This window comes from Mytilus trossulus, chromosome 2 (genome assembly GCF_036588685.1).
Source record: "Mytilus trossulus isolate FHL-02 chromosome 2, PNRI_Mtr1.1.1.hap1, whole genome shotgun sequence".
NCBI classification, from domain to species: domain Eukaryota; kingdom Metazoa; phylum Mollusca; class Bivalvia; order Mytilida; family Mytilidae; genus Mytilus; species Mytilus trossulus.
In genome coordinates, this window is record NC_086374.1 from 87379078 (window position 1) to 87451166 (window position 72089).

At 31.7% G+C, this 72089-nt stretch overlaps 3 protein-coding genes across 6 annotated transcripts in view; 1 reads left to right on the forward strand and 2 right to left on the reverse strand.

Annotated features, from left to right (window-relative positions):
* Window positions 1-4541: 4541 nt before the first annotated feature.
* LOC134708248 (E3 ubiquitin-protein ligase COP1-like) lies at window positions 4542-31267 on the reverse strand. Its single transcript, XM_063568633.1, has 21 exons — window positions 30975-31267; window positions 27862-27921; window positions 27225-27322; window positions 25274-25335; window positions 24370-24489; window positions 23252-23320; window positions 22239-22298; window positions 21752-21793; window positions 19657-19731; window positions 18767-19017; window positions 12423-12483; window positions 11657-11739; window positions 11139-11247; window positions 10300-10381; window positions 9597-9713; window positions 9214-9331; window positions 8453-8577; window positions 7960-8048; window positions 7527-7586; window positions 6306-6350; window positions 4542-5430 (listed from the first exon to the last, which is right to left on the reverse strand). Exons 1-21 carry the CDS (start codon window positions 31091-31093, stop codon window positions 5413-5415), a joined length of 1863 nt encoding a protein of 620 aa, XP_063424703.1. The 5' UTR covers window positions 31094-31267; the 3' UTR covers window positions 4542-5412.
* Window positions 31268-31358: 91 nt separating this feature from the next.
* Window positions 31359-40078, forward strand: LOC134708249 (DNA repair protein XRCC2-like). Of its 2 annotated transcripts, none has more exons than XM_063568634.1 (2): window positions 31359-31494; window positions 38523-40067. In XM_063568634.1, the coding sequence occupies exons 1-2, from the start codon at window positions 31462-31464 to the stop codon at window positions 39360-39362; spliced, it is 873 nt and encodes a 290-aa protein (XP_063424704.1). In that variant the 5' UTR covers window positions 31359-31461; the 3' UTR covers window positions 39363-40067. The 2 variants fall into 2 exon arrangements, with proteins under 2 accessions (XP_063424704.1, XP_063424705.1); XM_063568635.1 differs by lacking the exon at window positions 31359-31494 and adding an exon at window positions 32488-32512 and having other exon boundaries at window positions 38523-40078.
* A 3285-nt stretch (window positions 40079-43363) lies between these two features.
* LOC134708250 (uncharacterized) overlaps window positions 43364-72089 on the reverse strand; it is a 78649-nt gene continuing 49923 nt past the window's right edge. For 2 of the 3 annotated variants that reach the window (XM_063568636.1, XM_063568638.1), the window contains 12 exons: window positions 62613-64208; window positions 56943-57084; window positions 53877-54124; window positions 53307-53465; window positions 52731-52817; window positions 51647-51786; window positions 51282-51342; window positions 50098-50175; window positions 48512-48643; window positions 48145-48265; window positions 46340-46473; window positions 43364-44295 (listed from right to left, as the gene is read on the reverse strand). In XM_063568636.1, the coding sequence (XP_063424706.1) occupies window positions 43879-44295; window positions 46340-46473; window positions 48145-48265; window positions 48512-48643; window positions 50098-50175; window positions 51282-51342; window positions 51647-51786; window positions 52731-52817; window positions 53307-53465; window positions 53877-54124; window positions 56943-57084; window positions 62613-64208 (3315 nt within the window). In that variant the 3' untranslated portion in view covers window positions 43364-43878. The remainder of the gene's footprint in view (window positions 44296-46339; window positions 46474-48144; window positions 48266-48511; window positions 48644-50097; window positions 50176-51281; window positions 51343-51646; window positions 51787-52730; window positions 52818-53306; window positions 53466-53876; window positions 54125-56942; window positions 57085-62612; window positions 64209-72089) is intronic. The other variant, XM_063568637.1, reaches the window with a different exon arrangement.

A 72089-nucleotide genomic window follows, 5' to 3' on the forward strand; every position in this document is an offset into this window, starting at 1 on the left:
GGGAGATTGATTCAGCTTTGTTTTCTCACAATTGTGGTCACTTTATCATATTGAGAACAAAAAATAATTCTTTCTTCTTTTATTTTTATAAACCTTAGGATAAAGTGAAATGTATACAACTATATACCATGTCTACACCAAATATTGCAACTTTTATTTCAAGTTTAAACCATAGACATTTTTACATCCAGGAACTATCATTTAAAGTTAGAAAATGTGTTCACACTTACAACATATGGACTAAAATCAATTAACTTGTACACTCTTTCATTCATTAACTTGTATTCTCTAACACAGACATGTGCAATTAAGTAAAACAACTTTTACAGTCCAACATTGACATGTACACTACAGTAAACAACAAGTGCACTTTAACAATGACATGGACACTAAAAAGTAACCAACTTGCACACCCCAACAATGGCATATGTAGTTAAGTTTCACAACTTACACACTCCAACACTGACATATGCACCAAAGTTAATCAACCTAAACACTCCAACTCTACTGACATGTGCATTAAAGTAAAGGAATGTGCACGTTCCAACACTGACATGTGCATTAACCTAAATCAACTTGTACAACTCAACACTGACATGTGTACTAAAGTAAACAACTTACACACTCAACACTGATGTATGCACTAACATATAACAATTTATACACTTCAACACTGGCATGTGCATTGAAGTAAATTAACTAGTACATAAGAACACTGACACAAATGAAGTTCATAAACTTTTTTGCTGACATAGACAGAATTTGATTTCTTTGAACTCTGTAACACTAAGATATGATTTAAAGTTATTTAACTTGAACACTCTTACATTGATATTTAAACTTGTTAATTAACTTGTACATTTTCACACTGACACACATTTACTGAATTAACTTGGAAGCAACATATGAACTGAAGTTTATTGACTTGTACATTATAACACATAACACTAGCATATTGACTAAGATATGTAACTTGAACACTCATAGTAGCACTGTTTATTTCCATTTAATAAATTTAACCTATGAATAAAATAAAACGTTGCTTATATAATTTTTTTTGGTAAAATTATATGTAGCATGATTTTCTGTGAAAAGAGCTTACTTATGAATTTCAAAACTTGAATTTTATCAAAAATGTGCATAAATGTTTCTTAAATTGTGAGAATAATTATTACCATTCAAGAAGGAATTGACATCAGATTGTACTTGCGTAAACTCAGGTGAAATTTATTTAATATGTAATATCTAATAGCAAAATCTGAAAACCATATCAAAATATAAATTTCAAAGATAATGAAGCTCATACCAGAAAAATTTACATGGATTAGGCCACACCAATTTAATTTCTTGTTCTACGGATATTTGGACTCCAAAATTTGGGGCGAGCGAGCGATTTGAAAATTTTAATAAAAAAATATTTAATTTGCAAATTTTTGAGGCAAGGCTTTGAAAGTAGAGGCGAGCGATTATAATTTTTTTTTGTAAACATAAAATAGTAGGTTTTGACAATATTAAAACTTGATTTATCACTTGTTCTTTGACATTTCTTTAATTTCTGAAGTATTGTTTCCCTTTTCACCAAGAAATAATTAAATCTGGTCTTTGTATGACAATGAGACAATTCTCCATCCAAGTCATATTCAGTTTGGGGGCAACCCTTAATGTTATAAATTTATCCCTTTTACATGTTTTATGAGGGATCAATATAAGTTATAATATATTTGTTTGTACAAAAGGGCTTATATTTTCTCAAAGAACTATATATCTATCTGGTATTAAATGGTCAAAACATGTCCAAGATTTTTTGTAATATTCCTGGACTTTAACCATGTTAACACATTTACTTTAACAGTTTAAAAATTATTCAAAATAAGTGGACCCCTCTTTTAGAAAAAGTTGTTTAAAGTATGATGTAACTCTCCTCTTTTTGAGTACAACATTCTAAGTTTTCAAAGGTTTTGTATATAAGAACTAAACAAATCCTTGGTCATGTTGGTATTTCTATTTTCTTTTTTCTACATCAGTAAAATGACCCCTTGTCTGAGGGTGGGTTGTTCTTAACCTGATAATAGCAAACACAGGTCAAAGTACGGCCTTTTACACAGGGCTTTGATACAGACCAAACAGCAAGCTAAAAAGGACCCAAAATTATTAGCGTACACAATTCGAACAGGAAAACCAACGATCTAATTTATGTATCCGAACGGGAAAATACCAATGAACAACATCAACAAACAATGCTGAACAGGCCCCTGAATCTAATCAATCATAAACATGCAGCGGCTATGGATAGTTTTGTTTCGCCAGCATACAATATAATTGCAGTTGAAGGCAAATCCTTCAGAAGTTCTTTGTACTTATTCTAACAACGAACATTTGTTGATAGGGAATATTAGTAAGGGGGAAAGAAACTATTTTTGTGTTCTTAAAAGGTATTTCCGATGTTCTAAATTTATATCGGAGCACTCCCGCTTTGGATAAATAGGTTTCATGCTAAAACAAATATTCTCACAGATATTTACACAGTGTGGTGGGGTGCTTTTATGTTTAAAATCGTTATATACAGGTTAGACTGTGATTTTAAAAACAGATGTTGATATCTTTTTAGAATATTTACAAAAAAAAAACGGTGCGGGAAATGGACATGATTACATTTCCGGATGCGGGAAGCGGGAATATAAAAAAAATAAAAAAAATCTGTTTTGAAAAAAATAGGTGCGGGCGGGTCCGTCGAACAAGGAATCAAATTGGTGTGGCCTTAGTATATTTTTTTTTCTTTTAAAAGCATTTCTGTAGTTATATGGAAACGAGAGAATATATCAAAATAGCTACTGTGGATTCGTTTTTTTTCCTGTGAACCAATTTTTGTGGATTGATGAAAACTTGCATTTTTGTGGATATTTGATTTTGTGTTTTTCAAAAGTCTGCATTTAATCCTACAGCTATTTGGAATTCATTGAACATTTAAATTCGTGGTTTCCCTGTTCTCACAAAAATTGTTATCCAAAGAATAATAATGAATCCACAGTAATTAAGCTAACTTTTTATCTTGTGTCTGGCTATCTGGTGCTAAATATTATTCAAAACAAATTTAAACCATTAATGAAATTCAACAGTCAGCGACTTCCATAAAACAGATTTCTAACTAGTTCAATTCATATACAATACATTACATAAACATCACTTTTATAAGCTTTCAGAAGTAATCCAGAGTGAAATAAGTTATAAATAGTTTAACAATTATAATAAATAAGAAACTTAACATACAAAAAATATACAAAATTCATTTAAAATGACTCGTGGCACAATGAAATGAACAACAATACAGTAAAGCCTGTATACTGGAACCATAACAGGTAAAATGTACCTGTACTAAGAAACCACAACAGGTAAAACACACCTGTATACATTACAGAGTAATTGTGATCTCTTAATTGAGGTACATTAACAATACAATATATTCTTGTAAAGATGGTGGTCACTAGAAAGAGGTAGACAAATACAATTATACATAAACAGTGGTAAACAAAAGGCAATAATTTAAACCTCAAAAGTTTTTATTTCTATATTTGTTAAATTCAACGCAATTAATTTCAAATAGCGTATATTCTTAAAAAGAAATCTTGACATCACAATTACTAATAAGGCTGAATTAACCTTTTGATTAATTGGTAAGCCTAGAAACTTCATGGCATTCCACTTTTTTTAATCTATAATTTTCAATTTGAAGTCAAAATGAGATTAAACTATATCACCCACTACAATTTCAAGATTTGAAGGTTATCAAGAGATGGGACATTAATATTTACTTAAGGATGTACTTAGGTGAGGTTAGGTGAAAATTAATAAATTAAGAAGTTAAAATTGATACTTTAAGCTGGTAGAGCATCAATTAAGGATAAAAATAAGCTAAAATTATAGGTTTCATAACGAGTGAGAATTAGATATCGCTTGATATCAACTCGAGTTATTTAATTTCAATATAATAATAAACGAGCCTGTGGCAAGTTTGTTATTACTATTTAAATTAAATAAAGAGAGTTGATATCAAACGATATCTAATTCTCCCGAGTTGTGAAACCTATTTCTCTTATGGTAAACATGCTTTTTGTGCTTAATAAAAAAAATCCGCGAAACGTCGACCCAGTCACTTGAACATAACTGCATTGTGACGTCATATGTCCTGTTCGTCGTCAATCTTCAACATAAGACTTTTTTAAACATTTTGTACGCTTCAGAATGTAATAATATTTGAATAAGAATATATAAAAAGATGAAAAGTGTGCGTATTTTCTATATTATTGAAGAAATCGCTTATCTCCGTTGCAATGGAGGAAATGTACATCATTGTGACCTTTAACTGTCAACAATGACCTAAAGAATAGCCAATGAAAATGCCGCAATATCGTTTCAGGAGGTTTCGTTGGCCAATCAAATTAACGCATTTTTCGTATCACTTTTTCGTATCACACTCCGGACAGTGTGATACGAGAATTATCTATTCATGCGAGAAATAGATAACAGGCCCCAACCATAAGAGAAATATTGATAGATCATGGACCTCCTTTTCGAGATATTTGAAATTTAAAATATGGCTGGAAAAGGTTGACGCGGACTTTTACCTTATATTTGCATTGGTATTATTAGGTCTCAAAACAAAAGAAAGAAAATTAAGATTCTTCTAAAATTTTGTTAAATAATGTTTCATGAGGTATTAAATTTTATATGAAAAAATAAATGGGTGTTATAGGGCAAAATATTTTGCATTGTATTGTATGGAAAAACACCAAGGAGTTCGAACATTTGACACAAATTCCAAAACCTCACCTAAGTACATCCTTAAATGATGTAATCAAAAACAGACAAGTGAACAGACTGCAAAAATGATCTACACAAACAGATGTTTTGGTAATATTACGCACAGAACAATGCATAATTATGAATGGCTAGTTTTATGCTGCAGTTTAACTGGCCTTGATAATTGAATGAGTTTTTGTCCTAATATATACCATGTCCCTTTGGTATTCTATCTTAACCTAGACCTCTCTACTTGAACCTATATCCATTAGTGTAAATTCTCAGTGTCCCCTTAATGTAGGATAGATTTATAGGACTTTTGTTAGTATACAACCTTCGTCTTTCTGAAAACCAATGGTTCAAATGGCACATGAAAACAACCTGAGTAAAAGTGTGAAAAGAGAATGCACAATGTTTTGCCACTGAGTTACAGTGGGAATAGTGGATATGTCATGCCACTTTATTTTTTAACAACCTTTTCTGTTATTGTATTAAAAATAGAAATTTATCAAAACAATGTTCTAGTTTTTTATCTCTAGCACAAAACTATTTTGTTTGTTGTTCAAACTTCTGCACTATTTGTTGTTAGTACATAGATAAACATCTTGTTGGCTGCTATACCATTTCTAGCACCTGAAAAAATAGACAAGGAAAATATCACTGTATATAGAACCATACTTCTTAGAAATAAAAAAAAACACCCTGTAGATTTGCGATAGTTGTGGTTTGTTTAAGAAATATTTATTAAGGGCATACGATACAGTTTTGATCCTGTATTTACAGTTTGATGAAAAGTTCCATATAGGCTATTTTTTGCCTGAGTAAATCAAATATGTAATAAAAAATATACCTCCATATGCTTTTTGAGTTAAATGAGGTCGAACTTTTTTATATTTGCTCAAAATTGGTTTAAAAGATAAACACAAATTGTTTTTTGTTTAATAATTTGTAATTTCCGAAGTTTATAAGTATCCTAAATATTTGTGCATTTTTTATTCAGAAATAACTCATATTTATCAAATGGTCATGAATTGAGAAAAAAAAGTTAATATTTTGCTGTATATTTATCAATATTAAAAACTATTACAGTTTTATAAAACGTAGTCCACATAATCTCCCTGGAAAATGAAACAAAATATTGTTTTAAAAAAAAGGGGTCCATGCACTCGTTTTCAAATTAAATCAGTTTGAATGATAAAATCAGTTGAAAAATGCATCTTTCCCCAAATGTCACAGTTTGACGTTGAGAAAATAACATTTTACGTTAGCAACGTCATTACCTCCCCTGTAACTGTATTGTATGCCGGTAGGACAAATTTTTTTTCATTTTAACATTGGAAATCATAATGTTTGTCAATATATTTCAATCAAGCATTTTTAGTTAATAACAACATTAAAGTTATTGCCTGATCCATATTTTTATTAATAACTTGTGGTGTATTTGACAAAATGTAATGTTAGATTTCCAAATGCAATCTATAAAACTTGATACAGAAATTCAAACTCACTTTGACTGTCCCTTGACTATTGGCAGCAACCATAACATTGGAGCCCTGCAAATGATAATACAGAAAATAAAATTATGAACATGTTTCATGCAAAATTGTTAATTTGATGGCAATATTTGTATGGCGTTTTCATATCTTGTGTAAGCTGTCTTACAAACTAGAGAATACAGTGTAACCTGCCTAATCCAACACCTTAGTATTCCAACAGCCTGCATTAATTGACACATTAGCATGGTCCAAAAATATCCCTATCTTTGCAGAAATTACTTGAGAATTCCAACACCCTGCTAAATCCAACATTTTTTTTCTCTGATCCCCCAGTGTGTTGGATTACACAGGTTACACTGTATATTAATAATTACAGTTATATAAAATATATTCATATGGAGGCTAGCTTAATTTTGTCAGATGGCCATTAAGTCAAATAAATTTAAATTTTCTCGTCATCAACTGATTTTGCTTTTGTTTGACCATATTTTAGGTAATGCTTAAGTCGAACCATTTTTTTTCTCCATATTGGTGCAAAACAAATTTATGTTTGCCAACAAATTGCCTAAAAAATCAATAAAAAAAAGATTCAACTGATATTTCTCAACTTTCCACTGTATAATCTAATTGTTTTGAAAGCCTTGATATTATAAACTGACAATTTTACTGTCTTGGGATAAGCAGAAGATCAGATTTGACACTTGTGTTTCTATGTATGAACATTTGGGATAACATCCCTAATGCGCCTCAAAATGAGGAACTCAAAAGTCATGTGTAAAGAAAAAATCTCTGTGTAGTGATATTGGACATATTTCTATTTTTTACAAATGACTGAACTTAATTATTTGTGGTGATTAGGAAAGTACAGGAACATAGAATAAATGTGTTAAAACTATGGAGCTATTAAATGTGTTCAAAGTATTAAATTTTGAAAGAACTTATTGTGTTAAAAAGGGGATATTTTACCACAAGGAGCTGCATCACAAAAGGGTGTTCGGGGTATGCTAATTTACGGAAAAAGTAATCTTACTTCATACCCCGAAAAATTTAACCACATATGTGAAAATGTCACAGCTTCGAAACGAGCTATCATACATATCCAAGTTTACAATATGGACTACGCTACAGGAAAAAACGTTACCATTACCGCCTTTGTAAAACAATTAAAGATTTTGACCCATTTGTTGTAGACATGTGTGAATCAAAATGACATTATACAGAAGAAACACTCACAGGTCTCCAAGAAACAGCACTAACAAACTCATTCACTTCTTCCTCTTTCTTATTCTTTTCCTATAAAACAGAAAAAAGAAAGACTATACTATTGGTTAAAATATTTATCATATATAATCATCTTTTCTATCAATTACAAAAACCAGATGTACAGTGAGCTATAGTTCACTAATATGCCTTTGCTTTGAGTACATTTTGTATTTGGTCAACAGGAAGTTAATAAGTAATGGAAGGGAAAACACATTTAAGACCAAAACATGCTTACATGTCACAATAATATATTGAATGCTGTGAAACTTGAGAAAAAGAGACAAATAGGAAAGGTTTTGGGGGAGTTAAACTGGTTCTTAGCTTTAAGTGTTTTCCAATTAGGCCAAATACTGGATACTACAAATGTCACACAATGATCTAATGAATGGCTAAATGTACTCACCAAAACACTTTTAACAGTCTCAAACTTAAATGTCAACAGTTGTTTTGATAATCCTTTATAATAAACAAACAAGGAATTATTCTCACTACCTGAAAAGAATAAAAATATAGATGAAACATTAACACATTACCATGCAGGTCCTGTCTTTTGACAGCGTTACAGTAAATCTTTGATTTTCAATAAAAAAATGTATGCATGGTTATTTTTGTATTCATAAATTAGACATATTAAAACAGTTTGTAGCCTTCCATTCACTTTTATATCAAAATTCTCTAAAATCTAAAATATTACATAGTTATAACTGCCATTGCTAAACAAGATTATTTTAGACCATTCTTTTTTTCTAATATTGAATTAAGTTTGTAGTTCTATGAATTATTGAATTATAATGAAATTCAACTTCATATCTTTTAAATAATACTGAAAATTACACTTTACAGACTGTTATATAAGGTTAGGAAATAAAATAAGAACACTGTAATGCCATACTTACCACAAGCTATATAATCACCATCTGTTGCTAGACCAACAAAGTTTTTCTCATTGGTATGTCCTTTAAATGTCCGTAGACAGGATGGTTTACTGACTTCCCAAAGCTTTAACTGGCTGTCTGTCGATCTGATCAAATACATCATATCATTATTATATATCATTAAATTGCTATACATAGTTTTTTCAAGTCATATAGAAAAATACCCCCTCCCCTCAATATGTATTTCTGATTAATTCAAATTGTAATAAACATAACACTTTCAACTCTTTTTGAGGTTTGCTACACTTGTTTTTAACTTTATTTTATATATTAAGGGGTAGACCTTGGTCCAGGGGGATAACTCTTTAATTCAGTGATGAGTTTGTAATAATCAAGTTTTATTAATGTATTTTAAGCATTTACCTGAAACAGATTAAAAATAATCTATGTATCCTAAAAGCTTAGAACGTATTTACGAAAATGGCATACACAAAGGTACTGATGATTTTAAGAGTTATTTCCCTTAACCTAGGTCTACCACCTTAAGAATTCTCTAGTTTTATCCATGTAGTGCAAAGAAAATAATTACCACACAGACTCCTACTTTTCTTTTGATGATTTAATTGCATATAGTTTTAATAATAGACTTATGAAAATTTATAAAATCCTTGTTATTTTTTCATTTCTTTTGAAAGGAAAAAGGTGTCAATGTTAAGTATATGAACTTTTGGTCTTTCTAATTTGTTTATAACTAACCTAATTACTTTAAAATAAACACTTACGCAGACACTATTTCCTGAGAATTTAAGAATTTACAGTAAGATACTGCCTTCCTATGCCCTTTGAAAACCATCACAGCTTGTTTGGTATTCCGTAAATCATAATAATGAACACAATGGTCTGTAACAACAAAATGTTCTAAATTAGTGTTTACAATTAACAATAATGAATACACCAAATCTGAGAGGACTTTTTCAGAAGAAAAAAAACACCCACTAAAAAAATTAAACAAAGACTACGTCCATAGTACACACATGTACAACTAACACTATTATTTTCTATGTTCAGTGGACTGAGAAATTGGGGTCAAAACTCTTAATTTCTTTTTTATATCAGACCTGCATTTATTAAATTTGTAATATCATTAAGAATAGTTCGTACAAACCTGCAGATCCAAATGCTAAATGATAACGACTTTCTGGATTGAAGTAAACACAACATACATTAGCCTTGGCTTCTAAACATGCTATAGAATGATCTGTATTCGTGGACCATAATTTTACTGTAAAAGACAATGATCTCAACATGTTATTTATAATTCTCCTGAGTTCTCAAACATGATTGACTACAATATGAGTGATCTTCCAACTCTTTTCAGTCTATAACAAAAGATTAAAATAAAGAGATTGGTATTTCTAACTGCTAGGTTTGAAAGTTTGTGGACAATGTTACAGAAATCAATATCAACAAGAGGTTTTGTGAGTACTAAAATTAAATCAAATATTTTATTATACCAAATTATCATTGAAGCAGTGTGTGCTATAACAATAAAAACAACCGATCATCATAAGTATTCTTCAAGGCAGTTAAAAGTTCTGAGTCAGATAGGAATTTGTGTAACCAAAAATGAGTACATTGTATGTTAAGTTGAACTGAGTCTGTGAAGTTGGCCTCAGAGACACACACTCCTACCTTATTTACAACACAAAGTAAAGTTGAGAGTAACAGTAGTACCAAGTATAATAGGCCAAAGGAAGGAAGTCTAAAATATATATTTGTTCTTGTGCAAAATGCTTTTATCAAAAACATTCTACATACAGCATTAATATGGTTCCTAAATAGCACAAATTATACAATGCAAAACCCACCTTTGGCATCGTCAGAACCTGAAGCTAATAGTTTAGGATCCATTCTGTTGAAATCTACACTCCAACATCGTTTCTCATGTTCCTGTTAATATAATAACATTATATAAATCTGAAAAAATTGTCAAATAATGGCATCGAAGGACTATAATTGATATGTTTCTAAGGGCTATTCCAGAAAAAAATGTAGGGGTGGGTGGGGTTGAAAGGCAGTTTTTGTCAGCATTCGCCACCCAGACAATTGAAATTGAGTAATATAGTGCATTATAGTGTGAAAAGATGCTCTAATACCCATCACCCATGTAATATTAATACAATGTGCCTTCCAACCCCCCCCCCCTACATTTTTTCTGGAATAGCCCTAAGCTAACTTGAAGAATGGTCTTTTCAAAGTCAAGGTCAAGTCTTTTTTTCTGTGGACTTTTGTGATTATCTATGAATTAACTGACAGAAGATCATTCCTTTTTGTCTCATCTGTGATGAAACTTTAAGAAGTGAGACATAATGATCCTAAATTTGGTTGTTGGTGTCATCAATATCCACATACAGTCTAAGGTTAAGAGTTTTAGTTTTCTTAGATTTTTACCTTCATACACAGCTCAACCAACATCTCCAATGTGTAAAATTAAGAATAAAGGTCCTTTTTCTCAAGTGTATGGAGCTTGGTCACTTATCTGCATGTAACAACTGAAACAAACATTAATGCGGGAATTTCTCGTTACATTGAAGACCTGTTGGTGACCTTCCGCTGTTGTTTTTTCTATGGTCGGGTTGTTGTCTCTTTGATACATTCCCCATTTCCATTCTCAATTTTATAAATACCTCCTGAATGTTAGTCTTACCTGAAAAATTTTAGAAGTTTGACCCGTAAAAGCATCCCATAGGGTGATTGTCCCTTCATAGTCGGAGCTTGCTAGCAGATTTTTATGATATGAACTCCAAGTAACACAACTGTAAAACATCAAATACACCATGATTAAATGCTTCCAACAAGAACATTTACTATATACTTATCATAATGTAGGAATTCTTTATACAATGCTTACAGACACTGAAAACATGATTAATATTACTTGATAAAATCATGTTACATTCTTTAGTTCATATTCAAGAAGACCTGTGATTATATTTCTCTGGAACATTTCTCTATTGCAGATACTGTTTTACATTTAATATTATAATATCAATGTTATATACAATAAACATGGAATCATTGAAATATCGCTCCTGCTATGTTCATCATTACTTAATATCCTATTGAAATCATAATGGGATGATGTTCCCAGTTTATGCGTTACAAAGTTCCCTGCAGAAGAGTTAAGTTTTAGCTTCGAGATGAAAAATGCTATGAAATACTGACCTGATTTTAGAATTGCACACCATTTCATGGACAGGATAATGTATATCTACAGCATCCTTTATCACAGTATCATATTCATATATCTGAAATAGAAATTGTAAGTATAGCCCTAAAAGATGCCTCTGAAATGGAATTGCCAACTGGTCACTAGAAATGAAAATTCAGTGGCCAACTCAAAACTTCAGTGGCCAGGAAAAAATTCACATTGCCTACCTTTTTTTTTTTAACTAAACAAAAACGGGCTTGTGAAATAAAAGTATTGCACTTTTGTTCTGTGTTTTTTTGCTGTAGAGTGTAGATAAAATGCTAAGCAGGGCGCAGCTTGATATGACCACAGAGGTTGAACCCTGAACAGTTGGGGCAAGTATGGACACAACATTCAAGCATGATACAGCTCTGAATTTGGATTGTGATCAAATATTTGACACAGCATAGGTTTCTAACACAGAATGAATTAGGTCTAAGAACTTAAATTTTTTAAATTGGACATTTACCTTTTATGGTCAAATATCCAAAATCTAAATACAAGGTTAGATTCAGCACATCAAATAACCCCAAGAATTCTATTTTTGAGCCCTTAGTGAAATAACCTTTCCTGTTGACAATTTTGGATATTCATCTTTTCAATGGGCCATAATAGTATATATATATTGTACTTGACCTCCATTTTGTCATGAGTAACATTTTAAAAATGTCGAACTAACATTTTATTTGTAAATCTATAAATCATTTCTCTGTACCATGCTGTTTTAGGCAAAACACTTACTTTAATTTTTCTTGTAACTCCAGCTATAGCAAAATAATCACAATCTCTGTCAAATTCTATACTGTAATCAAATAAAACATAATTTAATTATATAACAATATATGAACTTCATAACTTCATGGTTGTATGCTGTGTGTTTCATAATTTTATGTAACATTTTAATGTAACTCCATTAAATTGTATGTCAGAGGGTATGAAGGATTTTTTATGGATTTGGATTGTTATTTAAACTTATATGTTCATTTCCTTTCCATTTCCTTCCTCAATTTTATCATTTGATATAGTCAAAATTACTCAAATATGGTGTTTGAGTGCCCTTCCTACTCACACACCCATTTTAATGGAAAAGCCTTTAGAAACGATATTAGATATTTGTACACATAAAAAAAGAAGATGTAGCATGATTGTCAAAAGATAACTCTCCATCAGAGACTAAGAGGTTGTCACTTTTTTTTTGCTTGTTCTCATTGATTTTGTTTGTCTGAAATTGAGCATGTATTTTTAAATATTGCTAGATCATACAGTCCAATCCAATTGCCTTGTAAAATATTTTATGAAGTATAAACTCTTTGGTAATAATATTTGGATTTTTTTTTAATGGTCCCATTAAGATGGTATCTAACACTACAGGGAGATAACTCTGTAAAATCAGCAGAATGTTTTAATGACGTTGTGTTTTTAAGGGAATATTAAGCTTCTCAATGATCAAAATAAGTGTTTGTCAAACTGCTCTATAACCAGTGTAATTTTTCTGATTGAACGGTCGGTTCAAATTTTTTGAAATTTTTATATTTTTGTCAAAGGGTCAAAGTAAATACATTGTCAAAATATTGAGAAAATTAAACGAGCCAGATTAATTTTAGTTAAGGTATTAGGTACAAGTTCTTTCTGTTTGTTTTTTGTTTGTCAGTCTGTATATTTGTTAAATTGCTAAAATTTGCATGCATGTTTTCCAAATCCATTTTACTAGTTTTTATTTTGTTGATTGTTGTGTCTGTTATAATATTCTACCTTGATTCAGTATTACTAGATCTATTATTCTTGTTGATTTTGTCTTTTTTGGGTTTTTTTCTTGTTTGTCTGTCAGTATTTTACTATCTTCAAATGATAGTTTTGTCCCCGAGGGTATCACCAGCCCAGTAGTCAACATTTCAGTGTTGACATGAATAACAATAATGTGTTAATTTTTATAAATTTCCTGTTTACAAAAAATTGAATTTTACAAAAAACTAAGGATTTTCTTATCCCAGGCATACCTTAGATTACCTTAGCCGTATTTGGCACAACTTTTTGGAATTTTGGATCCTCAATCCTCTTTTACTTTGCACTTGTTTGGCTTTATAAATATTTTGATATGAGCGTCACTGATGAGTCTTATGTTGACAAAATGCGCGTCTGGCATACTAAATTATAATTCTGGCCACCGTTTCACAAAGCCTTCGTAAGTTTACGTGTCATCGTAAGCCCATCGTAAATAAATCGTAGGATTTACAGCCGTTTCACAAAGACATCGTAAGTTAAGATGATCGTAAATAATGCATAAATCCTATGCGTAACTTACTACAGCTATACCCAGTCGTAACTCCATCGTAGCTTTTCTACGAAAACGAATTAATCCATTTAACATGGCTGCAGGGTTCTTTATTCTTGGTCAAGATGCCTCAAATGTTAGAAGACGAAGAAGAATCGTCAATATTATAGAACTACACTTAATTAAAGTCTATTTTCGTTTGATTATTTGTATATGCAAGCAACTGACATAATGGATCATAATGCAATTTCCAAATCCGAGGTATTTATAATCACTTTTTACTCATCTTATTTCCTACCGGCGTCCGTCTTTTCAATTTGATAAATAGGCTTTCTATCACGTCCGCGTTCTGAAATCTATTTATAATTATATCACAACAGACACAGTGGTAATCGATAAAACGTTTATAGAAGGATGTTTTATTCCCATTTTAAAACTATGTGTACAATATAAATCTGAAATCAGTGTTTCACAGTCAAACCAGATAATAATTATTCTTTGTAATTTCGTCCAAAAAAGAAATGTATTTTTTAAAATAAGAATATCGCAATAAATATCTGACTGTAATTAGTTTCGTGGTTATAGATTGAAACTATTGCAACTATTAAGATATATATTATATATGCCTTTCGAGTGACTATTTTTGGATCGAATTTAATGTAGATCATATATACCAAAACTAATAGAGGGTAAGCTGCAGATCAATAAGACTTTGTGTAGATGCAACATGTCTTCAAAAATTAATACAGTAGAAAAATAATTTGGAAGGGGGAGGGGAAGTTAAAGATTGAAAAGTGAAGCATTTTTTTCTGTTTACTTTATTATTTAATAGATCGAAACAAGTGCCTGTGCACATCTCTCCTCAGTCCGTCTTCTTTCAAGCATATATGTTATTTAGGGAAAGAAAGACAATTATTCTATACACAATAGCCGTTTTAGCTATACAAACCAGTTGGAAATGTAGGTTATACTTTAATAAAACAGCAATCAAATGACAAAGACGAACTAAGGACATCCAGAAGGCAACATAGTATAGTATAGTTTTCAACAATATAGATAGATGTCTATGTTCCAGACCATATGAGTATTTGTACCGTACGCGTACTATTTCAAAATACGCGGCATACGTCGGACTGTTCGCGTACGTTCTGTCAGATTTTAAGGTCAAGTTTTAATACAAATAAATATATAACAGATCAACACGACATAAATCTCGAATTGATATAAAAAGTTCAATTGTAATTGGAATAAAAACTTATTGTTTTGACTATTTTAATAGGTCGCGTTTATTTAATACGTTAAGCGTCTGTATTTAGCATGAAATTCAATATTGCTCACTGAATTGAAGCCGACAAAATGTTGATGAAAAGTTTTTAGAAGTTTAGGATTTTTTTCTAGATAAAAAGTCAAAACATCTAGTGAAACAACAGGTCAATTTCTAGTTTTAATATAAAAAATAAAATTTGATAGAAACGATACAAAAAAATAACATTAAATAGCAACTCTCCAAATAATGTAACAATCTAGGAAAAAAAGGAAAAAGTCTAAATGTAAAAAAAGTTAATAATTTAAAATTACCAATTTTTAAATACATAAACGCGTATTTCCCGCTTTACGTAACAGTACAAGAAACTTTCCTAGGAGGCGTGGATTGCGAAATATCATCTGTATATTTCTAAAATATTTACGTAAATTGATGGCGTTGTGTGTTAAAACATTTATCGGCCAATCAAATCGGTATATATTATTTGATATTCACGGTTTGGAACCCCTCTTACCCGAACTCCTGCGTCGTAAAAATTACATGCTTTGTACAGTAGTTGTCGTTTGTTTATGTAATGTATACGTGTTTCTCGTTTCTCGTTTTGTTTATATAGATTAGACCGTTGGTTTTCCCGTTTGAATGGTTTTACACTAGTAATTTTGGGGCCCTTTATAGCTTGTTGTTCGGTGTGAGCCAAGGCTCCGTGTTGAAGGCCGTACTTTAACCTATAATGGTTTAATTTTTAAATTGTTATTTGGATGGAGAGTTGTCTCATTGGCACTCACACCACATCTTCCTATATCTATTTGCATATTCTTTAGCTTTTATATACTTAGTAGGCAACCATTTTCGTTGGTTGGTTGTAGCATAATATTCTAATGCACCGACTTTTAAAAGAGACCACCAAAACTCTACTTGTGGATACTCTTATAGTATTAAGCATCCTATCCCATTAATAGGCGCTTGAATACTAGTACATGTACCAGATATTTATTTGAAATAACCCAAGATATCTGAGTTTGTGAATGAGGTTTACAGCATAGACGATAATGCTCCCCCCCCCCCCCCCAAAAAAAAAAAAAGAAGAGAGAGAGAGAGAATATAAAGTAAATTTGACAAAATAATTATACTCTGCGTTTTCTGCATACCAAATTAAATATTGATATACGTATATCATTTGGAATGAAATGTTGGACGAGTCCTTATCAGAACTGGTTCACTGATTTTAGCCATGCAAATTATGTTCATTAATAAGCATCAGTATTTTCGTCCACTATTCGAGACTTACATGTAGTTAACCTTACATCCTTCTCCTACATTGTGTCAATAATAATTACAACAATGAAATTTCGTGAAAGAGTTCCGACAAAAATAACCATTGACAACACAAAGCTCTGTACAGGTGAAAAAAAACATACAACAACTAGTCATACAATCAAGGAGCTATAATTCTCGATTTTTGAAACGAAGCATGCAAAAAAGAACAGAAAAAGTTGAAAAAATAGAACCTAATAAATAACCAAATCGTGCAGACGAAGATCAACTGTGTCTAATAGAGTTGAAACCTTATAAAAAAAAATGTTTGGTATGATTGCCAATGAGACAACTACCCACAACATGACTCGAACATTAACAACTATAGGTCACCGTACGGCTTTCAACAATGAGCAAAGTCCATACCGCATAGTCGGCTATAAAAGGCCCCGATAAGACTGTAAAACAATTCAAACGAAAAAACTAACGGCCTTATTTATGTAAAAAAAAAATTAACGAAAAACAAATATGTAACACATAAACAAACGACAACCGTTGAATTACAGGCTCCTGACTAGGGACATGCACATTAAATAGTGTGGTGGGGTTAAACATGTTACCGGAATCCCAACCCTCCCCCTAACCTGGCCTGGACAGTGGTATAACAGTACAACATAAGAACGAACTATAAAAATCAGTTGAAAAAGTCTAACTCATCAGATGGACAAAAATACATGTGGACAAGGCCGGGTACTTATACATCCCGACACAAAAAGTCACAATGAATGGATCTGAGAGTACTTAGAAAAAATTATATTCTTTCGCCGGAATGATTCCTACGTCCTAAGTTTCATATTTGAGAGATCCATTATTCATTCCAATTTTTTTTTAAAACATCAACAAAAAATATATTTTATATATAGATCTGGAAGACGAATGCTCGAAGACGGATGACATTGTTTTTGCTTTTTTGGGGGTTGGGGAAAACCTATTTTTCTTTCACTACTAATAAAAGTTAAAAAAAAATTAAAATCGTCCAAAACGATTTTTTTGATAAGCATGTTTTTTTCTATATTGGGCTATCAATAATACATCTAACCTGTTCTGATGATAAAATTTTTAATTTGTCAGATTCCAGATAACTCTTAATGTCGGATAACTAATAATGCTACATATATGTTATAAAACTTTATGATCAGCGCTAGCTTCTCATTACTTTTTCCTCATATATTACAAACTAGATAAGATCAGATAAATTTAATTTCATCTAATCTACTGCTTTTAAAAATTGTTACAAGTAAGCTAAGTTAAAATATTTATATTTTTCTGTGTTTCGTTTCAATCAAACATTTAACAAAATTGATAAATGGTTTCATTTGTGTAGTGCAAATTCTAAAGGGACACATAATTCAAAGTATAAGCATATTTTTAATGCTGAAAAGATAAGAATGGTTAAAAGAATTGCAGACCAAAGAAATGCGCCCCCCTTTTCGTTGCCCCTTATCTAGACCCTCACTGTGTCGGATAGTTTCCGCCGTTGAATATATTTGACTGTTTTTGTCTTCAAAAAGAATATTGGTACAAAGTGTTGTTAATATATATATTTGATATGTATTTTAAATTACTGACAAGGTGAACACAAAGAAAAATATTGCTTGACTCACGGCAAAGTTTGCTATGTATTCTAAATAAATTAAAATCGTAAAAAGAATAATTTGTGTTCAACCCATTCAATAATGAAAAAGAACCTCACTAAAAATATGGCCAAATAAACAATTAAACTTCAGACATTTCTGCATCTTATGGTATCTATTTTATAAAAATCACTCATAGACTTACTTGGTAATATTTTTTTGAAAAATCCGATTTTAGTTCAAATGATCGGACATTTTTTGAGTGGGAATTCACTTTTGTCCTATGACTGTAAGCGTCATTTATCTAATCTTGAATTAATATTGAAAAAGGACTAAAATTCTTTAGTTGTATTAATGTTGATATACAAATATCGCCATATTTCGCCATCTATGATAATTATTTTTAAAAATGTTTATTTGACACGCCATACTCGATAAAAGTGCGGACGTGAAAGAAAGCACTCTTCTCGGTTTACGATACACTTACGATGATAAACAAGACGTAACTTGCGATCAACTTAGTAGTTCTTAACGATGCCTTTGTGAAACACACGTAATGGGAACGTAGAACCACACGTAAACCGATCGTAAAGTGATACGATCATCGTAAGTTAAGAAGGCTTTGTGAAACGGTGGCCTGGTACCTTTGATAACTACTTACCTGGATACAATATTACTAGATCCATTATACATATCACTAGCATAACTAAGTGTGGCTAATGGCCGGAATGAACTAAATCGTGTAAATTTTGAAAGACTTTCAGTAAATTCATCTAAACCATTGCTCTTGTCTTCAAATTCAAAGAGTTTTTTCTGTCGTATATTGAAATAACATTGTTCTAAATCTTCATAGTGCTGGTCCACTTTCTTCCGCCTTGCTGCATGAGTTGTGTTAAAGAAAGGTTTTCCAGCCTAAAACGAAGTTGAAATAAATTAGTTCTTCTCCATTAAATACTTCTAAAACTTTTCTGCAATATGGCAGGTTTAGAGCTAACAATGATTAGATGACACTTGTGCATTGTTGAACAATAATCATCATTACAAGTGTTTATAGCCTGCTACATGAAAATTATTAAAAAAGCACAAACAAATGCTTCATGACTTATCTTGATTTGTTTGGAACTAAAATGTAATCCTCAACCTGTGTATTTCATATTATCAATTATCATAAATTAAAAACATAAAAATGCTGGCAAATATATACATGTAAACATTTGAAAAACAAGCAAAATAATTTTGATGGATCATATTATTTCAGAGTTATGTATTTCAGTTTAAACTTTATAGTTGCATAGATTTAAATGATATTTTTTCATAAAAATCTACATTTAAGGTAACTTCATTTTATAGTAAAATATTTACACAGATAAAACATATGATTCCTCAGAAATAATTTTGTGATATAACTGCTATTTTCTTATGATTGAATTTGACCTACAAGAGCATATATCTACATTTTCTTCTATCTTTAAAAAGTCATTGGATCAATAATTTTTATGTTATAACAAATAAATGTATCAAGGTATATTACAAATGACTCCAATAGCTTACATTTTTACTCCCATTAAATCCATCTTGGCTTCCATTGTCTGTAGCCACATCAAACCCATTAGGCACTAGATGATCCTAGAAATGAAATAACAAATTAATCGTTGTCAGGATTAACACATTAATGCTAACACATTGCTTTCATGGTACAACACAACATTATCAAGACCCAAAACAAGTCATCCCTTCTCTTAATTTTTCTGAGTAAACTATTTGAAGCATTTTTAGAATATTTATATTTTTTTTATCTGAGTAAACTATTTGAAGCATCATTCCAGTCAGCGAAGAAGTATTTATGTAAAATTAATTCTGTGTTGCCATTATGTTTGTGTATAAAATTATGTTGCTTTGTTTGAATGTAATATATTGTACCTTGTTTAGCCTAGGCCTGTTGCCCAATCCTATTCAATTTATTTGAATAAAATACTGTTAAAACTAACCCCCTTATATTATTATAATACAAGAGTGCACACGCTGAAATGTCTCGCCTTCTTTACTAATCATAGATATTATGTTGATAGACCAAATATAAAGCTTTTTTACAACTGTCACATAAACTCAACATTAACCAAGAAAACGAAACATTGATCAATGAACCATGAAAATGAGGTCAAGATCAGATGAACCATGCCAGGCTGACATGTACAGCTAACAATTCTTCAATACAACAAATATAGTTAACTTATTGCTTATAAATTCAGAAAAACAGACCAAAACACAAAAACTTAACACTGAGCAATAAGCCGTAAAAATGAGGTCAAGGTCAAATAAAACCTGTGTAAAAGACATATATATCATAAAATATTGCCATACACCAAATATAGTTGACCTTATGCATAAAGTATTAGAAAAAATGAAAAATAGACCAAAACTCATAAACTTAACTTTGACCACTGAATCATGAAAATGAGGTCAAGGTCAGAGGACACCTGTCAGCTAGACATGTACACCTTACAATCATTCCATACACCAAATATAGAAGACCTATTGCATATAGTATAAGAAAAACAGACCAAAACACAAAAACTTAACTATTAAACCACTGAACCATGAAAATGAGGTCAAGGTCAGATGACACCTGTCAGCTAAACATGTACACCTTACAATCATTCCATACACCAAATATAGAAGACCTATTGCATATAGTATAAGAAAAACAGACCAAAACACAAAAACTTAACTATTAAACCACTGAACCATGAAAATGAGGTCAAGGTCAGATGACACCTGTCAGCTAAACATGTACACCTTACAATCATTCCATACACCAAATATAATACACCTATTGCATATAGTATAAGAAAAACAGACCAAAACACAAAAACTTAACTATAACCACTGAACCATGAAAATGAGGTCAAGGTCAGATGACACCTGCCAGTTGGACATGTACACCTTACAGTCCTTCCACATACCAAATTTACTGGACCTATACTTATAGTATCTGAGATATGGACTTGACCACCAAAACTTAACCTTGTTCACTGATCCATGAATTAAGGTCGAGGTCAAGTGAAAACTGTCTGACGAGCATGAGGACCTTGCAAGGTACGCACATACCAAATATAGTTATCCAATTACTTATACTAAGAGAGAATTTAACATTACAAAAAATCTTAACTTTTTTTTCAAGTAGTCACTGAACCATGAAAATGAAGTCAAGGACATTGGACATGTGACTGACAGAAAGTTAGTAACATCTATATACAAAGTATGAAGCATCCAGGTCTTCTACCTGCTAAAATATAAAGCTTTTAAGAAGTTAGCTAACGCCACTGCCGTAGCCGCCGCCGGATCACTATCCCTATGTTGAGATTTCTGCAACAAAAGTTGCAGGCTCGACAATAAAATGGAAGCTAAGTCGGACAGTAAATTCCATGATCAGAAAATACCATAAAACTTCAAAGTTCCATAAAACAGGACAGGAGAAAAATGGCTGACATAACCACACTTGCATACATTGTACAGATAAACTGACCAAATACCTTTATCATTCTTTACTTATAGCGATGCTGACTCATATATCTTAACCAAAAAAGAGGAGCTTTTCAAGAAATCTTAACAATGTTGTCATGTACTTGAGAAAATTGTAACTTACTGCAAATGATGAGAATTTTCTTTTCGTTTCTGAAATCATCACCTGCAATATATGATGCAACAATACAAAATATTGTACAATGCTAAAACCAGTTATTTTTATCAATCTTATAAATAAGACAGGGTATGCATATATCTAATCAAATTTTAAATTCATATAATTTAAATACTTTTGTACATGCTTGTTATGAGCATTTGACTTATTTGAGTTATCTCCCTATAGTGTTAGGTACCACAACAACTTTGTCTTTTCAATGGTTACATGATATACTTTATTGCTTTTGGAGATCTGTTCTACTTGACCTAAAGATCTGGGCTGGTTGAACTTTTAACATCATGCAACAATCACTTTTCCATTGTGGTGTTAGATATTTTCTATTGCGTCGTCAAAATTTTATGAGAACCTTTGCGATGTCATGTAGTATTGGCGGACGAATGGCCATAAAGTGTATTAATTATAGCACACTTTCCATAAAACTTGATCTTACCTCCACTTTAGATAAATCTTCATCTATCAATGATAATTCTTTCTGAAGTTGATCCAATTGCTGGAAGTTAAGATTTTTATAAAAATGACTAAAATGTGGAATTTAAAATATTATACATAAAAAACAAAACTTGAAGGATGAATTTTATTTAATTTGAAATCTAAATATTTACATTTATTTGCGATAGGTACATGATTTTTATTAGTTGATTTTGGTTTTGAACTAGCTGTCAGTATTTTCAGGTCTTTACCTGGCCATTTTCTTTGTCAGTTTTGTGATTTGGACAAATTCACGGTATTCTCAGATCTTTACCATGCTTTTTTTTGGTTTTTGTTAGTTGGTTTCGGGATTTGAATCGATCTGAAGAGTTAAGCTGTTTTAAACTAACACTTATAGTCTGTACTTATGCTTTGCTGTGACACAACTGTCCCAAGTTTGTGGTGAGTTTGGCACCCACAAACGTGTTTAACCCAGCTACATTCTATTAAAGGCTGTTCAAAGTTGTGAGTCTGTAATTCTGTGGATATCATAAGTTGCCGTATATCATACTGTAAACCAACTTATTTTTGTGGATATTTCGCATTGCGAAAATAAATTGGTTGCGAAAAAAAGTTGGTTTACAGTATATTTTTTTTGTAATGGTAAAGAACATACATCACACCATTATAAGTTTTCTTGTTTGAATTGTTTTACATTTGTCATTTCAGGGTCCTGTATAGCTTACTATGGGGTTTGGGTTTTACTCATTGTTGAAGGAAGTACAGTGACCTATAGTTGCTTGCTACTACATAGTTTTGTCTCTGGCGAAGAGTTGTTTCATTGGCAACTATACAACATCTTCTTATTTTTATAAATAATATAAATATTATAATTGTTAATATTTACATTTTTCTGCTATAACTTGTTTGTTATAGAGTTAAGCACATTTTTTCAGAAGTTATTGATGTGTAACAATATATGATTTAGTAGAATATAAATGATAATTCAAATGGTTAATCACAACTTTTTCTTACCTCTTGTTTTTTCTGTCTGACGTTATGTAAAAAATCTTTCAATATCATGTGCTGGGATAACTGATTGTCCTGTTATATCAAAAGCATATTTTATCATTAATCATTTGAGAGATTTTAAAGTTTTGTCGGAATAATTCATATATGTCACATGTTTGCAGTACAGATCAATTAGTTGATATTCCAACATAAAAAAGTGTGTTTGTATTATCATGGATTCACAATTATTCGTGGGATACACATTTTCATGTACTTTGTGCAAAGAGGTTAACAACAATTTAAATTAAAGAAAATAAAGAAATCAACACCCATGTTTTACAGATAGATTATATTTATATGATGCATACATGTTTCACAACATCTAAGGCCTAAATTAATATATTGTTTGTTTCCCCAATCCTGATCCTGCCAAGCCAGGTGTGGGTAGGTAGGTAGGTAAATAATTTTATATTTCCAAAAAGCCTGAATATTATCGGATGATCCGGCAAGCCTGAAAATCAGAAATGAATAAAATAATATTTGACTTAGTTTTGACAATAAAATTTTATGAGTAGGTAGGACCATTTTCGCAGGGTCAGTAGGGATTGGGGAAACAAACAATATTTTATTTTAGGCCTAGGTGGTGTCAATTCAGGCAAAAAAATTATCCCTAAAGTACATTGCATGTGGACTAACGGAAGTGCTAACAAATGTATAAATAGAAGTGAAAATTTTTCACATGAGTGGCGTCCACATACAATGTACTTCAGTGATACTTTTTTCTTAATGTAACCGTCCTTACATAACATAGGTGTTGATGTCTTTATTTTTTATAATTATATATACCTATATGAAGACGAACTATTGAAAACCACTAGGTATCAACCCTAACTTTACCAATACTACATGTAGACAACTTCAGGATGATGGTTCACTATTCCCATTACAAATAAAAAATTTCAACAAAGTACAAATTATGTGTAGGCTTGTATGCAGACTTTGGCAAAACCATAAAATCCCACATTAGTGAAAAAATCATCTTTCCTCAATCCGTGATAATAAATGAACTAACAATATGTATTAAAATATCATTGTATTATTATCTGTTTTTGGAATTATGGACAATAGATATCATGACTTACGGCTTCAAGTTTTTGTTTCTTGGTCTGTAAAATCTCCAGTAGGTTATTAACATTGGGCAGATCTAAACTATCTTCTGTGATCATGTCATACCAGGATGTACTTCCTCCTCCGTGTACATTCTACATATAAATAAAATCATATATGCTAGAATCTTCATTTTTCTTACATTCAAACTCTCATAGTAATTGAACTAGTATTTCAAAGACAGTCTTAAATAATTAATGGTTGTCATGATTATGTTCATTTAAAACTAAACAGAAATAGTCTTACCTTAAATGAAATAGTATTTCTTGACTTTGTTGCAGGAGTTGATTAAAGGGGTGACCCCTAGACAGTGAATTTTGAGATGGCCTAGTAAAAGGTATGCTATTTGGGCCTTATGGACCAGTAAATTAAAGATGAAATTTTGTAGTTCATAACTAAGAATAGGTTATTTAAGAAGGGCAGGCAGATATTCATTTCAACTGGCCATATTAGCCAGTCTAATGTAAGGTCTGATGATGACCACAGCTACTGACCTGAGTGACTGAAATTATTTGTTGACTTTTAAATGACAGATAACTATATGAACTTTGACAGATAGTTGTCTAATTGGAAATCACACCACATCTCCTTATTGGTATATATCTGGTTTATGGAATAAGAACTGTATGACCAAATGACTGTAATTTCAATTTAAAAGTCCATTCTTTAATATGAAATACTTTTTTCTTTATCGTATTGTTTGATAGAATTCACCTAACATTTCTTTTTTATTCTATTTACTGAAGTAGTTCAATGATTGCTTTCAAAATAAACAGTGGACAATAAATCGAAAAAGAAATGGTAATACACATGATACATGTGTATTAACTTCTTTGTTTTAAAATTAGATAATACATGTATATATCTTGTACAACTTACATTTTCTACCTTTATCTTTTTTTCCTCTAGTTTTCCTCTGTGTTTCATTATCAATTCATTCACTACAAAAAATATCATACATGTACAATGTTAAATTCACAAAGGTGTATCAAACAAAATATAAATGCATCTTTCAAAAGTATAATTTGATGCAAATCAAAATAACAAGACATTTTCTTTGATCAGATGAAGGATCATTATACTCTTTGTTATATATTTTCTGTAAAATGGTATGGGTTAGTTTATGTTCCAAGTAGAGTTTGCTGTTACAATAATCAATAAACCTAAAATATCCTTTTGTTAATATTGAATTTTTAGGGCCCTTTAAAGCTTTTTGTTCGGTGTGAGCCAAGGCTCTGTGTGGAAGGCCGTACATTGACCTTTAATGGTTTACTCTTTTTTAAATTGAGGTTTGGATGGAGAATTGTCTCATTGGCACTCACACCACATCGTCCTATATCTATCAGTCTGCTCTACTCTGTCTTACATTTCCATGGGTGGCCGAATATTCCTAACATATCAAACTACTGTACAATGCTGTATATCCAGCCTGTCAGCAATGAGGTGCAGGTGCATTTGATTCAAACCTTTATTGATAGAACTGTCAATTCAAGACATCCTACATGTACCAAAGGACAGTGGTTCTATCCAGGCACTCTGGCTTCTTCCGCCAATAAATTAATAAAACCAACTAACTTGATATAGCACAATAGTATGGAAAGTGGTGTTAAACACCAACCAATCAATTAAGGTAGATATATGCAATTTGAAAAGAAATTATAGTGACTTCATCTTCTATTATCAGTTCATGTTAACAAGTGCCTGATATTTTAATACTGTAAAGATATTCTATGATCATGATGATAAGCCTTTGTTAAATAAATACACAATTGTATAAAAAAAAAATCAGAAATATAAATTTCAATTTCCTAGCATTAGAAACATGTATGAAAATAAAAATATATGTTAGCTTGTATTCAAATACTATCTTTGGTGTGATTATAAACATGATAAAATGGATTGGTTCATTTATTTTTTAATAAAATTTGAGTTTTTGAAACTGGTTTAAATTTAGATGGTTTCTGGAAACAATTAAAATTCTATCTTCATAGGATGTTACATCATTGTTTATATTCTTAAATCTTTCTAAACATGTTACGTAAGTAGCACATGCATCATATAAACTACATAGTCAATCATCCTTACAGTTGTTTTTAGGTTTATTTTATCAATTTGCACTAGTATGACCTGACATTTAAATGTTTAAAGCTAACAGGATGCCTAGCAGGTGTAGGTTACTGGGTCTAGTAAGTTTATAGGACACTGTCTTGTAAACATCCTGTCCTGTTATCAAATATAATATCCTATCTTCTCACATATCTAGTGTCAGCTTTAAAATGCTTTCAAATTATTTGCATGCACATAATATTAAACATTCAAGTAGTATGGATCAGTGCATTTCATATATATCTACGATAAAAGCATGAATAAGGCTAAATGAATGTTTACATACAACAAATTGTCCATTTCATATCTGATTTTATCTTTTTTGGAGAAAAGGGGGAAAAAAGGGGGAGGAGTGAGTGAGGAACAATTATACATGTAATATATGACATAATGTGAAGGATTAATGTATTAACTGAAAATTAATGAAGAATCTAAAGTAGTAGATGTGAAAAAGTTTGAGAGCCGTAGTTCAACTTGTTCTATTACGAATACCAATTTGCATAATGTAAAGGGTAAACAATCACAAAGACCAGTAGAGCTAGTCTACCACCCTAATGCTATCATAGAACCATAGGTCTTTTACTGCATTCATTGCAAGGACCATATAAGCTAGGACAATATATGTACATTCAGCTTTTTAATATATATACAAATCTTTTAAAAATAGGTTAACAACATGAACATGTAATAGCGACTGTACATAGTTAAGAAATTAATTACTTACATGTGAAGTTTGGAAATATCTGATCTGAACTCTCTATTAAATAGTTACACTTGGGACATCTATTACTGTTCTCTAAACTTTGTTTGATACATTTGTAGCTGAAACATATATTTTCTCCAGTTAGTTCCAATGCCAACATAATAAAAATTGGTAGTAGAAAGTTCGAATAATAAGATGTGGTGTGTGTGTTAATGACACAACTCTAGATCTCAATCCAAGTCACAATTGTTTCAAAAGTTAACAATTATAGGTCAAGGTACAGCCTTCAACACAGAGCCTTGGCTTACACAGAAAATCAACCAAGCTATAAATGGGTCCAAAATAACTAGTCACAGTCTAGTGTAAAACATTAAAACCAAGTCTTATCTTTTACAAGAATTTTTTCAGAACTTTGTCCCTGTCCCCCCCCCCCCCCCCCCCCCCCCACACACACATGAACCTCATTGTAGGATTAAGGAATATCATGATTTACTAGACTAAGCACCATATATATGTAAAACAATGTGAACACTAGTACTACAAAATTGGGACAAAACAGACAAACATTAACATGATTAAGACTCAGACAGTTCTTTAAATAACTTTTTTATTTTAAGATTCAATTTCTGTTTCTTCTTTCATTTCTATTTTATCTTACCAAAATGTATGACCACACTTTGTCATGTGAGCTTCTTCTATGATATCAAAACATATTGGACTGAAAAAGAAAAATGCATAATTTGAACACAATTTTTCAGCACATTATTCACCTTCATTTTTAACTTTTAGACTATTATTTTCAACAGTTTTATGCAAGAGGGTTTCAAATAACAGCAAACTGGGTTTTTCTTACATTTTTTAGTGTTTTACTGTAAAATTAATCAGTTAGCATGGTTATAAGGAGCAATAACTCTTGATCATGAACTACAGTACTAAATAGTGAAAATTTTCTAAATATATCCTGATCTCCATTCTGTTAAAAGAAACAACATATTGAAAGGAGTAGGGGCATTAAGGCCTAGTTTTGGCCCATGGCAATGAAAATGTTTGATATCTACTTCAAATTGGCACATAATGTGTAGAAACACATATGGTCAAGAAATATAAATAAAAAACAAAGATTTTTATCTGATGACGTCACAATTACATCATAATACAAATGTATGTACTGTTTTCACAAAAACAATGAAAAATACAGAATTCATGCAGCTTTCTATCTTTATTTTCATTGTGGAAACATTGTGCGCAGCTAAGAAACAACACAATAATTTAACAGAAGCTTTATTATAACTATTGACATAATCTCACCAAATATAAAGTTGTTTCTTGAGTGCGCACACACTATTTCAATCTAAATATATACTGAAAATTTTATGATAACAAAGGACAATCATGAAATCTTACAAAATATGCAAATAGTCATGATTTGTTGCCATGATCATGATGGTAACTTGTTCAATGTCATTTTTTTCCCCTTTTTCTGGATACCTTGTATCTTAGTCAAGTTTTCAGTAATTTAAGATTATGTATAATAACTTTTGAATTTGCAGTAAGTTTTGGCCAAAATAAGGGCCTTTAATATTGCCCCAACTCCTTTGACAAAGATGATGGATCAAACATTCTCAAGTTATTGCAAAAAAATAAACATAACTCGACATTTCCCAACCGATCAACAAACACCTCAAGTATCAAACATTGCCAAACATGACATCCATTGTGTAATAGTAAAAACATTTTAAATTTGGGAAAGCATACATGTAGGCCATGTTGGTTAAACCATTCTCAAGTTATTGACATACATGTACATTGCCCTTTCCCAAACAATCATTGAATCAAGGATCATAACTTCAGCCATGTCAGCAAAAGAGAAAATCATAAATATAAAACTTTACTGTCATCTTATCAAAGGTACAATGTACAGGTACCAGAACTAAAATTTAAAAAGCATTTATCAAACTATTCTCAAGTTGTTGCAATGAAACAGCTTAAACACTTATTTCCATTTAACAATAATCCCTTGTTTATTCAATGTATTCAGAGACTCAGAGTCCTGTAGCTTATACTAAGACAGACAGAAAATCTCTCAAAACTCAGAATTCCAATTTCCAATAGGGTTTTAGGTAACACCTACATGTACCTGTCATATTATTATAGATAGAACCATCAGTACATCACTATAATGACAATGTAATTCTTTGATGTGAGAAGCTAATTAATTCAATCCACCATTTTCTACATTTGAAAATGCCTGTACCAAGTCAGGAAAATGACAGTTCTTGTCCCGCATTCGTTTTTGATACGTTTTGTTATTTGATTTTGCCATGTGATTATGGACTTTCCGAATTGATTTTCCTCTAAGTTCAGTATTTTTGTGATATTACTTTTTACAATGAATCTTCTCATCACAATGTCCAATCAATGATATGATTTCATTAGAAGTTTATTCATAAAATGGATATATTGAAACTCTTCAGCTTTATCTAATATAAGATAATGACCAGTCAACAACCTGATAATCCTGCCATGCCTTTGATGTGCATACAGGTCCCTACCCTTCCCCCATTATATTTTAATTTAGTTCAGTTTTAATTTTAACATTTTATACTTTGATAAGATTTATTTGGATGAAATTATTGTTGTGAGCCAACCTTGCCTAAAGAAAATAATTATTTCAACTATTTGTCATGTTTTTTATCTTGAAACTATTCTTGTCCTACAAAATGTTATTATATAGGGCAACAATTACTACAAGTTTTATTACTGAGTCTGTAACTGAGGCTTTAAAATAAAATTCAGAATGGAAATGGGGAATGTATCAAAGAGACAACAACCCAACCATAGAACAGACAACCTTTGACTTATCATGCTTATGGTGTTAGTACAACCTAAGGAAGAGCATTACAATCCCAATAATTTATTGAAAAAAATATTTCCTGTAATCTCTTCATTGTAATGATACTGGAATATGGAAGCTTCTTTTGTGACATTCATTTTGGTTTAATCAGACTACATGTACATGTAACTTCAATTCCTTTGATATATTAATGCTTCTTTATCATTTTATATTATTATCATGATCAGTGATTATGATTATCATGATTATAGAGCATAATAATTTTGCATATTTTTGCCTTTGTTCCATTCTTTACTTTTATTTTACTGTGTGTCCCACAAGGACTCAAAATTGGAAATAAACTATGTCTGTGAAATAAATGTTCCAAAGACTTTTAAGAATAAATATTTTATTAGTCTAAAATCTAAACAATAGGATATTCTCTAAATAAACAAACCAAAAAAAAACAAACAAATTGACAGACAGACAGGCAAGTGATTTGCACACAGGCACTTGTCTCAGAAAAAAAAGTTACATTAAGGTATGAACATGTAGGTAAAAAAAAATCTGAGACAAGTGCCTGTGGATTTGCACTTGAACAATAATTTGTATAGACTATTGTGTACAAATCCTTGATTTGAAGAGGTCATGAATGGAATTCATAACATCCTCATGTCAGGCTATCAAATTGTTTTTATGGTTTTGACAGTTGTATTAAAAATTTCAACTTGACAGTGCCTGAAAAGATGATACATGTACATTGCATAAAGTCAAATTGCTGCATTGGTGATTTCTAATTTGAACATGCGTGGGAGTGCAGACGACAAATCCATAATTTCTCCGCTGAATAATATAACTTTTGAACACGCGGTGGAAAAAAATAAGATGTCGATAAAGAATCAATGTACAGCAAATAATAAATGCGATCATTGTCTTACCAAACAAAATCATTGTCTTTGTCCTCAAATGACCCACTTATTCCGGTATAAACGGGTGGCAGAGTTCGACTTCTTTTTCGTCTTGTACGATCAGCTTGCTGCTGAGTTCTTCCAGCCATTATTGATGAATCAAAATGTCACATGCCAAAATATCAAATCAAATGCTGCATTCATTTTTGTATCCTGATCTTTGCATTAAACACTGGACAAGCATAGTGCAAAATGTGTATCGCCAAAACATCAAAGGAACATCAAACGGAAATTAACAGACTGTTTTGATTTTGTGCGCATGTCGGTGAATCCCAAAACATCCCCAAAAATTATAACGAAAAGCAGCACTGACTGTCGATCGAACGGAATTTTTTTGTCAATAGTCATTACTTTAAAATATTTCAGATACGATCTTTTATTAAAGTATCATCAAAGTGAATACAGAAATACTGCAGTGAACACTTTTTGTTAGGGACAGTAGCGATATGTGGGAAATATGAATCTGTCAAAAGTGGAAACTGGAGCACAGGTCTAATAAGTTTATTTGTGTTTCAGAGTGCATGTTTGAAACGTGTCATTAATTATCCAGTAACTGCAAATACCATTTTAAATCTATGTTCAATTCATTTGAAAGATTTAATTGTTTTAAATGAAATATACTTTATAATTTTGGATAGTCCAAGCCCCCTTCACATACACCTTAATTTGGCTTAAAGCTATTTGTCCGCCATAACTGGATATCACACAGGTTCCCGTAAAATTTTGACGTCATAAAAGAAAATATCTGACGCCACAATGGAAAAGTGATTGTTGTCGACGTCAAAAGTTCAAGCGGCCGCGTCAGCCGGGATAAGCGATAAGGTGTATTGGGATCTAAGCGTTATGCGGGATTGACGATTTTTTGTAAGCGTGACACATGAAAGTCAATTTATTGTGGCGTGAAACAGGGTATAAGGTCTTGCGGGACTTGGGAAATAACAAAAAAATGAGAATTGCTTACGTACATTATGTGTAAGCGTGATACGGGAATCTGACAAAACAGTAAGCGGGATCCGGGATTGGAACCCCCCAATGAGAACCCCTCCAAGTGCCGAAGTGGCAAGACTAATCATGTTAATAGATACGTACCACATAAATATTTCAAAAGGTAGTAGACCTGGATGCTTCATAACCTGCATAGATACCTTATGTTACAGAGTTACAGGGTGTCATAAGTTGATTGTCCTTGATCTCATTTCCAGGGGCGGATCAAGCCGTTTAAAAAAAAGGGGGGGTCCCCAACCCAGAGTAAAAAGGGGGGAGTGTTTCAACTATATGCTCCCATTCAAATGCATTGATCGTCTATAAAAAAGGGGGTTCCAATGGATTTCCAACCCAAGGAACCCCCTGGATCCGCCAATGATTTCCATGGTCCAGTGACTGCTTGAAAATCAGAAAAATATTGAACAGTATTTAAAGTAATCATGGTAATTTCTCACATATAATTATAAATGAGTAAAATGATGCTTGAAAAAATCAGAAAAATATTGAACAGTATAGTAATCATGGTAATTTCTCACATTTAACTATAAATGAGTAAAATGATAACTATTTTGGTATATACATGTACATGTGGTTCATTGGTAAATGTAGTCTTAGTTTTTGTGTGTAGACATGGAATAAGCTATCTTACATGTAGGTCAGTTATTAAAATATTTTGTTGAAGGAATGATTGCAAGTTTTAAATGTCTTTTATGGCTGTTGTAATCTGCTCTTAAACTCTTTTTAATGGTTCAATGGTCAATGTTAAGTTTTTTTGTGTTTTGGTCTGTTTTTATTTAATATTAACAGCAATAGATTAACTGTATGTTAGAATGATTGTAAGGTTTACATGTCAATCTGGCAGGTATCATCTGACCTTGACCTCATTTACATGTATTGATTCATTGTTCAGTTTAAAGTTTGTTTTGCTCTGATAAAACTGAACTAAAAAAATGTTAAATTATATTTGGTTTATGGACTGTTTCAACTGTTTGTTAGGTGTAATGTCTAATAAAAAAATTGAGAATGGAAATGGGGAATGTATCAAAGAGACAACAACCCAACCATAGAAAAAACAACAGCAGAAGGTCACCAACAGGTCTTCACTGTAACGAGAAATTCCCGCACCCGGAGGCGTCCTTCAGCTGGCCCCTTAACAAATATATACTAGTTCAGTGATGATGAACGCCATACTAATTTCAAAATTGTACACAAGAAACTAAAATTAAAATAATACAAGACTAACAAAGACCAGAGGCTCCTGATTTGGGACAGGCGCAAACATGCAGCGGGGTTAAACATGTTTATGAGATCTCAACCCTCCCCTACACCTCTAGCCAATGTAGAAAAGTAAACGCATAACAATACGTACATTTGAAATTCAATTCAAGAGAAGTTCCAAGTCTGGTGTCAGAAGATGTAACCAAAGAAAATAAACAAAATGACAATTATTCATAAATAACAACAGACTACTAGCAGTTAACTGACATGCCAGCTCCAGACTTCAATTAAACTGATTGAAAGATTATGATTTCATCATATGAATATCAGGCACAATCATTCCTGTTAGGGGTTTAGTATCATACCATCATAACATATACAGATATATGAGAAGAACATAACCCATGTCATGCCGTTTAGCAGGCCTGCATCATTTGTCCTTGACCTCATTTTCATTGTTCAATGGTCAAGGTTAAATTTTCTTGGTTAAATTTCTATATTATTAAATGAGGAGACCTTATTCTGTGTTTGGCTTCTCTTCCCTCCACAATAAATTAATCTTAATGGCTAAATGCCCTGTAGGTACATTGTATAGTCTCATTTGTCTTCCTCGCTTAATATTACACTAAATTTTATTTCCTTGGAACAAAAAATTATGACACCTAAAGAAACTATAGAGTTATTAGAAATTTAATTGTCCTTTTCAAAGTAATCTTTATTTTTCTACGATATAATATATAATCATTTACTCTATATGGCAATAAGGTTTGTGTTGTAAAAAAAGAAATTATGAAGGTTATAGTGCAGTGCAGTTCATCTGCCACTTCATTACCAGCTAATTTTTTTATGCATATTGTAACTTTTGTTATATTAATTTTCTACCTTTTGATAATTTGATATTTTTCATATCAATTTATTAGGATTAAACACAAATTGCATTTTCTGCTCATCTGAACACTGAAGTTTGTTCAGGAACAATTTACTTAATCTTCATTTTTTATAAGGAATACATTTTACAAAAATCTTCTCCTCTGGAACTACTGGGTTAAATTAAACCAAACTTGGCCACAATCATCATTGGGGTATCTAGTTTAAAAAATGTGTCCGCTGACCCGGCCAACCAACCAAGATGGCCGCCATGGCTAAAAATAGAACATAGGGGAAAAATGCAGTTTTTGGCTTATAACTCAAAAACCAAAGCATTTAGAGGAAATCTGACATGGGGGGTAAAAATGTTTATCAGGTCAAGATCTATCTGCCCTGATATTTTCAGATGACTCAATCAACCTGTTGTTGGGTTGCTGCCCCTGAATTGGTAATTTTGAGGAAATTTGGCTGTTTTTAGCTCACCTGGCCTAAAAGGCCATGTGAACTTTTCTCATCACTTGGCGTCCGTCGTCGTCGTCTGTCGTTGTTAACAATTTTTCAAACATCTTCTTCTCTGAAACTACTGAATGGATTTGAATGAAACTTAGCATGATTGTTCCTTAGATTATCCTGCACAAAGTGTGTGCTTTGATTTTTGATCCATCAAAAAACATGGCCGCCGTTACTTAAAATAGAACGTAGGGGTCAAATGCAGTTTTTGGCTTATATCTCAAAAACGAAAGCATTTAGAGCAAATCTGACATAGGGTGTAAATGTTCATTAGGTCAAGATCTATCAGCCCTGAAATTTTCAGATGAATCAAACAAACCATTGTTGGGTTGCTGCCACTTAATTGGTAATTTTAAGGAAATTTTGCAGTTTTTGGTCATTATCTTGAATATTATTATAGATAAAGATAAACTGTAAACAGCAAAAATGATCAGCAAAGTAAGATCTACAAATAAGTTAATATGACCAAAATTGTCAATTGACCCCTTAAGGGGTTATTGTCCTTTAATGACAATTTTTCACAATTTGTTCATCATATTTGTTAACTTTAAAAAATCTTCTCCTCTAAAACTACTCAACCAAATTCAAACAAACTTCAACTGAATGATCAGTAGGGTGTATAAAATAAAGTTTGTGCTTTATTTTCTATTTCGTCAAAAACATGGCCGTCATGGCTAAAAATAGAACACAGGGTAAAATGCAGTTTTTGGCCTATATCTCAAAATTTCCAGCATTTAGAGCAAATAAGACAAGAAGTTAAAGTATTTATTAGGTCAAGGTCTACCTGTCCTGAAATTTTCAGCCGAATTGGGTAACTGGTTTTTCAGGTATAATGCCCCTGAATTGATGATTTTACAGATACAGATAAACTATTAATAGCAAAAATGTTAAGCAAAGTAAGATCTACAAATAAGTCAATTTGACCAAAATTGTCAATTGACCCCATAAGGAGTTATTGCCCTTTAAAGACTTTTTCACAATTTGTTCATCATGTTGACTTACTTTAAAAAATCTTCTCCTTTGAAACTGCTGTATCAATTTCAGCCAAACTTAGGCTAAATGAGTTTCAGAGTATCTAGAATAATTTTAAATTTCATTTCCTTCAGGGGCGTAGCTACCTAAGGCTCGACTAGGCACGTGCCTATACATAAATGTGTCGATTATACCCCCTTTGAAAAAAATTTAAAAGCAATTGTCTTCGTGTGTTAGGTTCTTAGATAAGAAAAATGATATCAATCAGCATACGAGAAGAATTATCGGTTTTAAACATGCCAAAAGTGTAAAAAGTATTGCCATTTCTAATACGATTGTTGAGTTTTTTGAACATGTAAACCTTGATATCAGGGATCTCCGTGCCCAGTGTTATGACGGCGCCGCGAATATGTCCGGCAAGTATAATGATGTGCAGGCAAAAATACTAGAGCAATCATCAGAGGCTTCCTACATCAACTACAAGGCGCACCAACTAAATATTGCACTCCTTCATAGTAGTAAGGAACTTTGTGTTAGAAACATGATGTACATGTCGACTGTTACACGTTCAAGAACAACTAGATAGTCGAACAAAGTTGAGAAACTTGTTGGTCAACAAAAATTTGGTTTACTTTGATATTTTTTTGATAAATTTTGTTTACAATGTTATATTTTAAACAATAGTTCAAGAGAAATACAAAAATATTTTTCAGTAGAAATAAGCGTTTTTTATTCAATGAAAATAGTCAGAAAACATGATTGAGACTTTTTGTCCTGTGACTTTTTGTCCACAATTTTTTGTCTGTGACTTTTTGTTCCGTGACTTTCTGTCCTACATTCAGATCGACAATGGGAGACGAGCGACTTTCAAATCTATCATTTCTTTATATCCATTGACACCTTAATGCTGATGTTGAAGTGAGTATAACTGATTTTATCGACAGAAGAAACTGTCGACTTGATTTTGAGTAAATTTATCATTGTCTTTGTGTATGAAACTGGATCTTAAAGTTATTCATAAAAGTTCAGAAATATTAGATTTGTTTCACCAATTTTTGCCCAAATTTGAGTAAAAAGATTCGTTCAAAAAAGTTGAAAATCTTTTCCTTTGACCCTCTGTGGACCTTAATCTAAAACTAGTCTGATTTACACTGGGCATATTGTAATGAAAAAAATTCTTCAGATATTTTATGGTACTACGTTAATTCATGTGTTAATGTAAAATTATTCTTAATTCTTCAAACTTTTCTTCATGAATATTATCATGATAAAAACCAGTTAAGATGATATTTTTGTACACAAAATTATGCAACTAAAATACTGAAAACCGTTTTTCATCGGGGGGGCTTAGAGCCCCCCTGAACCCCCTACCAGGGCTCTGCCCGGGACCTGTTGTGGGCCTTAAGCGGCCCCAAAACCCCCTGCCGATTTGTGCCTACAGTTGATTTGATACTTAGCTACGCCCCTGTCCTTGTATGTCAGAAACATAGCTCCTATGGCTAAAATAGAACATAGGAGAAAATGATTTTTTTTTGCTTTTGCAGAAAATAGGACGATTCAAAGAACATTTAAATAAATTGAAAAGCCAAAATAATCATTGATGAGAGATTTAACCAAAAAAATTAAGGTGAGCTATTCAGGCTCTTGAGAGCCTCTTGTTTGGTTATTATCTTGAATATTATTATAGATAGAGATAAACTGTAAACATCCATAATGTTCAGCAAAGTTAGATTTACAAATAAGTCAACATGAATGAAATGGTCAGTTGACCCCTTTAGGAGTTATTGCCCTTTATAGTCAATTTTTAACCATTTTTCATATATATATCTAAGTAATCTTTTACAAAAATCTTCTCCTCTGAAACTACTGGGCCAAATTAATGCAAAGTTGGCTACAATGATCTTTGGGGTATCTAGTTTGAAAAATGTGTCTGATAACCTGGCCATCCAACCAAGATGGTCACCACGGCTAAAAATAGAACAGGGATAAAATGTAGATTTTGGCTCATAACTCTGAAACCAAAGCATTTAGAGCAAATCTGACAAGGAGTTAAATTGTTAATCAAGTCAATATCTTTCTTCCCTGAAATTTTTAGATGAATTGAACAATCTGTTGTTGGGTTGCTGCCCCCCAACTGGTAATTTTTAAAGAAATTTGCCGTTTTTGGTTATTATCTTGAATACTATTATAGATAGAGATAAACTGTAAACAGCAATAATGTTCAGCAAAGTAAGATCTACAAATAAGTCAACATGACCTACACAGGGCTCACGACTTGGGCGAAGAAGTCGCTTTCCCGACCGTAGTACATGGTCAATTGACCCCTTAAGGAGCTTTGCCCTATATAGTCAATTTTTAACAATTTTCATTGATAAGGTAAATTTATGTAAATTTTTACCAAATAATTTTCTCTGTTACTAATGGGCAAAGTTCATTATAGATATAATTGTAAGAAGCAAGAATGTTCAGTAAAGTAAGAACTTCAAACATCACCATCACCAAAATACAATTTTGTCATGAATCCATTTGTGTCCTTGTTTTATATGCACATAGACCAAGGTGAGCGACACAGGCTCTTTAGAGCCTCTAGTGCCTGTTTGTTATGAACATTTTACGTATGTAATTGGAATAAATATTCATCATTTGGTTTTTGATGAACTTGTATATAAATGTAAAATTACTTTATATGTTAAGAAATAACTCCGAAGCAATTACTTAATGACGAATTAGATTGATTATTTTTTATAAGCTTTTTATCTCGCCTTCTCATTTGTAACTAGAATCGAATAATTATAGAAAAGATTTATTATTTTTTATGCAGCACACTGTGCATATTTATATTATGTACATGTATATGCAATTTTTTCCCTTAGGCTTAAATCATGAACATTATTAGTCTTATCTGTGAACTTAGTGAATTTAATTAGGCTTAAGTACTTGTTAAAACATTTTTTTTCTTTTTTACAGTTATTAGCTCGTCTTGGGAGCAGGCCAAGTATTCAAGGCATAGAAGATACATTATTCATAGATGGTCCGCATGTGAAAGATGTGTATGAATTATATGGTGTGGAAGGGTCAGGAAAGACCGAGTTGTTGTTATCACTTGTAACATCAATAATCTTACCCAAAGATTGGAATGGTTATAATTTAAATGGAGCAAATGCTGGAGTCATATTTATTGATACAGATTATAAATTTCAAATATTGCGTCTTGTGAATATTATGGAGAAACGAATTATGGTAAAGACTGAACATGACAAACCAGACACAAGTAAGAAGACATCCTCAAATGATATTGAAGTACTTGTGAAAGAGTGTTTAAAGAAAATAATGATTATTAGGTGTACAAGTAGTTTTCAGTTACTTGTTACCCTGCTTAGTTTAGAATCAACAATTTCAAACAATCCTGATATAGCTGTTATTATGATTGACTCCATTTCTGCATTTTACTGGATTGATAGATGTAATGGCGGTGAAAATATTGGGGCGCAGGAAACAAATATGAAACATATTGTACAACAATTGTCAAAACTTGTGAATAACTATAATTTAGTATTGTTTGCTACAAAAGCATTAAACTTTAAAAAGACAAATAAAGAGAATGAATCTAAGGGGGACAACTGTGCATCTCCATCAGAGAAGAAGGTATTAAAAGACAACCATGCTGAATTTTTATGTAAATCATGGTATAAGTTTGTAAAACATAGACTTATATTTGACAAGGAGAAATCTTTCAGTGTGTATTGTAATTCCTTAAAAGTTGACATTCAGTTTACAATAAATGAAGGTGGTATATGTTTTAAATAAAATAAATAAATTCTTACAAGAAAATAGAAATTCTTTAAGAGCAACATTGTGTAAAAATTGATGTTAACATGTAGGGCTAAAAATGTAAGGCACATGCAAATATTACATAGAGAGGAACATTTCTATGCTGAATTCAGAAAGTCAGAAGATTTCTTTCCCATTCAGATTGAATGCTATAGGTATATTTAGATTGTAGATATTGCTGCACACTGTAAGTTGTAGCACCAATCAATATTTGATTAAACTAGATGGGATATGATGGCCAATGAGACAATTGTCAACCGGAAACCTGAGGACAAGAAAGTGATCAACTCTAGTTCACCTTTCAACCTTCAAAAATGAGCTAAACCAATACCAGAGAGTACTGGAAAGCTAAAATGTATAAGAGGCTCCAGTATGACAAATGTGAAACAATTCAAAAGGGACCTTATTTATGCTCAAAACAATGATGGAAGACTGCAACGAGCATGACCATTGACAACCACTGAATAAATGTATATAGAAGAACCAATCTTTGATGAGAGAGTTTGAGATTTTAAATGTTTATAATATAATCTGACAATACTTAAAACTGCATCTTATTCTTCTGAAATGTAAAAAAGTTGATCCTTTGAGGACAAGACCAAACTTAATTAATATTTCAGTGACCTTTGTATTCATGCAATGAATAAGAAGGGATGTATTCATAATTGTATTAACCAATGGCACAAAGCATCTTCCCTTATTTAACAAATCTGAAAGCAAAGGAACAGGACTGTTAAGGATTTTCTTTTTGTTGTATTCCAGTTTGTTTTTATAAAACTTTAAACTAAATAAAAAGGGCTTTTTCTTCATTATGCACAAGCCAATCAATTTTTATACTAATTGTTAATACAATGTACATGTATCATGAAAAACAGGTTTTTAACACGAGTGGCCAAAAAAAGTTAAGATTTTTTTTATCCCACCAGTTTTTACCAATTTGTAATTGTAAACTTTTCCTAACTCCAATTATTTTAAAACTGCTTATTAGTAATTTGTTTTAGTTTATATGCAAGTATTTGCATAGTAGAAAACCTTAGTAGTATAATTTTATCAATCATGCAAGTTTATCATCTGCATATGCCATGTATGCTGACTGTACCAAACTGGTTACCTTGCCTGGATACTCAACTATACATGTATGAGCTGTCATCATATGTAAAGGCTAAACTATTCATTATCTTGCCTGTGAAGAAAGTCTCAGAATATGATGCATAGGGATGCCAATTCTGTGCCCAACAATGGTAGCTCTTTGCATATAAATCTTTATATTTCTAAAGGTAGAACACCCAATCTCATTAAAATCCGATGTTCAGATACGCTACACTCTCCTATGTTAGGGGAGTGTAGCGTATCAGAACATCAGATTTTAGTGAGATTGTAGAACAACTGGATTTATTCTTAACTTGTATGCAGTTGCCATATGTTACAAGCTTCTCTCTGCTTTGTCATCTGTCCTTATCTTCAATTTCATGGTTCAGTGATTGCTTTTAATTGGAATGTCTACATTGAGCCATTACAATTGATATTTTATAGTTGTTTTTTATGGTGTAATAATACCCTGCTGTCTCAGGTTAGGGTTAAGGTTAGCACATGTTAAAATGTTTAAACCTGCTGCATTTGTATGGATCCATCTTTAGTCAGGGGCCTGTAGTTCAGTGGTTGTTATTAGTTGATGTGGTTGATTGGTGTTTCTTGTTTTTATATAGTTTGACCTATGGTTTTACACTAGTCATTTGGGCTAGTTACTAAGCCCTTTAAAGATTTCTGTTGGAAGTAAGCAAAGGCTCTGTGGTGAAAGCTGTACTTTGACCTATATTTGTTTTTTTTTTAGCACATTGTGACTTGGATTGAAAATTGTCTCATTTGCACTCATACAACATTTATAATGAATGTCAAATATGGTTTTATTTATCATTAAACAACAGATTTGTGAGAGCACTTAAATTTAAAGAAAAAATACTAACATAGTTTTGTGTGTAGATCTAAGGATTAGCTTCCTTTAAAAAAAGACCAATACTGGTGTCTTGGCCTGCATTGCTGCATGCAGCTGATAACATTAAGGGCATACGATACAGTTTTGATCCTGCATTTACAAGTTCGTGAAAATTTGTATATTGGCTATTTTTGACCTGATTAAATCAAATATGTAATAAAAAATATACCTTCATGTGCTACTTTTTGAGTAAAATGAGGTTGAAATTTTGTATATTTGTTCAAAATTCAGATTTGTGACCGTAATTTCTTTTTCGAAAGAAAGAGATAACTTTTTTGTTATAAAAGATAAACACAAATTGTTTTTTTTTTGTTAAATAATCGGTAATTTCTGTATATATAAGTAACCTAACAAAATTGCATTTTTAAAATCAGAAATAACTCATGTTTATCAAATGTTCATGAATTGAGGAAAGTACGTAATTTTTGCTGCATGTTTATCAAAATTAAAAAAAATCCTCTATTTACAGTTTTATAAAATTTGGGTCACATAATCTTCCTGCAAAATGAAACAAATTGCTGTCTTGAAAAATAGGGGTCCATGAACTTGTTTTCACATGAAATCAGTTTGAATGATAAAAATCAGTCGAAAAATGAATCTTTTCCCGATATGTCATAGTTTGACGTCGCGAAAATAACATTTTACATTAGCAAGGTCATTACCTCCCCTGTAACTGTATCTTATGCCCTTAAATTGAAGCTAAGAAAACTGGTAAAAATGTTCTTTGTACAATGAGTGTTCTAAAATTTCAAATAGTACAGGTAGTAGCTAAATTGTAGATGTAAAAATTATTTACTAGCTCCAGTTCAGCTACCAAGCTGCAGAACAAATATTAAATCATGGCAGATGTAGAAATTGCCTACTTTAAAAAGCTGTAGACCAAATGTTTAATCATTCCATTTCATAGAAGCCAAGAATACTTCGACAAAAGTTTCTTTTGAGCAGGCTGAGTAGTGCTTATATGGTCTCACGACAATGGAATATCCAAGCTTTGCTCACATGAGGTATGTGAGCTTGAACACTGTTCAAGCTCACTGTTAAAGGGTTCTGTCATTTGGCAATAAAATTGGTTACTGGTATTCAAATTTATTTAATGATAAATGTTGTAATAAGTGTACACCATCATGACAAAGAACAAAATGTCTGTGTGGTCATTCTAAAACAATACATCTTTTCTTCTAATTATTATAGAAAAATGTACTAATGTAAACTCAATTATTTGCGTGGGTACCAATTCCCGTAGATGGAGAGACAATTTAATAATGAAGTTTTACCAAAGTTTGATATTAGCCTATAGACACTATGTATTGTGTTGAACATTTAAATTTGTGGTTCACTCATACCAACTGAATCAACTAAAATTGGTATCCCCAAAAAATTAAAGAATTCACACATTATTCATGTGGAATTCATGTTATTAACACTATTAATGATCAGTTCTGACAAAAAATTATATATTATTTGTATCTTTTCTGACAACAAAGTTTATTGAGACAGCAGTTTTTTACAATCATAAGTTCAGAATTCTCAGCTAGATTTACAACAATATTAAGTTGCTTATTTTCAATTAACAAGGATGTTGTATTGTAAACAAATAAACAATATTTTTATTGCTTTTCAAGATTATCAAGTTTTGCCTACCAGTAATCTCAATATTCAATAAAAATCTTTTACATTAAACAAATCTTTTATAATATTATAATAAACAACTACTGTTAAATACTTTTTTGGCAATTTGCAAAACTATGAAATGTAATTGAAAAAAATATGAATATGAGCTTTCAATGGAAAAAAATACACAATTTACAACAGAATCTTAAAATGCTTGTTATTGAAAATATTCATTTTCATACACATTCAGATGTGCAAATAAAAGTAAAATTATTATCATCTTTATATGTCTGTATGTCCTCCCTACTTTGTGGAAATTTGAAATATTTATAAGATGAACAGTGTAATTTTTTTTAGTATTATTATGAGAAAATTCAACACTGAAGATGCAATTCTAGAAGATTTCATATAATGGCACGAGTACAAAAAAGTTAGGACTCTTACAGAGATCTAACATAATGCAGGAACATTATTACGTTAAGTCCATGGTTTATCATGAAGTAGTATTTTAAATTGATGACTTAAGTTTGCTGTTTCATTGACATTTCTTTTTCTTTATTTGCAAATTGAATAATTCAGCGTTTTCAAGAAACTATACAATTTGTGTAAAAAATAACATAAATGTCTTAAAAAACAAAAAAAAAGTCAACAAAATCTAAATTTCACAAATGTAACAACTGTCCTATTGTATTCAACATATACTGCTTCTAAAATCCATTATCTCAGTGCCACCTCAATTGCTCCTTTCATCATACACCAAATGTTTAAATCAGAAACTGTTAAAACATGTGTACAACAATGTTTGTGCTCAATTAAAATCAGCATATATATGAAATACTTCAATTTATATCAGTTATTCTCAATACACATGATACAGGACAACACAATTTAAGTCTTTTTTCCACGTTTAGCTTTCTGAGCTACTTTCTTAACAGCTTTGGATTTTTGATTGGTAACTGTCACTTTTGAATCTGAAATTTCAGCTGTTTCACTTGTAGCCTCTACTTTATTTTCAGTGCTACCATTGACATTCTCGTTTTCTATTGTTGGAGTGCTGTCTGGAGGATTTTCTGACGAATCTTCCTCCATTTTCTCTTTAGTAGTTTCCGCCTCCTCCTTACCATTTACTGGATCATCTGAAGAAACATTTTCTTTCTCCACACTTTTTCCATTTACTGGTTCAGGTGATACATTTTCTTCCTTAACTTTGGTTTCTTCTTCTTTCTTTTCCTCCTTGGGACTAGCATCTTCTGTTCTTTTTTCTTCCTCTTCTTCTTTAGCCAAAGCTTTAGTAATGAGTTTGTCCTGCAAATATTCAATTTATGTATAAATATATATATTTATATATATAATTAATATATATGAATAAAAGAAAATATGGAGAATACACCATTGAGTAACAATCTAATGAAACAAAACATTTACCAAAATTTATATTTCCTAGGACCAAAATATTGAAAAGTTTCTGATTTTATTGCGAAGCCTATGATAGTTTTCCATAGATTCACCTGCAAGTTACCTGTCCATTTAAACTTTTGTGAGTTCTATTGTCCCATCTAACAAATACAACAGGTATTGTTCTCTCTGTAGTTTATTCACTGGGACCTTTAAATTTCTTCTAAGAGAAATATATCACTCATTGATTAATTTACCTGAACAAGAAATTGAACTGTCAATGATGAAAAAATATTTATACCAATACTAAGTAAGGACTCACAAAGCTGCATGTGGTGTTGTATTTATTCAATACCAATAACTCATTTTTAATGTGTTCAATATTAATACTGATTCAAAAATTAAAAGTTGATTTCTGATCAAATATTCAATATTTTTGTGTGTTTTGTAAATAAAAATTTGAATATCATTATTTTTAAATTAAGGTCTTCATAAACATAAGTCACACAACAAAAACATGTAACCTGTTGATGACCTTCTGCTGTTGTGTTTTTTTATTTTGGTCGGGTTGTTGTCTCTTTGACACATTCCCCATTTCCATTCTCAATTTTAACTTCATTGGAAAATACTAAAAAAAACGTGTCTGAAATAAACTTTGTATTATTAAACCAGATTTTATATTGAACAGATTGAAAATATATTAATGATATTATAAAAATAAATACAATATTGCATACAGTTTATGTGAGTTTAGAGAAGTATTTCAATAAAAAAGAAGAAATTTTTTTGGTCAGGTAAATTAATCAATGAGTGATATATTTTGGCTAGAAGAAATTTAAAGGTCCCAGTGAATAAACTACACAGAGAACAATACCTGTTGTATTTGTTAGATGGGACAATAGAACTCACAAAAGTTTAAATGGACAGGTAACTTGCAGGTGAATCTATGGAAAACTATCATAGGCTTCGCAATAATAATGCAAGAGAGAGATAGAGAGAGAGAGAGAGAGAGAAAATGGTTGTGAATATTTCCTTGTTAATATCATTTGATAAAAATGTGGAAGCAAGATAACATTTTAAAAGCCATGATATAGTGTAAGAGTTAAGCCATGATATATCATCTTGTATAAGAAGAAAGCATAATTTCTTTATCAGCAGATTCAGAACTCAGAGTATTGTTAAGTGTGGTATTTACTTGCAGTTAGTTTCTTATTTTTTTTTGCCTTTTGCCTTCATAAATACAAATGTTATTTAGTCGCTTATATAATTATCTATTTGTGTCTTTTATAATTTTTATGCAAGTGGGAGCATCATCTGTGTCATATGGACACATTCTCCATTTATTCTTATCGATACTTTTGACATTCCACTGATGGAGGTATAATTTGAGCACTTAGCATAAAACTAGTATAAACTATGTCTATCCCAAGTTGGATCCTTGTCAGTAGTTTAATTGTTTATGTTTAAGTGTTTTTGTCTGTTATGGAGTTTGTTGAAGATTGAAAATCTTAGTGGAATCTGTATAAATATTCCATAACTTGTCACAAATTTGTACTATAGGAGATTTTTTTGACATGGAGACTTTTATATCATTGAAAACTACATTGCAGTATCTGGTATCAGTATTTGGGGTTGTACTGTGGTAAAGTTGAGATACTATTTCATTGATGTTTGTGTCATATTTTTATTTCATTCTTTTCTACCATTAAAGGTGGTATCAAACCTTGACTAAAATTAATTTGGCCTGTTCAATTTTTATAAAATATTGACAGATTATATGCTTTGACCCTTAAAAAAAAAAATCAAAAAACTTGCGTTTGACAAACACAAATTTTGATTATTGAGAATCCTAATATTTCCATAACAATAGAATCTGCTTAAAATGATCAGCTGGTTTTTCCAGAGTTATCTCCCTGTAGTGTTATGTACCACTTTTGTTTTAACAAGTACATACCATCATGACTGCATTGAATTTATCATAATGTTGTTTACTCTGACAATGATTGGTTTTAGCTGAAGCTTCTGTTGTATAAAACTTGTGACATAATTTACAGAAATATCCTGATACTGGCACCACATATTTCTGACCTGTAAAACATAGAATGTTTAATGAATATATATACTAGTATATGTATCACTATTGTCTTTTCAAATTGCCCAATTTACCTAATATGTTTTTAATGTTTTAACATGGATGTAGAGTTGTCTCATTGGCACTCATACCACAGATATAAGCAGTTTAGTGTAAAAATAGTAAAAAGGAAAAGAAGTTATTGCTGGATAATGAAAACATATTTACATATTAAACGCTTTTGGTGATAAATTCAAATTACGTTATCAACTACAAAATATCTTAATTAGATATAAGACGATATAAACTGTCTTATATCTCTTTAGGATATTTTGTAGTTGATAACGTAATTTGAATTCATCCCCAAAAATGTTATGTAAATATGTTTTCATTATCCAGACAATAACTTCTTTTCAGTTTTACCATTTTTGTCGAGCCTTCGACTTATGTTGAAAAAGCGAGACTAAGTGATCCTACATTCCGTCGTTGTCAGTGTCGTCGGCAGCGTCCAAATATTCAGTCTGTGGTTAAAGTTTTTGAAATTTTAATAACTTTCTTAAACTATACTGAATTACTTCCAAACGTGGACAGAAGCTTGTTTATGATCATTAGATAGTATCCAAAAGTAAATTTTGTAAAAATAAAATTCCATTTTTTCCGTATTTTACTTATAAATGGACTTAGTTTTTCTGCAGGGAAACATAACATTCACTCTGTGGTTCAAGTTTAAAAAATTCTAATTACTTTCTTAAACTATCCTGGGTTTGTACCAAACTTGGACAGAAGCTTGTTTATGATAAAAAGATAATATACAGAAGTAAATTTTGTAAAAAATAAATCCATTTTTTCCGTATTTTACTTTTAAATGGACTTAGATTTTCTTCCAGGAAACAACACATTCACTCTGTGGTTAAATTTAAAAAAAAAATAGTAACTTTCTTATGCTACTTTTAATTAGTACCAAACTTAGACAGAAGCTTGTTTATGATCATAAAGTAGTATTTAGAAGGAAGTTTGGTAATTTTTTGTACCTGTGTATCTGTATTTTACTTATAAATGGACAGTCTGCAGTTAAAGTTTTTAAACATTTTTAAACTATCCTGGATTTTTTACTAAACTTGGACAGAAGCTTCTTACAATCAAAAGATAGTATCAAGAGGAATATTATTATTAATTTTTTTCCTCATTTTGTTGAGCCTGTGATTTTCAGCAAAAGTAGGCAGGACACTGGGTTCTGCGGAACCCTTACAAATTTTTACACTTAAACTGCTCATGATTAATAGAGAAACAAGTTAAAATAGAGTTGTCCATAGTAAGCTAGATTAGTACTCTATGAACATGCATTTCAGCTGCTGCTGTAAAAATCAGTATTGAAACAATATCAATTTGAAATTTTTGGCTTTCAGCATAGGAGTCAAAGGTCAAGATCAGAACGATCTGATTTTGATATCCTTACCCCATGATGCTTCTACATACAAAGTTTTTTTAAATTTTAAAAGTGGTTCTGTACAAAAGTTATGCACCAAACACAGTACACAATGTTTTTTTTTACCATGGGAGTCAAAATCAAGGTCAGAGTGTATAAAAATGTTAAACTTTTCTTCAACCTCTACTTTTTAATGGTAAAATCATATGTACAAGTATTGCAATATGAAAACATTTATTTCTAATTTTCTATCATTTCTTACCAACAGCTTTTGTAGGATCATAATCTGGGATTACATAATCATCAGCATCTTCTGGAAGACTTTCTTTTTTCCCTCCTCCCTTCCTTGTTTCTTTACCATGTCGACTATTATCATCTGTCTCCTGTGATGGAATGTTGACATTTTAATTACTTACAATGTTGAGAATTAAACTAATACTTTTTTTTTTATTTACATAACTGACCAAATAGGCAAGATGAAAACATTGCTACAAATCATAAAACAATTGAATTTTTCTAAAAGGATTTTTTCTAATGAACTTGAAGTATTCATTTTTTTAGCACATAAACAAGAGTACTAGTGCACATGCTGACATGTAACCTTCATGCACGACTGTAACAATACATACCATAGATGCATCCTCATGTTCTTCAAATCCGATTTCATCAACAGTAACCATGTCACCTAGATCACCAGGGAAACTAGCATTAGAGGATTCATCAATATCTCGCTCTCTACGACGACGTCTGTCTCTATCACTCTTCAAAATTATACATAAAATGTATCATTAACAATATCTATAAACTTCCGTACTTTATTATTTTAAATATGAACTTCCTATTTTGTATGTTATTATTCTTGTGTTAACTTAAAATCTATAAAAAATCAAATATAGAATGTATTTTTGAACAGATGTTAACATTAGATTGTTTCCACATTTTGCTCCTACTACCATAGTTAAAAGTAGGCAGGTACATTTTTTTAAATAAAAATCATTGCAGAAATAAGTAATTGAAAAACACAAAATATCTTTAAAGAAAAGTAAATACATTTATTTGTACAGCACAAATTTTTACTGCAAATTAGGTTGTATACAAGGGAAAATTATATTTCTTATTTACTTTTAATACCACCATGGTTTTCCAATCATGTGTATAGGTAATTATCTTCCAATAATATTACAAAACCTTTAATGAATAACCGAACCAGATATGTTTTTACAGCAAACATATTAGCAATGTTGTGATACTAACCTTTCTTAACAAGACAACTTTTTATGTAATCTCTGATAATATCAGATTTTCAATGGTTTGAACTCTTTAGGTAATCTCTGATAATATCAGATTTTCTATGGTTTGAACTCTTAACAAACAAGAATGTGTCCACAGCACACGGATGCCCCACTCGCACTATCATTTTCTATGTTTACTGGACCATGAAATTGAAATAAATTCTCTAATTTGGTATTAAAATTAGAATGATCTTATCAAAGGGAACAGGTATACTAAGTTTCAAGTTGATTGGACTTCAACTCATCAAAAACTACCTTGACCAAAAACTTCAACCTGAAGTGTAACAGACGGACAAACGAACGAACAGATGGACGGACAGACAGACAAACAAAAGGACGCACAGACAAGAAAACATAATGCCCCTCTACTATCGTAGGTGGGGCATAAAAATGTAGAAACAACTGGGAAAATGGCATAAACTTTGAATGGAAGCAATATTCTTGCACAAAACCAACACAACTAGCTTCTATGTTAATAACAAACAGTACATAATAGTGTTATTAAAGTACACATTTATAAAAGAAATACATTAGGTGTGATTCTTCTATCAAGTTGGTCTCAATCAATTTCATTATTAATCTAAAGTGTAGTTATTTTTTTTATTTTTTTTAAATTGTAGTATATTTAAATAAATTTCTGCTTAGCACAGCACAAATTAATTGCAGGATGTCAAAGGAGATGTTTCAGAATTGAACTTAACCTTTAATTGTATTTCATTAACTGAAATAATATCTTCCAAAAAATGAGGGGAAAATAACAGCTGTTTAATAAAAAAAATATTATGAAATTAAAAAGAAAAGAAGCTTTTTATTCAAATATTTCTCTTATTTGAGACAATCATTATTAGAAAGATCACACTCCTATTAATAACCACATGCTAACAAGAATATGTAAACAAAGAAGAACACAGATAAGTTAGTACCTGAGTCTGTGAAGCATGGAAAGAGTTCCGCCCTAGAGGAGGCTGATGAGGTGTTTGAAATCTTCCTCTGCCATAAAACTTGATAGAAAGAGATATAGTAGGTGAGTATAGAAGTTCATAGAGTCTAGAGAGAAAATTGATGAAGAAATGTAAAGATAGGGTATGATGTATTTATGCTCTTTAAGTTAGCTTTCTACAGATTTTTCATTGAAAAACACATATAAAGGTCCCATTATAATGGTTTACTTCACCAACAATTCTTACTTGTCATTATGAAATTTTTAGAGATGAGAATTAATTTAACAACATCTATCAAAAGTGATTAAAGAAAATATATAAAAAAATATCTGCAGTTTTATTTATGATCTTCAGATGACATTGCATTGAAGTATTGTACACCAAATTGCTTTCATATATATTTTTTTCACCTTGAGCCTTTTCCAATAGATTTTGCGGCAGTTTATAGATTCTATTTCTTTGCCAGTGTATACAAATGAGAGAAGATACAAGTGTGATATGTTACTTGATTTTTCCATTGGTGAAAGCTTTATGAATCAATAGAGAGGAAGATAAATAAGATTTTCAAATAGAAGAAAAATTTCAATTTAATTTGAAAGACAGATTTTGAAATAAGTATGTGATTCAACAAAGTGATAGTATATTTATTAGTCAGTATGAAACATAGTCAATTCAATGATGAAATTACAGTACATTCATAACACGGCACCAAAGAGCTTTCAGGATAGAAGTCATCATTTTGAATGGTATTTATTTGAAAAATGGTTTCAAATAGTTTCCAAATTAACAAGTATTTGTTCCTCTGAGAAACAGTATCAATGAACCCAAAAGATGTGGATGTTTTCTTCAAAAAGATGACAAACATTTCATTAGAAACTAGATAAAATATTAGATAAAGGTAAATCAAAAGTAATTGATTGATGTAGGAACAGATTGAAAGACGTCAGGTAGGCTTTGTCTTAAAAGACAAGAGAAAAACTATTTTACACTTAAACATTTGTCTGTCTAATCAATTTTTATTTTTATGTTTTTTATGCATGTGAACGTGATTTTCAATCATTATTTTCACGATAATTGATTAAAGGCATGTTGTGCAATGTTAATTGTAACTGTGTGTTTTGAATGTGTGGAAGGGAAGTGAACTATTTCTTTAGCTATATGCATACCCTTCTATCAGAAGATCCTCGTCTAGGTGAAATGTCATCTCTCCTTTTTCTGTCTTCACTTCTAAGAAATAAAATAAATAAATTGTGATGAATGCAAAATAAATTTTACAAGCTTTAGCAATAAAGATATAACCAGATAGTAAAGTAAACATGATTTTTCACTGAAAACAACATATTTAAGTTTGAAAAACTATTTTTTAAAGCATTTTCAAGTTATTACAATAATCTCTTAGAAAGATATTTTTTAATTTATGTTGTAGGTAATATATATATTTCTTTAATAAAATACATAACCATGTCCGTATGTTTTCAGGAATTCCCAGTTTTATTTCTGTATTACAGTACATACATATTCTGACTATTACCTTGGTTTCTTTTCAACTGAACGTAGATGTTCCTGTGCTTTCAACCTTGATGCTTCTTGTTCAGATGCCTGATTATGGGCACTTCCAAGATTTTCCATTCTACTCAAATGCTTTTTACCTTTCATGTGTCGACCAAATCCCTGTAATATGATAAAAGCAAGATTGTCAGATCTTTTTTGTAATTTTTTTATTAGAAATTAGGCCATTTTCTTTCCACGTTTGAATTGTTTCATATTTTCAAGTCACAGCATTTTATAGCCAACTATACATTATGGGCTTTTCTCATTGCTGAAGGCAGACAGTTGGTCTATAGTTGTTCATTACCACATCATACCGTGAAAATTGTGATATGTTTCATACATAGCCATTATGTGTTAGAAATTATGACTCACAGCTAGTGCTCATCAAGAAAGATTTAGCCTATATCTATACTAATAGCTTGAAAAGTTTTACCCAACTGCAGTTTGTATTCACCTTAACAAACTGATCAACTGGTAAAACAGTTTAGCTAATTGCTCCAGTAAATGTGAAACGTTTGGTCAAGATTTTTAACTTACTAATAAATGCTTGATAAATTATTTGACATGCCTTTTGTTTAGCCACAAAGTACTAACTGAGACCCTAGGACAAATGTCTTACTTATTATCATAAGGTATGTTAATCACAGAAGAAGATAATCCCAATTTCACTCAACTGATAATGTGAAAACTCATCATCAGCTACCCAGACTTAATGTAAGCTCATGGTTTACCCAAATCTGCCTCGACTTAATTTGAACTCACCCACAGCCACCAAGATTTAATGGGAACTAACCCACAGCTACCAACATGACCAAGACAAAAAGGGACAAAATCAACAACCACCCAGATTTAAAGGGAAATAACCCACAGCCACCCATACTTTGAGGAAACTGACCGACAGCCACCCATATTTAATGGTAACTAACACACAGCAAACCAAACAATTGATTTCTTATATATAAAATATATAAAACTGCATCTATTCCTCTAAGACAAAGTCTATTTCATGTAAAATATTTCAAGCACCTTCATCCATAATGATACAATGAACAAATGATACCTACTTCAAAATCCTGACATTCTACCATACAGGCATGACAAAAGAAACTCTTCTTGTCTGAGGAACCTTCATCTTTGGCTTCTTTCTTTATCTATCATATAAAATCAAATCATTCAAATAGCACATCATGGATGTATCTAAATTTTAAATAGAAAACGTAATTTTCTCAAAGAGTTGTATAGATCAAATATATACCAGTACTGTTGAAGCACTTAGTATGAGGTACTTCATTTTATTTAAACCTTCCAAAGTTCATTTCTGTAAAACATTTAAAACATAATGCATCATATCAAACATGATTCCGGATTTAAGTTTACTATAAGTTGTTGTGGCTTTCTTTGTGGTACTGGTTAAGCTCATTGTTGAGGTCCATACTTCTACATCATTAAGTCTCTGATTGAGAGTGTCTCATCTTTTTTTTTAAATAAAAAACTTCATTTTTTGTTCTATGAGTATGAGAGGTTGCAAAGTTATCATGTTCAGACTAAAGGTAGACTTCTACACCATTCAGAATTATCTATGTTCAGACTAAAGGTAGACTTTCACACCATTTGGAATTATCTAACTAACAATCAATTACCAAAGCAGAATCATCTACACTCCTCCCCTTACTATCCACAGTTACAGTCATTGTTTTATCTGGTACATCCTTGTCTTTGTTTGGTGTGTTGGTTTTAGTCTCTGTAACAACCTTGGCTGTCACATCTACCATTTCAACATCCTTATCTTTCTTCTCAACCTAATAACAAAAAATAAACTAAACATTGCATTTTAAGATTTATCATGTGTATTTCTGATTCAAATTTTAGATATCATTGCTGTATCTATCAAAGTTTTAAACAATGTTGTTGATGTAAAAGTAATAAAGTAATCACTATTTTACGAAATTTTCCTTTGATCTTACGGACAGATTATGTCCTTTCTCAGTACAGTAGAGTAATTTGAAAAATTATCGCTAAAAACTAAGGGCACTCATAGGTAAAATAGCAATAAAAAGATTTTCATTATTCATCTCAACTTGATATGCTTTTCTCACTTTTGACATACCGGCTCAAGGGGGAAAATCAATTTCGTTGAAATGATTATCTTTCGTTACTACGTAACTTTCATCTTAAATGATAGTTCAGCTTTTATAAGTAAATAAACTTACCCATGCAAGTCCTGTTGTTGCATTTTCTTCATCTTCTGTAGGTTCTGCTGGATCATACTGTTCTTTCTTTATCTCTTTCTTGTCACTTGATTTATCATGTGACTTATCACCTGTCTTATCACGTGACTTGTCAGCTGACCTGTCATGTGATTGTGATTTTCTGTCTACATTAGATGCCTTGCCTTTGTCGCGAGACCTTCTATCTGAGCTGTGTGATTTTCTATCAGAATCCCTTGATCTTGAAGAATCTACATAAAATTTCACAAATTGATAATGGATTATCTATGTTAATTAGTTTAAATCTAAGAAAAAACTAAATAATTGTATTACCTACCTACATGACCTAGGTACTGTACTTCTGAAAGACAGATAATCAGAAAAAGACAAAACACCTGACCATTTAGGTCAAAATAACAAGAAGGGGATATCCATTGTCTATATTGCTTATAAAGACGAATGATGTGGATTTTTGTTACACGATCAAATGGATACATGAATATAATAGTATGGCAGCCGGAATAACTGACAAGTGTAACTGTATGAAGATTACAATGTGTTACAGGAATATACATTGTATTTAGAGCATTCACTTAAATCTCTGGAACAGGAAATGTGTTGTCATCTGGAGAAACAAGACCAAGAAAACAGTAACCCAGCTACATAAATACATCAATGTCACATCCAAAAACCAAGTAAAAACTGTGTTAATTTTTGCAAACTTGAAAGTTGCTTAGGAAACAGTTACTTTTGCTCTTCTTGTGTGTCACCACAGCTGCGCTGCCATTATCAAATATTTAGAATATTTTCATCATTTAGTCATCTACCTTAACAGCATACAAAATTTTAAGAGTCAGAATTTTAGATTCATTTTCAAATTTGGTCAAGATATGTTCAAGTTTGGAATGATAGCATGTTATTCCAAAAAAAAATTCCACATCAAAAAGCAATTTGAAATGCTTTCTTCTCATGTTTTCAATGGAAGTGCAAAGTATATTTAAAAGACAAGTATATTTAATAACAACAAAGGATACCAATGCCAAAACCATCATGATAGAAGTGACAAACATTATTATGTACATGAAGAAGTTGAAAAAATATAAATAATTTGTTTTTGTTCTTTGGACACACAAGCACTTTTCCTTAGGTCCTCTTATCATTAAGACACTACAGTCTTTAACCTGATTTGGCCTTTGTAAAAATCCAACTGTCCAAATGTCTACACTCAATGAAAGACTTTTGCTTTTGAAAGACAAACAACAAATGGGCTGGTTTTAGGTAAGCCCAAATTCAAGTTCAAATTTCATGTAACAATACTATTTTTGTTGTGTTAAAAATGAAAATAGACAATCTTTCTTAAGGATTTATATTAAAAAACATCCATTGTTTCATGAAGAAACCCTCCAGAAGCATCAACAGATCAAGATCACATATGAGTGCATACAATTTTAATGCATATATAACAATCAGCCATCATCAATTCTACAATAATGCCATAAACTTAAACCTTTCAGGAAATAGGTTCCATTTATTTACATGATGATAATCCAGTGTTTTAATTTAAGTGCTGCTTACGTGTAAGTGTGAGACTCAGAGTAATAGGTTATACTATAGTTAAACCTGTATATAAGTTAAATCCCCAGGACTAGAGAAAACTAATCTGATAAGAAAGGTGAAATTTGAAACATTTGAAAATGCCATTTGATGTTACTTCAGCTAGACATGAGGAGAATTACCGGACAGGTTTGAACTTCATAGAAGTGACCTTTATACCAGGTTTGATTGTACTACATGTACACACCGTGTGAAATGGCATGGTTTGACTGTACTACATGTACACACCGTGTGAAATGACATGCCTGGATTTATCTTGTTACACCAAGATAACATTCAGTGTACTTCTAGGCACTGTGGGGTTAAGATTGCTTAAACTTATAAGTGGGAAGTAAAATAAACATAGTAATGTATAAAGCCTTGGTTTAAGTTTTTTCAACTACTATAATGGACAAGGGGAGATAACTCCAAATTTAAAGATTACTTTAACAATGACATCATTGATATTTCCATAACAAATTTTAGTTTCCTGCAACTTTCTGGACAAGTATAACATATTTTTGTAACTTGAATATCTGAGCATATATGTTATTGATAAATTTCTGGAATTGTTCATGGATAGGGAGTGTAGAATGTTATGATTGATGCTCTATATTTTGTAATAGTGATAAACCTTGAAAAATTTAGAAACAACTCAGCAGTCATGCAATCTCAACCCCAAAAATAACAAAAAAAATATAAAGGCAGTTTTTATTTCAGTCTTTTAAGATTGTGTGTGAAATAAATCTGTTAAAGAAAATCCTTCTTCTACCAGATACCCAATGTTAAAAACAAGTTAACTACAGAGCTGGCTGTGATAAGGATTAGATTGATTTATTCAAACATATAATGGCCAATTGTATATGAAAAACTTTTACAATCATTTGGAAAAATGATAGTGGCTTTGTCAGCATGCTGAAGCTTCAATTTCTGGTTGGCTGCTGGTGCAAATCATAAAATTAAATGGTATATGATGTTTCATTATCCATGTGTGATAACATGTACATGTCTTAAAGTTGTATATGAGTAGTGTTGTATGTACACACATTCAAGCAGTATTGGAAAGGTATCTGCTCTGTACAATTGATCTCAATCTTGGTTGAAATTTCAAATTCAAAAACTAGTACATGAATATGTAAAACAAACTGAATGTTATATACCAGATAGTGCCAAATGAATAAAGCAAGGCACCCCAGGCAAAACAAAATAGGAGAAGTAAGTTCTGGCATTTTGAATATACCACATTTTTTGGGGTTATTGTTAAGACACAGATTTGAGGAAAAATGTAAAAGATGTTAAATTCATTGTTTACTAAAAAGTATATTTGTATTCAGTGTGTGAACAGTGGTCATAAGGTCCAGGGCATGACCAGCAATATCATTCAATAATGTAACTGTATGTAAAAGACAAACAGAGCAGAAGACAGAAAAGATTCAGATGACCTGCACTGAATTACCTCCCTTGAGAGGAAGTTACCTGAGTCACGAGGATTTCTTCGATCGTTAGTAGATGTACGATCTGGTCTGTTATTCCTGCGATCAGAACCTCTGGCTCGACCTCGGCCTTCTGAGCCTCGGTCATTTCTGTTGCCCTGCCGACGGAAATCTTGTGGTGAAGGCTGAAAATTGTAAAGGGGCTAAAGATATAAGATACATAAAAATCAGCACAATATAATATGGGTATATGTGTATACACGCCATAAATAAATGAATATGAATATGAGAAAAGTTGTAATGACTGCATGTTATAGATATGATTGTTTTAAGGTATTTCCTTATATGGAGGGAAGAAATGAACAATAATGTCTGACAAAATGAAAGTTATTCATATAACATATTACAGATATGCATTATGTATAATAATATCATTTCAAATTCTGTAATCTCAAAGGTTTACTGCATCTAATATTATAATCAGAAAACACAACCAAAACTAATATCGATATATCCAACTGTGAAATAAGTAAACTTTTACTAGGAAAGAACCACAATCATAAACAAAACGAATCTGAAACATTCAGTCATTGAGGGATCTGAAATGAAAACCTTTACAAGAACTCACTAAACAAAGTCTTAGGTTGATCAATGATTGTCATGTATATCTGAGACAGAACAATGTCTGTAAAGGAATACATCAAAACAGGACATCAAAACAGGACATCAAAACATAAAGCTGTACTTAAAACTATATCATGAATTGATAAAATATATTTTTAAGTAAATGACAGCATTCTGAACAAATTAAATGAACAATTAACCATCACAAAACATAAAATATGCTGCAAATGTCACGAAGGATAAAGACGAAAATTCTTGAGTTGAGATCTCTTCAGCAAGTTGAGTAAAATGCATGATTGGAACCAAATGCGTTACTATAGAATCGCAGTTAATTTATTTGACAAATCGAGAAAATAATCTATGAAGAAATGTTATCACACCTATTTTTTTACTGTAAAACAGAGGTGATAGATACCGAAGGAAAATTCAAACTCATGAGTTGAAAACAAACTGACAATGACTTGGCAAAAAATAAGGAAAAGGTAAAATACACACAACAATTACAAAACACAACATAGAAAACTAAAGACTAAGCAACACGAACCCCACCAAAAACTGAGGGTGATCTCAGGTGATGAGAAAGGGTAAGCAGATCCAGCTCCATATGTGGCACCCATGTGAATTACCAAAACCAGGTTTAATGAAGGGCGTTTTTGAAGTGAACACACTTCCTTAAAAATATATATATATATAAAGTGATATTGAAGCCAATGAACCATGACTAACTGGGAAGAACCATATTATCTTCATGATGTGCTTTATAATGCTTATACAACTGCATACCAAACTCCATTGACTAATCATAAATAGTTAATCTTAAACTGATATAATAATAAATATTAACTTATAAACTATGCAAAAATTAATAGACCATATATGCCAATGCTAAAACAACTTGGCCAAAATCCCTAATGCGCCTCCATTAGAGGAACACAAAAGTTATGTCTAAACAAAGTGCTTGAAAACACTGACTGAAGGGTTAAGATTGCATTAATCTATCAGTGAGAAGTAAAATTAAACATTGTATATTCATTCAGGCATTGGTTCTGTTTTATTCAAATACAATTCTGGGCAATGGGAGATAACTCCAATTTTAAAGATGTGACTGTTACAATTACATCATTTATATTTTTAAAACAGATATTATATTCCTCCACCATGCAAACGTTATGTAATTTTCTTGGCAAGTGTAACCTCATTTTGTGATTTGAATATCTAAGCGTATATTACATTGATAAATTTCTGGAAATGTTCATGAATAGGATCTACAGATTGTAATGATCAATGCACTATATTTTGTGTATCAAAAAGTGAGTGATAAGCCTTGGAAGATTTAGATATCAAGTCAGTAGCATAGGGTTTTGATTGCATTTCATGCAATCTTTACCAAAAAAATCTCTGTTTAATAATAATATTGTACATGTTTTCATTTTGAAAAAATGACTGAGCTTATATTTAACCATTTGTGTTGATTGAGAGAGGACCACAGAATAAATGTGCACAAAATTGTTATTAAATGCATTGAATTTTCAAAGAACTTATAGTGTGAAAAAAGAGATTTTTTTACCATGTAGAGCTGCATCACAAGAGTATTTTCTGGGTACATGCTAATTATGGGAAAATGAATCACACTTCATGCCCCAAAAATTTAACCAAATATGTGAAAATGTCTAACCTTCAAAACGAGCCATCATACATATCCAAGTTTACGATATGAACTGAGATACAGAAGAAAATTTTTCCATCACCACCTATGGAGAATCAATTAAACATATTGGCCCAACTGCAGACCTAAATCCATTGGCTAACCATTAGTTTCCCTTCAACTTATCATTGAAACTAAGACTCGAAGTCAATAGACCATGAATGAAGGTATAGGGCAAAATCATCTCTGTGGTAATAAAACGAGCCAATTCAATGCTTATACAACTCGATACCAAACAACATGTCATGCATGTGTTCTAGATGGGGAAACATATTATATATATATGTGTGTAACCCTGAAAAATCAAATACAGGTTTGTTAGAATTTCTATACTTTACTGAAGACATTCATTATTATGTATTGTACATGTCTCAGGCAGCTTGCAATGACAAAAACATAAGGTTTAATCTGTCAAAATGAGCAACATGTACTAAATCAATAGTGAATTATAATTAACACAGTTTTTAGTTTCACTGATTAAATACTAGTACATCGTGGAGTTGTGAAGTTTATTCTCACATGTCTTTCAATCCCTGCACCTAACCATGTTTCAAGCATCATTAGAATCTTCATTCTGTAGGATAGTTTAGGCATAATTTATGTTATGTAGGTACATAATCTCAATGTCCCATATGACTCAACATTACTGAAAGGAGGGTGACCAGCTTATAAGTTTTTTATTATGGGAATACTTTATGTAGTATAGAAACCCTATATTGGAACTGGTGTATTATGGACGATTGTTTCAACTTTTGTATGTGTTTCAGCTTTATGAAGAGTAAGTTCACCCATTGAAAAGTATGCTCATTACATGTAGCATTTACTATAAAGAAATTAGAATAAAAGGATACTCATGATACTGATGGATACTCCCAAAAACTTAAAAGTTAAAATTTCGATTAAATCTAAAATTCAGTCTGAAGTGACAACAGATAACTTTTTTCATCATGCAATTTAATCAAAAAGTGTAGATCATTTGTTAGATAGCTGACATATGTAAGTTTCCAATCCATTTCTTGAGTATGACAATTACTGTACAATACTACAAACCTGACCTGTCTGCAGGCTGCTAGTGATTACTTACAGCAAGTCTGCAGGCTGCTAGTGATTACTTACAGCAAGTCTGTTGACTTGTAGGAAAAAGGTCTAGTGTTTATTAGTATGAAGTTAGAATTTTTAAAGACTAAGTCAATCATTTTCTTTAGTAATTAATGCACCAATAGAGTGACATAGAACTCAACCTTAAACACAACACCCACATGTAATCAATCTTCCACATACATGACATCAAAATCTATATGATTTAAATACACAATTAAGAACATATATGTGTACATATATGAGCATGAAGAACTTGCTAGATTCTGATCAATTTAGTTGTGAGCTATTTAAATGTGTAAGATAGTTAAAAAAAATTTTCTCAATCCTAGAATCTTATTTATTCTCAGATTGATGACAAGAAGTCCAAACCATTCCTTAACATAAATAGGAACATCTTTTTTTCTCTTTACTGTCAGAATGACTGCCAGTAATCAAATATACTTTTCAAACGTCTGTTGACAAAATGCACAAATTTGCATGGCTCCCATATCCATTATGTTCTTGGACTACTCTTAACACTTCTGGTATTGAAGGATGGTGTGTTTCAATATATACTCATCAACAATAGTTGCCCAGGCAGAAATATTTCATTGTTCTATTTAACACCAACCGATATGTTCTTGTTACATATTGCAAAAACAAAATATAATACAAAAGTATGTTGTTTAAGCAACAGAAAGTTAAAGATACAAAAATAATACTTTATATGGTTCTAATAAAAAAAACTATACATGTACATTTATAAGGTGCAATGCATGTATTTATCTGTCAATAATCCAACATAACAATTCAAGTAACAAATGAAATGGGCATCAAGGTAGTCTTCTTCTTCTTTAGGTATCCAGTCATTAATCAGATGTTGATGATTATACTCACTGCTTCATACCATGCCCAAGATTTTATCCAAGTCTGAATGTACTTCCTGTAAATCTGTGATAACTAAAGGTACGACCGTTGAGATAAAATATATATACTACAGGAAATCTTATTCATAGCTAGCCTAATTTCAGACAACTGGCATGACTGGTTGCACAAAGGAAACACACCTTTTATTCACAGGTTGACTCACCTAAGTCAGGTAAACATAAACATGTATAGCCTTTGCCTTGCAAAATCTCATATTTCTATACCATTTATAACAAGTTGTGCAATCAAAACAATAAAGAGAAACTTTAAAATTCATAAGGTCATGATAGTAGTTAACATGATTAAATGCAACTTGATATACATGTATGATGGAGTCACTATCGCTGTAGGACCCCCCATTTTTAAATGGCTGGATCCGCCCCTGAAAAGGGTATGTATGGAAAACTGGATTCGTTTTTTGAAAGACATTCTTCATGTGATAGGTAACAAGTTCGGTGATTTTTGAATAAATGAATAAAAAAAACTAAGTAATAACAAATGTTGGGTTACCATCAATAACACATACAGTGACCATAAAAGCACATAAAGCTTTAGGCTAAAGACTTTTCTTAAATGGTCGGGAAAAAATCCATAGATAAAGAAATTCAGTTTAAGCTTCATGTGAAAACATGAAGAAAAAAAAGTATCCTTTTTTGAAACATTAGTTATTATACAATATGACCAACACATGAAAAAGTTTCTTAATCTGTTGAGCTGAAAAAAAATATGTTAGCTGTAAAGATAGATCAATTGTGTAAAAAGTATCAAATACAGGTATATTCCAAATGCTTTCAATTGCCTAACAAAAAATTTGGAAGAATCCTTGTCACCACCCTGCAAGCTTAGTATTAAAGTCATATACCTTAAAGTTAAACTAAACAATCTATCAAAATAGAGGTTAATCAAATATGTACTAGACATGCTAGACATCTGATAAGACAATTACCTTTTTACAGCAGATTTCAGTCAGTATGTAGCTAATGGTAATATCTTTGGTTAGCTTGCTTGTTAGCTGAACCGTGAAGTCATTGTTAGGTTAGGTAAACTACCCTCCTTTAATAGTAGACTAGCCCAACAGATAACCAATCTATCTTTCTGTAGGACTAAGCTACTTTAAAAGGAGGGTAGTATACCTTATCTAACAATGACTTCACGGTTCAGCTAACAAGCAAGCTAACCAAAGATATTACCATTAGCTACATACTGACTGAAATCTGCTGTAAATGTCATAGATTTTCTTTAGAGCTTGTCTTTTACCAGTACCCTTCTTTTAATATTTTTTGCATATGAATTTTAAATGAATGTAATTTCTACTTTACTGTAAGTTATTAAGATTCTAATCCTGTACCACTTTGAACTACCAAAATGTCAACTTACCCCACTGTTCCTCCTGAACTTTTTAGGTCCACCTTGATCCCCTCTTCCACCACGTCCTCCACCTTGGTCTCTTCCGCCACGTCCTGCCCTTTTACCAAGAAGACCTTGTCGATTTGTCCTGACATCAAAGAGAGAAGGAATGGATGACTTCCCACCAGCAGGTGGTCCTTGTCCAAGTAGACCTTGCATATTACCAACATCTGCTCCTATCATACCCTGATTCTGACTTTGTCGTCCCTGACCTGTCATATTCTGCAAACGGCCTCCCTGAGACCCTCTCATATTGCCCCCTGCCTGACCCATCATACTTTGCATATTTCCTCCTTGCTGTCCCATCATGCCTTGTAAGTTACCACCTTGCTGACCCATCATGCCTGACATATTCCCTCCTTGTTGTCCCATCAGACTTTGCATACTTCTTTCTTGTTGTCCCATCATTCCTTGTATATTTCCTCCTTGCTGTCCCATCATGCCTTGCACATTTCCACCTTGCTGTCCCATTATGCCTTGCATATTTCCACCTTGCTGTCCCATCATGCTTTGCACATTTCCAGCTTGCTGTCCCATCATTCCCCTCATGCTACCACCTTGTTGACTCATCAAACTTTGAACATTTCCTCCTTGTTGTCCCATAATGCTTTGCATATTTCCTTGTCCAATAATGCTCTGCAAATTCCCTCCTTGTGTTTCCACTCTCTGACCTTCTTGTCCAAATACAGCTTGCTGCATGTTACTTAGCAGACTACTTCCAGCATCTAAGAGGTTTCCGCTGGAGACACTAACAGATGATCTAGTCATATCATCCCCAAATAGGGAACTTCTTCCCATATCTTGTCTAAGGTTAGGTTTTCCTCTGCTGTCACTCATCATTGAACTTTGACTGTCACCAAGATTAGAACTCCTGCCACCAAGATTGGAACCCCTGCCACCAAATTCTTGATCATCAAACATTCTCCTATTATTTCTCCTGTCATTTTGACTAAAGTTATCATCCATCAAACTCCGACTTACTTTTTGAGCCATATAACCACTCCCACTTGCTGATGTAACATCACTGGGCATGCTCCTTCTGTTTTCATTATAGCTGCGATCCTGCATAAGATCCCCAGGTAAACTATTTCTCCTACCATCATCTATGTCATTCCTATCCAATCCACCACCAAGTATATTTGATCTGTTACCCATTAAACTGGAACTTTCCAGATTGTTTAGGAGGCTTGCTCTACTAGAATTTATTTGTTGTTGTTGCTGCTGTTGTTTCATTAACAAGCTGTTCATCAGTTGTAACTGTGATTCCCTAACTTGATTATTTTGGTTATCTCCCTTCATCTGATTCTGATTAGGCCTCAAAGATCCCTGCATCCCTGGTGACACATTACGCATTCTCCCTGCTGGAGGGGACATGGGCTGTTTAAATTGACCACCATTTCCTCCCATTCCCATCATAGGTCCAGTTCCTAGAATACCCGGCCCAGCATTTAGTTGCTGTTGTCTTTGTCGTCCTAAGTTACCACCTCCCATACCACCTTGTCTCCCCTGAGAGCCACCTCCACCTCTACCTCTGCCTCGATTTCTGTTCATAACTGAATTTAAAGCCTACAACGAGATTAAAATTCTTTTTATCTATCAATGTATCAGAGTGACTAATTTCAACCCAATCTTGATTAATGCATTATTTTTGTCTGTTGGTACACAGGTTTCTGCGCCCACTCTAGCTATATTCTCTTTTTGTTTGAAAGAGTATTGATTACAAATGCTTATATTTACTTTTTTGCAATGGATTGTGCAAAAAAAATGTTGTGCTTGCAAGTCTTATGATTAGACAAAAGAAACTGTACGCCCACCCCTAATGGTGTGTAGAGTGGCCAAGCTATAAATTTTGCCCACCCAGTGCTACACTCCTGAACAGCACCCAGTGCTACACTCCTGAACAGCACCCAGTGCTACACTCCTGAACAGCACCCAGTGCTACACTCCTGAACAGCACCCAGTGCTACACTCCTGAACAGACTATTGATTGAAAGGATGATTTCATAATATTGAAAGTTGAAATATACCAACTTTCAAGCAGAAGAACACTTTTCCCAAAATAATCTATTGACAGTCTATGCCAAAAATGATTTTTTTTTATTTCAATTCAATATTCTTAAAAAAAATATATAAATCCTTGATAGCAAATTTCAAATTTAGCCTATAAAATCCTGTTAGACTCAGTCTGAGAAGTAGGTATGATATGTTGTTGCCTCAAGAAACATTTAAGACAGTACATAGTATTTCTTTAATACATATTATATATGTATACTTTTAGTTGTGATTATGCATACAGTAAAACATGTTTTCAAAAAAAATTATAATTTGTACATATATATACCTACCTGTGCACTGTCCATGATAATTAAATTGAGGAATGTCATGAATATATTACATGTATTATTGAAACTGGAATGTGGTCTATATAAGTCTCATAAATAGGGTGTTGCAAGAAATGTATTTATAATAAAAAGTTAGCCGTTTGGTACAGTTGTACTGAATCGACTGATTTGTGTAAAATGTGATTTCTAGACATTATATATAATCGCTATTGGGGAATCTGTGCCAAAAGACCCAAAAATTTGCGCCCCTTGAACTAGTTACTTCATTCAATTATCACTTTTCCTTTAAGGACAAATAGCAATAACATGAATAAGGTGTACTATTTCAAAGGAGTATACAAGTCCTTGGTTTAAGGGGTCATTGGGTTGATGTCACTTTCACGTATCATCATCTACATCTCTTTTACAAATACATGTATTTGAAGTTTATATTTTATAATTCATAAATTACAAAATATTGTGAAATAAAAAGATAAAAATTAAGCGAACAGGATTATAAAAAATATCCTCAACTTTAAAAACTAGCTCTGATGTAAATATGAAATACTATGCATATTTAATACCTATTTAAATAAGTCTTTTACAAAAAAATGTTCATGAAAGTACAAAATGTATATACATGTATACTCTTAAGATTTTTAAAAGTACTAAACTTAGTACAAAAGAACTTAACAATAAATCCTATATTTATTTGTAGCTGCTTATGTACTTACCAGAAGATGATTAAGATTAAATAAGTATACTGGTGGTGTGGCACCAACTGGCAGCGGTGCCACCATAGAAGCCACTTTTGGTCCAGATGAAACAGTTATAGTATTAGTCTGCATGGCAGAGGAGGTTGAATCCAAATGTTAAGTTTTAGCTGGGATTCCTTTTAATTAGTATGCTTTTCTTTACTTACATTGTGTATGAGTGAGGCACTGATGGGGTACAACGTATTTTAATGATAGTAGTTTTTTTTTTTTTTCAACTAATTAAAAACATAAATAAAATTTATCAAATGTCCCTTAATGTACTTATATACATGTATGTCCTTGAGCTTCAAAATTTAAAAATCCTTAAGTAAATATAAATGTAAAATATTTATTTCTGACCCCTTAAATTCATACCATCTTGCTTACCACCTCATAATAAACAAAAAACAAAGTTAATTAAAACACATAATGATCCTGCCATGAATTTTTAATATTAATTAGAAAAGTTACAAATGAACAATTTGTTGGAACGCCCATAGGCTTGACTTGTTAAGTGTTGATATTTACACTTTTTCATTAAGCACATTAAAAGTTAGATACATTGTGTACAACTAACATCATGCAATGTCATTAATTATTTCATTCCTTTATTTTCACCAAATTAGACCACTCTGAATTTACTGTAATTGATCATTGTAATTATTTACAATCCAAAGGTATTTGCATATATACATGTAATGTATTGTATGAAATGATGTTATTCAAATTATGCTAAGAATCCAGATAGAATGTGGTTATAGAATGTCATGTGATTTATGAAAAAATATATAATTGTAAAATGCAAATTCAAAAATCAATGTAAAAAATTATGGACTGACATGACAAAGTTTTATTTTAATAACCAGATGCTCCGCAGGGCGTAGCTTTATACGACCGCAGAGGTTGAACCCTGAACGGTTGGGGCAAGTATGGACACAACATTCAAGCTGGATCAGCTCTAAATTTGGATTGTGATTAAATAGTTGACACAGCATAGGTTTCTGACACAGAATGAATGTGTTCTAATGAACTTTAAAATTTGTTTTTCTCTTAGAGCAATTCACTATGCTGTTCAATATTAATCCTCTCAAAAAAATGTTTGAAGAAATTTTCTTTTTATTTATGAAATTTCAAATGAGAAAAATTTAACCCAATTTTTTTAATCGCATCCCCCTTTCCCTTATTCCAAAACTAATCTCAATTAAAATTTCTAATGAAGTTTGCAACAATAACTACTCATTTAAATACATCATAAAATATTAAGATGTAAAAAAAACTGCTTGTTATCACTGAATGGTAAAGATTATTTTAATTTATCAGTTGGTAGTAAAAAGTGAATATACATTGTATATTGTATATAACAAAGATTTAAGTTGATTCTGGACAAAGAAAGATAACTCCATTTAAAAAAAATTCTTGCTAAAAAAAATTGCTATTTCACAATATTGTGCAATTAGATATTTCTTGCCATTGCGCAATACTGTGCAATTGAAAAGACTTGCTATTGCACAATACTTAATATAATAATTTTAGATCCTGATTTGGACCAACTTGAAAACTGGGCCCATAATCAAAAATCTAAGTACATGTTTGGATTCAGCATATCAAAGAACCCCAAGATTTCAATTTTTGTTAATATCAAACTAAGTTTAATTTTGGACCCTTTGGACTTTAATGTAGACCAATTTGAAAACAGGACCAACAATGAAGAATCTACATACACAGTTAGATTTGGCATATCAAAGAACCCCATTTATTCAATTTTTGATAATTCAAACAAAGTTTAATTTTGGACCCCGATTTGGACCAACTTGAAAACTGGGCCAATAATCAACAATCTAAGTACTTTTTTAGATTCGGCATATCAAAGAACCCAACCGATTCATTTTTTGTCAAAATCAAACTAAGTTTAATTTTGGACCCTTTGGACCTTAATGTAGACCAATTTGAAAATGGGACCAAAAGTTAAGAATCTACATACACAGTTAGATTCAGCATATCAAAGAACCCCAATTATTCAATTTTGATGAAATCAAACAAAGTTTAATTTTGGACCCTTTGGGCCCCTTATTCCTAAACTGTTGGGACCAAAACTCCCAAAATTAATACCAACCTTCCTTTTATGGTCATAAACCTTGTGTTTAAATTTAATAGATTTCTATTTACTTTTACTAACATTATGGTGCAAAAACCAAGAAAAATGCTTTTTTGGGTCCCTTTTTGGCCCCTTATTCCTAAACTGTTGGGACCTTAACTCCCAAAATCAATACCAACCTTCCTTTTGTGGTCATAAATATTGTGTTTAAATTTCATTGATTTCTATTGACTTAAACTTAAGTTATTGTGCGAAAACCAAGAATAATGCTTATTTGGGCCCTTTTTTGGCCCCTTATTCCTAAACTGTTGTAAAAAAAACTCCCAAAATTAATCCCAACCTTTCTTTTGTGGTCATAAACCTTGTGTCAATATTTTATAGATTTCTATTCACTTTTACTAAAGTTAGAGTGCGAAAACTAAAAGTATTGCGACGACGACAACGACGACGACGACGCCAACGTGATAGCAATATACGACGAAAATTTTTTCAAAATTTGCGGTCGTATAAAAATGGTTAAAAATGGAATATCTATCATAGATAGCCTGGGTTCCTAATGACTGATGGCAGGGGTTCATCTGTATTAATATATATCAGATTAAGATTATTTAAGCAGCAAATAAACAGCCCTTTTAACTTCCTTGTCACAAATGAAATAATACACATACATGTATCATGTGAACCAGAATAGCTGTCTATATTTCAATCTCTTGATATCAAACCTCGAGAAGGGATGTGTCTGCACACAATATGAATATTCCTCTTACATACATGTAAGTCTCTGAATGATTGTATAATGAAAACTATAACACAAATTCCCATGCGTAACAATTCGGCCATTACAGCCTTCTTCATTGGAATGCGCTGCCGTAGTAAGATCATTTTGTATGTCACTCTTTCTGCAGCAAAAGTTGCAGGCTCAACTAAATTCAGTTGGTCAGTATTCCTCCTTTCATTTAAAGAAATTTTAATCTGGAAACACATTTGCCATATACAAATGTTTACATTTACCCTAGTTTTTATTATAAAGAAAATGAAATAGTCTTTGACTGTCCTCACTTTGATATGAAAATAGCAAAATCGGCAGATTTTTTTTTATCATTTTATTTTTCCTTCAGACTTGTATCGATATACTTCCTCAAGATACATGTACATGTATGTCTACTCCCTACTTGACTGGTTTAGCAGTTCTTTTGATTTATGAGCATTTAGTTAAGAGGGTCTTAAGCTTGGTAGCAGAATGGGTAGGGTGCTCTTTATCTGTTTTCTATGTCATTTAAACAAATTTCCACTAGTTTAAACATGTACATTGTATATATCATATAACACTCATTGTTCTATTTTCTTCACATTTAATTGCCCATTTTTGGTTTCCTTATGTTTTTATTATAAAAAAACATTTTCTCTATTCTGTGGTAGCAACTAGCATTGCCATATTCAGACCATAAGCTTATTATAAGATCATTGTAGGGACAGGAACATTGACCAATAGAGTCATTATATATATACATGATATATATATTACATGTATTAGTCAATGTTTGTGGACAATGTTTGTGGACATAAAATTCAAATAAAATAATACAAAATACTGTTTTGTGGAAAAAAAAGCTGCTTTTTTTTTAAAATCTAAATCTTTATTCAACATGTTCAATGTCAGTGTTCTAGCTACACAGTTTGAACAGGGTGCAGCACCCGCCCTTTTTTATTGACACCCATGCCTTTTTCTGCTGTCCCTCAGGCGCCCTGCCGTTTTAATGGCAGAAAAATTGTCAATTTCTGCCTTTGAATTACAGGTAAATTCTTTCATGAATAGGAAGTTCAGCTACCTGTGCAAACTGTCTAAATAATAACCCAATAAGTGCTTGGATTCTCCTGACAGCTTTGGTGTCAACCTCAATCATTCATTGTCATTTAGGAGATAACTGTATTGTATTTTAAGCTCCGACGGCATCAATTGGGGATTTGATGGTCGCAAATTAAGTTTAATGGTGACGCATTAGCGGAGACAGTAAACAGGTATTTGCGACCATCAAATCCAAAATTTGACAGAAAACAACGTTAAAACAAGTATTTAAAATCTGTGTCAATTAACTGCGAGTAATCGCAGATCTGTTACTTGTGTCTTTTGTTGTTGGGATGTACAAGTACCCAGCCACGTCCACTTGTATTTTTGTCAATATGATGAGTTAAGCCTTTTTCAACTGAATTTTATAGTTCGTTCGTATACCATGGCCACTGTCCCAACTAACATGTTTAACCCTGCAACAATATATACATGTATGTGTGTATGTGCCTGTCCCAAGTCAGGAGCCTGTAATTCAGTTGTTTTCTTGTTTAAATTGTTTTACATTGTCATTTTGGGGCCTTTTATAGCTGACTTTGCGGTATGGGCCTTGCTTATTGTTAAAGGCCGTATGGCGACCTATAATTAGTGTTTCCTACAGGTGGTATTGGCGTGTAATGGCGCCCTGCCGCGATTTCTCGACGCCGTGCCCTTTTTGGGAAAAAAATTTGGCGCCCTGCCCTAATTTTGTCGAAATTCCGGACGCCATGCCTTTATCGTCGTAATTAACAACCGGTACTGAAAGACATATTTTATGAATACCGCTCAAGTTATTTCTCTTCAAACAAAAGTTCACTAGGACGCCATTTTGTAATCGATTTCGTAATCACGCGTCCTGATTGTATCCCACAAGTCCCAGAAACATCGTTTTGCCTAGAAGATTAATGATATGACATTGTTTTGACGAGAAACTAAACCGGAAGACGATTTCAACACATCGATGTGATGCTTAGATTAATTTTTGGGAAAGCTGATAGATTTCTAATTTACATAATTTACATTGTTTGCATGGTTGAACAAGCCAATGAACGGCGATCATGAGACATTTGTCAAATTGAAAAGTAAAAATTCTTTGCAAACTTTTTTTTTAATACAAATGCTTGACTGTACCTTAAATGAAATGAATAAAAATCCAAACTAAATTTATATTAAAAGCAGAATAATCCAGAAAAGAAATGAATTCCTAGATCAAATGTTTTCTTTTGTTTACAAACATGTCACATGATCATTTTAGGCGGGAAAAATACTTGGGAAAACACAAGTAACAGACAACTATGTCTAACTATTTATAGACATTTAAAATAAACAGCTGATATGGTAGTGCCATGAAAGTAGTAAAACTTGGTGTATCTATATTAATTTAATTTGGAAAAGGGTGTAGAGGGGAAGGGGTTAATTTGTAAAGTTATTTTTTTTTGTAATTTAATAAATTTTGTTTACTAGAAATGACCCTGGATATCAGGAAATGTGTCAACCTGTTTTTAGGGAAAAAAAGAAGGATTTGTCAATGACAATTGACATGACCAAAGCAATATTTTTATATATATGACATAGTTCTTTCTTGTTTTTAAACAGTTTTAAAGAACTGATTTTGTTTTTAATTGTGTTTATTGTTTTAAATATTTCATATATATGTTTTAAACACTTTTTCTTGTTTAACAATTTGTTTTATTGATTGATTACAGATGTATATGTCCTTTTTATAGCATTAAACTAGTATGTTTTAAATGAATCCATTTTATAGAAATTGCCTGTTTATGTTAAGTAAGTGCCCTAAAATTATTGTCCATCGCGCTTAATGTGCCCTCTGAGCTAACAATTACCCTGCCCTTTTTAAAAGCTGCAGGAAACACTAATAATTGATAGTTACTGTGTCAATTTAGTCTCTTGTCATGCTTGTGGAGAGTTGTCTTATTGGCATTCATACCACATCTTCTTATTTATATACCTACACATGTACTAGTTCAAAATAAATATCACGTCTTGAAAGGCTTTCTTTGACGCCTTACATGTACATCATCGCAGAAGGGCGTCAAAACAAGCATTTAGAATAGCCTTCCTAGATGCAGGGCTCACGCTACCAGGCGACTTGGGCGAAGAAGTCGCTTTCCCGACCGTCACTTTGCTTTCCCCAACCCCCAAAAGCGAAGACAAATCGCCCTGTTGTTTATGATACTCGCTTTCAGTCGCTTCCATCATCGATATTTTCATTTTTTACCAAGTTGATGAAACATCAACTTTTTATTGATAATTAAAGAAATTCAGACATAAACAATTCATTATCTTATGAAAAGAGGTTGAAGCATTGTTTTTGCAGTGTGTAGCAAGTTATTTAATAAAAATACAACTTCTTATCACTTCTTGCACTTCCGAAAGTTCCCGTGCTTGTTACTCGAAAACGTACATCAACCTAACTTTCGGCTGCAAAAT

Bases quoted from the DNA above. Each gene is read 5' to 3' on its own strand.
- LOC134708248 (XM_063568633.1), bottom strand. From the start codon at position 31,093: ATGGCTGGAAGAACTCAGCAGCAAGCTGATCGTACAAGACGAAAAAGA. The intron at 24,490-25,273 runs GTAAGTTGTACA...ATTTATATGTAG, and splicing joins AAAAGATAAAGGTAGAAAAT to AATGTACACGGAGGAGGAAG. The intron at 19,018-19,656 runs GTAAGCTATTGG...ACTTCGTTTTAG, and splicing joins GATTTAATGGGAGTAAAAAT to GCTGGAAAACCTTTCTTTAA.
- LOC134708249 (XM_063568634.1), top strand. From the start codon at position 31,462: ATGAATCTGTCAAAAGTGGAAACTGGAGCACAG. The intron at 31,495-38,522 runs GTCTAATAAGTT...TCTTTTTTACAG, and splicing joins AAGTGGAAACTGGAGCACAG to TTATTAGCTCGTCTTGGGAG.